Raw genomic sequence first — 72,089 nt, forward strand, 5'->3', positions numbered from 1 at the left:
ATTAGCTAGTGATAGGTAACTTGCCCAGATTCAAGCAAAATCTCTGTGACAGGTCACCGCATAAAAGTTCAGATTTGTGCCTTATTGATACCTACACAAAGTTGCTTTAAAGAGCCATTGACATCCCAGAAACAGTCTGGCATTTTCACATTCTGATGTTTTCATGCCTTCATGCCTGTATCTAAGATCTTAAATCCAGATATATGCAGGTAACTAGGAATACATCGTTATTAGCATCAAAAGAAAAGCATATTTGGCATAATACATAACATACCTAAATTCCTTTTCCCATATTCCACATCAACCAGCCACAAGGCAGCTTCACTAAAAGCCACATAACCACTCAGCCCGGTGCTAAATTTGACTTAAGGGGAAGCAGTTCATACAAACCACATCCAGCATTATGCTTCCACAGCCACATAGCTTGCAACCCAAAATTCGCCTAAGGCCAGAAAGCACAGGCATATATGTCTGCAAAATGCTATGTAGACATGTTCACAGGTAGTATTTAAAGCCACGGATTCAGAAGAATGATCCTAGCATGACTCATGCAAAATGTGCAAAATTAATTTTCTAGACCAAGCACTGCAGTGTACAAGGCAGCAGGAAAGCCAGGAATCATTCAGAATCATCTGCGACTTTAAAGCTGTGACCTATATCTAGTAGCCAAAGACAAGACATTAGAAGACAGAGCTTTACAGCAACAGGAGATTATTAGGCATAGTGGAGAAACAATTGCTTGATGCAATTACAACATCAAAGCAGAATTTAGCTCTCCCATCTGCACCATGGATCCCTTTTGTATGTTTTGAACTTGTTCCACTATGAATCTCCCAGTGCTGTCACATGCCATCTATCCAAGAGTGCTGTGTGCTGCTCACAGGGGAGCTACAGATGGGTTAAAGAGGAAAATTTTGCCCTAACATGAGAAAGTAAGGAAAAAATAATCTTTCACTTGCAAAAAGGTAATGCAAATGTTAATAATTAAGGGGATGCCCTTGATATCATTCAGCTATTCAATTTTGCTATATCCTTTCATTTTTTCCTTTCATCACATTTACCAGGTTTATATGTAGGGTACCTTGTTAAGATGCTAGAAAAGATACTGCCTTGTTGTCTGACATGGACTTTGTCCTGGGAGCCACCATTTTCTTCTCTCCAAGTAACAGACTATATTAAAGTAGTTGCAACAAAGATTAGAAAGCCCATGCATGATATATTTGTAAAAAATTAATTTTCTTATAACCACAACAATCTTTTAAAGGGATGACTGTAAAACAAACAATATCCTCTCACTTGCTCAGGGCAGATTTACTTATGGAATAACATGTGGATTCAATACATACAGCAAATTCCCCCAACCAGACATTTTCCTGAGGGACTGGGGGAAAAAAATAAATATATATATACACACACTGCTGCATTTCTGAATTCTGATACGGCAAGCAAAGCAGAACAAAAATCATCTGTCAGTTCCACACAGCAGAGCCCAGTTCCCATATGCCACCCTTTCTCCAAGAAGAGGATTACTGTTTTAATATGCTGAGTTCACATCACCTATTCCACGCTCATTGGGCAAAACAAAACCAAAAAATCCATCTATATGAAAGAGTTAAACCTGATCCATGCATAGAGTCACAAAAATTGCCTTTGTGCAGGGAAATTATGTGGTGACCAGGGAAAAGCAGGTTTTCTTAGGCTACTAAGCAACGGTAACTGCAACTGCAGCTGCGGCTGCAGCCTCTGGCAAAACTTCTGCTTGCTACAAACCCCCCAGTGCCACTGTCTGACCAGTAGATCTGCACAGCCACACACCCACAGGCCCTCAGCCAATTCTAATTCTTTCCCAAATTATTTGATCCTGCTTTTGCAAGGGGTTTCAGTGATATAGCACAGGTCCCTGCTTATGCGGTATGCTTTCTGTTCCCATGGAAGCTGTGAAACCACAGCCATTGCCTGTGTCCAGCACTCAGCAAAGCCTGCAGACTTTGCTGCAGAGGGAAGAGAGCACCTGGATAAAGAGATGATGACCTGCAGTCACGTTTTATACAGTGCAGCTTTGCCAACACACTAGACTATGCTGGAAAATAATTTCAGATCATGTTTTAATAACTGTAGCAGCTCAGCTGCTGTCTGCCTGAGAAGTGGAAAGAAAGGTGCTTTCTTCACCTAAAGAAGCTCCACTGATAATACTTCTTTGGGGGGGGCAAGGTTTTGTGTCAAGCTGAGCTCTTAAAAATCATCTTGGAATCACCTGGGGCACTCACTGTTGGCCAAGTTTTCTTTTTGTTGAAGGAAAAATACATCTCTTCTTAAAATCTTATTCCAGATGAGTCAGAAGAGGCCTATGCTTCAGATCTATAAATTTTATCTTTTAGTTCCCCAACTTCTTTAAAATTTTCCATGAACTCGATTGGTTTTACTGAAGCAAAGCATAAACAAACAGTTTTATGCTTTATGCCAACATGTTTCCATGACACTTTCCTATTACAGAGATTGCTTGAAGGTGGGTAAAAGAAGCTGTTGGCGTTAGTGCAGATCCTGTACATATGACTATCCTGCATATAGATAACAGGCATTCGTAAGTTATGCATCACCACGCTTTCTCGTAAGACTTTCTTGACTGAAATGGACAGGAGGCATTTTCTGAATTCTTTATCACCAACACATTTTCCTTTCGGAGACCATATAGATGAGACACTCATTTACACAAAAGCCATTTCACACCATTCTATTAAAGTTAAGGGAATTTAATAAGGATATAAATGTATGTTATACCCGTTCGAAGGCTGTTTATAGTTCTAGAGCACTCCAAAGAGCTTTTATGTAAACAGGAATCAATCCCATAATTTCTAATAACTAACTGTCAAAAGAGCTGAATGCAATAGCATTGGGGAACTTGCGTGTTTCCAGGTGTTAATATATAGACGAATCCCTCAGTCCAAAAGCCATATTATTATACCCAGCGAGGCATTTTTCTCTTTTTCTATCAATATTCATGTGCTTGAAAGAGGACACACAGGAACCCAAATGTCAGTCTTGAGAAGCAGAGAAGAAATATTCTTACTCCATTGTGTTAGTTCAGGACATAAGGTGCAAATGACTGCAGCCCTCTCTGGATACTGCCAGATGAAGAGAGATACAGAGCCTCCGCACAGAGTCTGTCAGGTGCTACACTCTGAGGCTCGGGCAGGTAAGGCAGAAGCTGGGAATGCATTGCTGGCAGCACAGCAAGGGTGAAATGATGAAGTGGCACCTTAGCTGCATCTTGGTCACTTCCTCCTGAGAAAGCAGTTGCTATAGCTGTCTCAACGGGGAGCAAGTGAAAGCCCAGAGAGAAGGGTGGGAAATGCACCCTAGCCATGTCCATATTTGCCCATCGGTATCACTGTTAGACTAGTGTGAGGCAGACTTGCCACACTCTGGGACCCAGGCATTGCCAATCCCTTTCCCCCTCTATTTGAATAGATAAAGGGCAGAAGTTCTTGTCAAGGTCTGTCACTGCCAAAAAAGTAATTGCTTCATTTCAGCTAAATCACATATAACCTCTTTCCTAACTCCCTCTACCAGTCTATTCACAAAATAGTGAGAAAAACAAACAAACAGAGAATTAACACAACTCTTCCTGGCCTTACAGCAGTCACACAAGTTGCATTGCATCCTTCCCACCAGACACTTATTGATAGTGAGAAGTTGTAGAATAGGGACTGGTTACTACCCTGTGTTTTACTGTACCTAACTATCACCGCTGCACTCTTAATTGGCCTTTAGGCAGTACAATAATAAAATACAACTAATAGTAGGGTTTTTGCCAGTTTCTGAAGTTATATCACGGTGGGAGTTTCTCAGTTCATTTTACCAGAGAAGCATCCTAACCTCCCTGTTCTTCCAGAATGAAGCAATCGTGTGAAACAGAGGCAAACAAAAGACTCTTGAGTAATTTTTAATGGTGTCTGCTAATGATTTTCAAGACAGACTCATGATTTCAGAACAAGCGAGGCTGATACACTAAATGCAACTCTAAGTGGCCATTGCTCATTAACCACTCTCCCCAATAATAGTTACATATTTGGTAGTAGCAAAGTCTTGCTATGGCTCCTCAACTGTTGCTATTTCACTTGGAATAACCTAGCAGCAAGGCTAACAAAAGGACTCTTTTTTACTTAAAGGCTAGACCACTGATGGGTAGGAACTACCACCAGATACCCCACACTGCCCAGAATAGTTTCCTGAAATTCATTGCTAATAGTTGGGCACAAACCTCCTCTGCTCACATCTCCTCTACTCCCAGAAACCCTCCTGGCCACCTCTGCTGCCTGTAGCCCCCCAACCTGCCCCTCACAGGAGTACCAATGAGTCCCCTGCAGCAGAAACCCTGGAAATCTTTCCTAACAGGATTAGGACAAGACTACGTGCTGGTATGGCAACACTTGCCACCTCTTGCAGCTCTGGCCGACTACAGATTTGCCTTCCACACCTGCCTGCAAGCATGGAGTACATTTTTGCTTTTACCCTCTTAAGAAACTTCTTCGCTTGTCTGTTCAGTGCAGAGCATGGACTGGCACATCCTCTGTGTGTAAATGAAAGGAGAACAGCTGGAAAAGAAAGGGGGCTAGTAAGAATCCTCACCCCCATTGCCATAGCACACCAGCTGCAGCTGCCAAAATACCAGCAACCATCTCATCAAGAACAACAGGTTATTTCCCATGTTCCCCCAAAAAAAGGAGGGACAGGAAATAAAGTATGACTGCTTGAGTCACACTTCTCTCCTTAAAGCTAAACACCACAATGCAAGAATAAGTTTACAAGCATAAGACAACCTTTGCAGACATTATTAGCATGCTACAAAAGAATGAAAATGCTACCTCATACAGAGAACTCCTGCAGGCCTTAACCAGGGTACTTCCCATTGACATCGACAGGAGCTTGCCTGAGAAAAGGCTGCAAACTTTGATCCATAAGTAGGATCTCAAAATAACACACTTCACCATGGGAACGATTGTTCAGGTTAATTCTGTTCTCTTTAAGATTGGAGCAGGAACTGCACCAGATCCTTCACAGATCAGAGAAATCACATTTCTCAGTATTGCACATGGGGTTAAAGAGCTCAGTTTTGCCCAGTCCCAGCCACACCACTGCCCCTGACTGGGGCTGGGGTGATCTGTCATTAGCAACTTGAGCTCAAAAAGAGTATACCTGCAAGAAAACACTGGCCACATAGGAATGGCATTCTCAAGGCCATTCTACTACTCCGTTTCAGAGAAAGACTTCCCAGAAACAAGATAAAAGCACCAAACTCCCCATGGACCGCCCTGTGCACCCTCATGCCCGCAGGGATCCCCCTCAGGCGTCTCAGTGTGCATTTACAAATCGCCTGCTGCAGCCAAAGTTTCATCCCCGGAGCTTCCCCTTCATCCCCGGTTGCTCCGACGCTCGGCAGAGCCCCGGCGCGAAGGAGTTAAGGCTGCCGGGACCCCCGCCGCCCGCACCCCCGCCGCCGAGCAGCCTCCTGACGTCAGCCCCGCGCACGGCGCAGGGCACGCGCAAGCGGGCGGCGGTGGCGGCCGGAGGAGACCCGCGGCGGGCGGCTGCCAGCGGCCGGGGGAGCGCGGGGCCGCCGCCCCGCAGCCCCCCGCCAGCATGTCCGCCAAGGAGCGGCAGAAGGGCAAAGTGACCAAGGACAGCGTCACCCTCCTGCCCTGCTTCTACTTCGTGGAGGTGAGTGGCGGTGTTCCCCCCCCGCCCTCGGGAGCGGCGGCGGGCGCGGGGAGCGGGGCGCCTCGGAGCCCCTCCGCGGGGAGGGAGCTCGCCTCGGCACTGGTTCCCCACTGCCTGATGCAAAATCCCTACGTGCCGCTTTGCCTTGGCGAAATCAGCATCGAAGCCCCCCATAAGAAGCAGACATAAATTAACCTCTTCCTTGCAGTCTTTTCAAGTGGGAATTATTTCTACGAATTATTCAGAAAATGAAAGCGTTGCTCAACTAAATCATGCTATGTGCACAGGAACCTCTCGGGAGGAAGACATGTTTCAAGAAGGGCTGGCTTCTAGGCAAATGCTGCTTGCGGTGCTTTGGCGGAATAAAAATCACGTTCATAAGGGAATGCTTAGGAAAATAGAAATGTTCTCAAAATGATAATCAGTGGTATGTTTTTACTGACTCCTGGATTACGTGCTTCCTCTAACAGAGCTAAAAGTGTCTGTTTTGAAAATGGAACGAGGTTCTCGGCACATCTTAAAGAGCAAAACCTGCTATGGCTGCTCCGCTGGTAGCAGGTGGAGTTGCAGAGGCACTCGCTGCTTGGTGTGTCGCTTGGAGGCATTCAGCCCCCCAGAAAGCACAGTCACGTATGTACTTGTATAAGATCACGAGTAGAAACAGTTTAGGCTTAAGGAGATTTGTGTGATGTCAATTTGTTTAATGGCACAGCAGTAAGTAAGTAAAAATGTTTTATGGATTGAGCAGTTTTTCAGGTGACCCCACTGACAGGGGAGTGACTGAGGCACTTTGAGGCACCACGTAACTTACTTCTGAGAGAGACAGTGAAAATAACATGAAGATCAAATCTGAGATCAAATATGAGAAAGAACTTCTTTACGGTGAGGGTGACAGAGCACTGGAACAGGCTGCCCAGGGAGGTTGTGGAGTCCCCTTCTCTGGAGACTTGCAAGACCCGCCTGGATGCAGCCCTGAGTAATGTGCTCTGGGCAATCCTGCGTTAGCAGGGGAGTTGGACTAGATGATCTCTAGAGGTCCCTTCCAACTCTGAAATTCTGTGATTCCGTGAACTTAATGGTAAAATATGGTGTAAGTTAACTGTAATTTGTATGCTAAATAAAGGCATAAAATTATATACAATACTTAATGTATAAAATATTAAAATATAAGCACTGGGTAAAATATAAAGCAAAAATTATTTTCTTTCAGGTGCACCTGAAGGACTTTGGAGGTTCTCTGGGAGGCAGAAGGGGTCAGGTTGAGAAAGGATTTTAGGTAATAGCAGAGTGTCTCTGTCCCTTGTGCTCCCTAAGCACCTGGACACAGTCAGGAGCTAACCCAAAGTAAGCTGCACCAACTGGAAAGTTTTGCAGAGGCTGGTTATATGGAACCATCAGATGCAGCCTATCAATGTAATCAGGCCTGCTCAAGAAAAGCCCTTTGATGGAAGGCACTTGCCATGTCATATATCTTATGTTAGCCTTGTATAGGAGGGAGAGGTCAAGCTTGGAGAAGCCCCTAAAGACAGATAGGGGCTTCCTCACTCTGTGCTATCTCTGGGAGTCCAAAAAGGATGGGAGATTGCTGGACCTCAGCTTGGGCATAACTCTCTTGCAAGACACGATGTAGAGATCCTGCGAGACACTACAGAGCTGTGCTGTTTGGTGGGCTGTGCTTTGGCCTGCAGCAAGATGGGATGAAATACAGAGCAGCAGCACAAAATGTGTGCATGCTGCTCAAAAGAGTTGCCTTATATAATATTAATTGCATACTTATAGTTCCTTCAGAAGCTCCCTGTAGCTGTTAAAGGAATAAGGCAAAAGATTTTGCGAGCAATGAAGAACTTCAACTGAGCTCTGTGTGCAGGTCCCACAAGAAGCAGGCGAGTTCTCCACTCTGGTGTGGACTCCTAACACCTTCAGCAAGTCATTTACAAGCTAGATCTAAAAAGAGGTAGAGATGTCTTCAACACCCAGCTGCTCTGAGAGGGAGTTAGAATGGTCTCCTAATGAACTTTTAGGATTTCTATGTTAGTCACAGGAGCAGAGTCTAGAGCCTGTGCAAGCCCTTCTCCCCCAGGAGCGAGTGCTAATGATTGAACTGCAGACTTAGGGCCCCTGTTGAACCAATGAACACATAGGTATTCCATACAAGTAAAACCAACATCAAGAGAAAAAACTGACTACAATACACCTGAGCCTAAACGTTGATTAGGAAACTCTTTGGTGAGTTATTAGCCCTCCCCCATTACACAGCAGGAGGATCTGAAACCATTTCCCACATTTTAGTTGAGTACTCAAATCACTTGAGTGAAAGGGTGACAATTCATATCATATTTAGAAAGAAACACTTACCTTGTGCTACTGGTGTACACCCACCCTGCATTTACCCACACACGCGCTAATTCTGATCAGACTAATGAGAATGCCTTTCTAGAGCTCTGTAGCACAGGCAGGTGCCAGCACTTCAACAGCATCAGAAAAAGGAAATGATGGCTTAGATTCTTCCGCTGTGGTTGGCTCAAGGAGAGCCAAAGATTTGAGTTGTTCCTCATAAAGAGGGATTTAATCAAAGATAATTTAATTGCAATGAGAAGTTTGCACATGTAAGGGACAGAGGAGTCACCCAGTGTGGATTTCCTTTGTAAGCAGGAGGTAAGTTCCTAATGCGATCCAACAGCCAACTGCTTAAAAACAAAACTTACCCAATTTAATTAAGGGTCTCTGACTTTTAAAGCTTTTAATGTCATGAATGGTGGTTGAATGGATGATGGGAAACAGGCTTTCAGCCTCTTTCCTCTGAATGCTGTCTATTCTTTTATGGGTTTTTTTCTTCTGCCACTCACTTTAATTTTCCCTGTCCCATGCATAGTCCCTCCCTACCCTGAATTGCAATAAAAAAAAGATAGCACATTAGGTTTCCACCTTCAAAGAAGAAAATTGGGGTTTTCTGTCATCCATTTTACATCAAGATTTAGGAGGTGTAGGCCAAAGGAAAAGCAGACTGTTTTGAAAATACATTACAAAAAAGTGCTGCTTTTTCTCTCAAACACTACACAAAAGGAAAGAGATGGAAAAAAGAATGTTGGGTCAAGGAGAAAGTCAAAATTCCAAAGAGATAGGAAAGGGATGCATTTATGTTACAGAAACAAAATATACAGTTAAAGAATGAAAAAAATATCTGTAACAACTTACATAATTCAGGCATGCGGAATGAGTAAAGACAGGTTCTCTACTTCAGAAGGACCTTACCTTTAGAAATAGCAGCAAACAAATACAGTTCTGACACTTAGGGTTTTCTGCTATTAATTTCCTTAAGAACGTGTTATGAATGAGACTTAACTCCTGTAAATGAATGTGTTTGCTGGCAGCAACTTTCAGGATTGGATAAAATATGATTACATAGAGTGTATGTGGGCCAACTGATGGTTAACTTCAAAAGAAATACTCTGGGCCTGATGTTGGTTTCAGTCTAATTTAAGAATAATTCCAATTAGCAAATTTTACCAACAACAGAGTTAAAACATAAGACCAATATGCCCCTTTTAAGACTGTTGTTATTGCTACAGCTATTCTTCATTTGCACAGGAAAAGCAAAAGGGGAGTCAGGCTACAGCTTTGGAAGACAGAAATGAAAAGGCAGTAAAATGAAGAGATGGAACTTCTAAAAAATGTGGATGGCTCATTATCTAAAAACATCAGAGGCAAACAAATGTGTATTACGAAATAAATCTTAACACATTTTTAATTACCTGTTTTCAAGTTTCATGATTCATAACAGGAAATAACTTGATCATTTATCGTATGTATCATAAGAATGTTTTAGAGGTTATTTTAAAGCACTGGTAATACTTCTGCTTAGGAGAGCCTCTGATCAGGGGCTCCTGAGAGCTGAATAGTTTTAGATTGCCTTGTGCGCCACGCTCAGCTGAAGCACATGGTAATTGGCACTGCCAGGCAGTTTGGCCTGTTTCAGTCCTAATTATGCTTGTGGCATTTTAGGGTTCTGTAGACTGTATGGGTTATCTGAGCTTCATTTGCATAGCTGAGAAAGACAAAACTTGCCATGAAAATTCATAGTCCCTCTGGTCTAGGGGGAATTGGTTTTCATGGTAAAAAGTCTACATGCCTCTGGGAGACACTGAAAATTAGTATTCCCAGAATAAGTTTTGCTTTTTGTTAACTGACTTTCTTTTCAGCGTATGTCAGAGCACATCATAAGTGTATTCACTTACAGAAGAAATACAGATGTCTTGCATTTTAATATGAATCTGGAAAACTTCCAGGGTTATGTAGTTTCTGTTCCTGGCAGAATGGTCACACTTTAGAGGCAGGACAGACAGATACGTTTCTTCTTGATGAAGGAAAAAGACTGTCTTTCTCCATGCTATCCCGCTTCAAAAACTCCTGGTTTAAATTCTGGTTTTGCAGAAGTCGCTATGAATTTTGCCTTGAACTTCAGTGGCACTATTTCTTCATCCTGTGCCCCATATGTGGGAAGGTGGTGTCAATCTGAATGACTTGATGCACTTATTCTCCAGCTACATTGTGTTCCTGTGGCACAGTCTTCCTCTGATGGATGCTTAACTTACATTGACTAAAATTGGAGATGTTTCAGACAATGTCCCTTGCACAGTTAATTTTTTTCCCTACATTGTCTTCTAGACTCTTGTGTATGATGCATGCATACAGATACAGGCACCTTCTTTTTGCGGAGCACAGTCAGGAGGCAATCATGCCAGACTTGTTTGGAAACACTTCTTTCAGTACTGGAAGACCACTTACTTTTCTTGTTCCCCAAAGGAGCTGGAATTCTCACCAGCAGAAAGCACAGAGATCTGTTATCATTGTAGGACTCCAGACTGCAGAACGCAGGAGGTCGTCAGCTTCCATTGAAATAACTGCATGTAGAGAATGTTCACTGTCTCAGCACCAGATGCTTTATTTCCTTTTGTTTCTAACATACATGGACAGAGCTAGGTTTGAAACATCAAATGTTTGTACCCATCACTTGGTAGCTCAGTGCCACTTCTCAGTCACATCTGGAATTTTTTTTTCAGCTATTCCACCATGCATGACCCACCACATTTAAATTATGCACTTTGTCACCTACCAGTCATGTACAGGTGTGACTGCAAAAGACATAAAAAGCCAAAGGAGTGCAGTGATTAGAATAAGAGTAGAGGGAGAATAGACTATAGGGCTAAATCTTTCTTCCTAAGAACAGGATGTTTTGGCCTAGTGTAAGAGTTAACTACACTGCTGTGTCTTAGAGGCAAAGCGTAGTCACATTTATCTCTAGATAGGTTTTCTGTTATGCTTAAATTAGCCTTGGGGGGGTGAACCAACAAAAAACCCCAACTGTAGAAGATGAAATTCTCCCCATACTGTGGAAGTAGCATAATGCTTTCCAAATATATTGCTTTTTCTCTCAAAAGAGTCAACCATGTGTGAGGGGAGAGGAAGAAGGAGAAATACACTTAACAGTCTGCTTATTGAGCTGACCTTGTCATGTGGCTGACTCACAGAGGATGGATGTCAGATTTGTTTATAACAGTGCATTAGAGATCAGCATCCCCAAAATATTAAGAGGCTATCTGAGGCCTGAGGAGGCTGCTATGCATTCAAAGCAGCTATGTAATTCATTGGCTAAGTCATCAATGTTACGACCTCTGCGTCACTTCTGTGCTTACAGATGAGCCATACAGCCTGCATACTACCAGCTTTGAGCTCTGATGAGTGTCAGGCCTGTGACAGGGCTGTCCTGGGAAAGAAAAATGCAAATGCCACATGTTAGATCTCCTTCTGTGCTTGGCTACTTGCTTGGCAAGTACAGAGTTTGAGCAATTAATAGTGAAAGAAAGCCCTGCCCCCTTTTCAGTCCTACACTGTCCTAATATCCCAGTAGTAAAAGGAGGCCTGAAAATGTTAGAAATTAAAGGACACTCCTTTTTCCAAATGATTACCTCTTCCAAAAGTAGAAAGAAATTACACCCCTCTCTGGGATTTTCTTCTATAATTGTTAAAGATCTGTTACTCTGCAGCCAAAATTAATAAAGAACAGCCTGTTGTGGAACCTCATGTACACAGGAGCTGAGCTGTTTCAAACGCTGAATCTTGATTGATGATGTTGTCACTTAAAAGTTCAATTTATGGGGAGTTCAGATGTGGCAAAACAGCGTGGGAGTAAGCCACTGGAGAAGGGCTGGCACCCACAGAATTTTTTTTTTTTTAATGTATGTCAACCAGTGTGTTTTAGAGAGTAGAATGAATTGTAGTACTGTGTAGGGATTGGCAGCTTTGTCCCCTAGAGATGGGGTTTTCAAGGAAACTTCTAGCTGAAGTTTGGTAACACTCTGACCCGAAAACAACCGCCTTTTTTTGAAGTGTTGCTGTTCTTGATTTACCATAACCTTGCAGCAGGAGCATAAAAGAAGTTTCATGATCAACAGTATATGTAATATCCTAAATCTCATTGTTTGTAGTTATTCATTGGTTGTAACTAATCATTAATTTCATCAATAATAATAATTAATCATAATTAATATAATGAATCATCAATTACATTTGAAGTCACAGTGGATGGAAATGCATTCATGGTGGTTTTTGTGTTGTAAAATTTCTGCCTAAGGATTTGCTTTCTATTTAAGCACATATACTTAATTAAATTGAAATATTTTAAAGGTGTTTTTGGATTATTCCTGTATGAGAATATTTTTGTTAAACAATTCTTGTCACTTTCTCTCTGTATAATGGCTGCTTCATGTACATTTATAAAAAAAGAGAAAGAAGCACTTTTTAGGATTATCATGCATTCAGCATGACTTTAAGATTTCTGAAATAACTAGGAATTTTATCACTGATGTATCACCTCTATTTTTGGTCTTACACATACTGAGAGGTTTTCTATTAAGATTTGGCAAAAGATCAAGAGGTTTGAGGAGTTGCACAAAGATATCTGTTGTATTTCTAAAGCTAGACTCTAATTGGCAGTCACTGAACAATTCAATTAAACTCTGAAATCAATGCTGGAAATAAGGATAATTTAATAATAATAATCTCAATGATACCTGAGATTTGAAATTAAACTGTGAGTTGAAATTAAATCCAATAGTGTTAAATCTAGGAGGAGAAAGACCATCGTATCATGTCACTCCAATTAGTTTCCACAAAACTTAGACAATGGTGAGGTAAAACTCCTTTAGAGAAAAGACCGGTCCCTTACAGCTTTGGGCCAGATGAAATCCAGATCCAAAACATGGACAAGATGCGTCAAAAACTTGAGTTCAGAGAGCTTTATACAGATGCAAATTTTAAACTTCTGAAAAGCCTGAACACCCTCTCTTGTAAGCCTGAGGCATTTCAGATTTGAGTTTAGAACATAAAAAAATCTATCAGGTCAAGCAAGTCGCCTGCTCTTAAGCCATCCTGTGCTTAGTACCATCTCTTCAAAAGTCCTCATGACAGTCCTGTTTGCAATGCATTTGAGCTTGTGCTTGGTCTTAATCCCAGCCCTGCACAGCAGTCTGACTGATGGTGAAGGTACTGCACTCCTGTACCTGAGCAGAAGCCATGGTGAGGAGCCCATCAGTTCTCAAAAACAAGAGAAAATGGCAGAATTTGGGCTGATACCATTTTTTCTTCCTTACCTATTTCTGGAAGGTATTCAATCATAGTCATGACCTCAGTATTCATTCCTGTCTGGATAGAAGAGACCTGTCCTCCATCCGTTCTCTCCTCCTGTCTTTTGTGAATCTCACAGCAAAGTACAACAGGACAACAGCCAGGGCGGTTGAAAGCTGCAATTGCTGTTAGTAGTGGGCTAAGAATAGGAATACCTTGTCTCCTCCAACCCACCGCAGCCCTTTTTTTTGTCTCATCCATCTGTTGTTGCCTTGTCATTTAGACCATGAATTCTCTGGCACAAAGACTGACATTTAGGATACATTTTAATAGAATCTTCCACAATGCTACAGCCTTGCAGTGCTAACACAACATAGTTATTAAATAGACCGTCCTTCTCCCAAGCACTTAGCTGGTATTTTTTCCATGACGACAAACCAGTGGCATCCATTAGCTATCTTTCTGAGGCAATCCTGTTTATTTACTTGATTGCTTACAAAGATTCCCCAATTCCCAGAAAATAAGAGAAACACCAGGATGCAGCTCCTGTGTTCAGGAACTTCTTGCTTGCTGTGGAAGGGCTGCAGAACGACCTAAGGATCTAAGAATTTATTGGCCATCCAAGTGTAAAAATTATTTACGAAATATAAAAGGTCCAAATAGCGTATCAGGCATCCCTTAATCCCTTTTCACAGGTGGGCTAGTCATATTATCTTTATTCTGCATCTGGCTAATCATGTCTTGACTTCCTTGGAGAGCTACATACATACTGCTTCTCTGTTTTCTGCCTATCTTTTATACACGCAGGTAAAACTAATCAATTCCACAGCCTTTGTATTTAGATCCAGTCTCAAGAAAAATCACTCAAGTCATTCTGGCCAGCACACTGAGCCGTGACTTCAATGTATTTAACTGTAATTACAAGAGACACATTTCATTTTTCCCCCCACTTAGCCTGACTGAAATATAACCCAGGCTAATCACTTTTGTAAACCATATTTAAAGAGTGTCTGCTGGTAACTGCCCAAACAGCCTAATAGAACAGTACCACAGGATCTGGATATGAGTTCACAATAAGGAGAAATGCCTGTAGCGCATTTTAGCAAAGCAAGGAGAGGTCACATAACTGCAACCTACAAAACGGGTTCATAGAATCATAGGATGGTTTAGGTTGGAAGGGACTTTAAAGATCATCTAGTTCCAATGCCCCTGGCCATGGGCAGGGACACCTCCCACAGGATCGGGCTGCTAAATGCCCCATCCAGCCTGGCCTTGAACACTTCCAGGGATGGGGCATCCACAACTTCTCTGGACAACCTGTTCATGCCGTTGCGTATGTGACACGCTCATAAAGCCCATGGATTTTAAGATGTTATTCTCCTGAAGGTAAATATGGACTCTCTGCTTAGTTAAGTGCTGTCACAAGAGTTAGATATATACCAGTGTACAGTTTTAGAGAAAGGGAATTTAGAGAAGTTACTACTTCCCTACTAGAGAGTTTTGAATTATGTATGTATCCAGTTGCATATTCTTTCAAGGTAAGAGAGAAATGGGGGGGGGGGGGGGGGCGGGGCAGAAATAAGTGTGTGCTTATTTGTTGCTTTTCTTTTTGGTTTGAGCCTCACTGTCTCCATAGTGTCATTTAGGAAACCATCAATAATATCCGATTGCTACTGACTTGCCTGTAACACTTGCAGAGAGAATGTCATTTTAGTGAAGCTTTGTTTGTTTGCAAATTCTCCAAGGAGAGGGAGCACCCTGAATTTGAAATTTAGAGGTCTGCAGAGACCCTGTGGAATAGTAAAGTTAAAGGTACTACATTTTAACTCAAGAGCAAGAAGTTTAGTGTTTCTTTCAAAGCAACAGGGTTTGTGCCTGGTGGAAGGCCGGAGACAAAAGTCAGCGCCCCAGATGCTGACCTGTCCAAAGGACAACCTTGTGCTATTTATGGTTCAATCCACTCCAATAAGACTTTCCTCCTAAGGCGTGGCCTTACACTGCCCCATTTCCAAGACCTCTGCTGTCATACCAGACCTGTATTCCTGCATTACAGATGGCACAATACAGGGTAAGAGATGGGGCGTATGCTGGTACTGGAGACCTCAAGGCTATAAACAACTCGCCCAATGGTCAGATAAAGAAATGCAGAACTGCAGCTCGCAAAACTGATTTTAGGGGTAAAAAAGAGTACAGAGAACAAGTATCCAATATACGTAAACTATGCCACATATAGTAAATTGGAATATAATGTGAAAAGACAGACCAAAAGAGAAAGAGGAGGGTGTAAAAGCGTATTAGCGAACACAAAAATGAACCCAAGTGGTTCCTACAGTGAGGAAGAATTGCCATCAACATCATACTGGTCCTGACAAAGGATTTGGGATGCGCTCTTTTTATACAGAATAACTAGTTGTTACTACTAGATATATATATATATAAATCATGCAGTGTTGTACCACACAAAGATATGTGAAAGTAAAACAAACTAGGCATAGCCTAATTTCTCAGGTCATTAGAAAAACTGCTGTTACAATTAAACCAAATAAAAACAAAGTTCCAGGCAGCTCAAGACAAGTACAGACAAAGCACGTTTGACAAGCCCCAGTCCTGAGTCCTTGCAAACTCAGTAAAAAATCTTGCGGCTTGTTAGTAGCAATGACAACACTGTATGTAGCGGGCTACAGCTCTACAGGTTCCTCATTTCATGCATTTGAAGCCATGGAAAATTAATTATAGGGTAATTTAACAGAAGTGTTTCCATCTACTTTGGGGTGGCCCAGCAAGTTTGGGCCTGGTGGCTAAGAGATAGCCAACTTGTGGGGTTTGGGCAGGACCAGCATGGCTTCCATGCATAGGTTATATCATATGACCAGCAACAAATGGGGCTGTCACTGTGGGTCCTGGATAATCTTAATCCTCACAAGTAAACCAGGAGCACCCCAAAACAGCCTCAGGAGCAATCACATGATGTCCCACAGAAGTGCGCAACCTGAACAGCTGTCTCCTGCCTCTGAACTCCTCTCACAGCCATCTCTTCTTTCATTTCTGTGCAATATATGACAATACGTGTTGTGGCTCTTGTCCAGGAGGAAGATTTGTTACATATCCCATCAGTTCAGAGAAGTTATTGTGCTATTGAATGCTCTTTTGGTTTGGCCTGCACTATGTAACAAACAGGAGGTTTTCACCTTTTATTTTTCTTCTTACAAGATATCTAGGTATTTACATCCTTGTTGAGCTCTTGGGAATGGAGATCATCTTTTCTCATGCTTCCTAGCTCAATACAGCAAAATCTTTTTAAATATGAATAACATTAATTATTATTAATAGCAAAGTCCTATGGCTTAATAAAGGCTCTTAACTTACAGTTTAAGAAAACAAAAGGATGAAAAAGAAAAAAATCTTTTAAAAAAAAAAAAAATTAACCCCAAATCAAACCTTTTCGGCAGCTATGCTGATTATGGTCCTGACTTTAAGACTCTGAGACAAACAGAGGTTGATCACTTGGGTAAAACTCTACATTTAGAGGTCTAAATTACAAGCTGAAGAGGGATCTCTTTCCATTAGCCAACCAAAGAGGTAAGAGTATAAGGACTTATTAGTCGAGATATGTGAACTGAGGTTGGGGTTTTTATTATTCTAATTAGGAACAGGAAAATTCCTATTCTATTTTGTAATTAAAACAATACACATTCTACCATCTAATTATATTTGACATTTTCAAGGTGTTGGGAGCTGAAGTCTACAATTACAGAACTACTGCTGCCTTAAGCAGAACACTCCATAAATATTCATATATTAAATAGCCAGTTATACTGTTTAGAAGATTTTAGAAACGTTTGCCTTTTTTTTAGAAACATTAGACTTTTAGAAGACGCATTTTATATTTGTATTTTTAAAAAGATAGGAATAAAAATGTCCTGTGGGATCTGACATACTGTATATAGCAAATTGACTACAAACCTATTCATTAGTATTATAAGCAGTCACGTTGGAGATTCACAGGGTTTAGAATTATTTCTTTTCTTTTAGCAGAATGGATAATTACAGTCAGAAATAATATGGGAGTCCTGTAGTGAAGTCATAAGACAGTGAAATGCAATTCTTACGATTCCTTGATTTTGTAATTAACAGTAAAATTATAGCTTACATACAGTAGTTTAAAAAAAAAGTTAACCACATCTTTTATTTTAGTGTCTCACAATAAAATATAGCTTCATATATCACCTATTTTTGATAGTTCAGTATTGCCATTTGAAACAGTTGCCTGCCTAAGAATACCATAATCAAAGTAGAGGTGGACCTGTGGGTAATGCAGAGCCTATTGTTCAAGGAGAGGCTTTCCTTTTCTTGACATTTGAGAAATGGAAAAATACACAATGAAGATGAAACTCTGAGTGCCCGGTGTTCCATGAGTCTGCCTGCTCTGTGTTCCTATTCTAGGAAATGAACCTTTGGGGACATCTAGATAAAAGGGCATAATTTCTGAAAAGAAGGGCAATGGGGACTTTGCCTATTTTGTCCATTTAGTTCATTGTTATAGGTTTGTGTCCTGTTATAAGATGCTTTGCCCTATGGGACCTAGATCCTGGCTAAGTCATTAGGTATGACTTTCAAGTAGTTAATAATAAAAGACATTGCAAATGTTTCAAGAGTTAAATGCTGTGCAGAAGTGGAGTTGCAACATGTGTGAGTTCAAATGCTGTCCAGAATTTTGGTGACCAAGCAAGAGCAGCATAGACTCAGCGCAAGCTCCCCGCACACCAGGGCAGCATGCACTGTGCCAGCCTTCTGGTCAGGAGGCCCCTTATCCCAAACAACTCCACAGTCTCTGTGCAGGCAGGTGTGGAACGAAGGGCACCCAGTACTACAACAATCTCAATTATTCCCAAAGTATGAAGACTTTAGGGAAGTCCTTTTTCACCCCTGCACATCTCTATAATGACTAGAAACAGTCTAGCCCACGTTGACTAATCATGCATGCTTGCATTATGGTCAATCAGGGACTGCATCCAGTAGGAAGTGAGAAGTAGTATTATATAATGCATCCAGCTAAAGAATTGGGCTTCTTCCTGTGATGGGCAGGAAGCAGGACTCAATTCAATTACATTGTATATAATTATTCCATACATATTATATGTCATATTATATAATAGTTGTATTATATATTATGTATTCACATAATATGTATTACATATTGTATATGTTATATGCTATATGTAATATGTATGTGTACTATAGCATGTGAGTGCAGATATACATGTATGTTTGGGTTTTATATATATATACACACACACTACTTGCTGAAGCAAACTTACTAGATGCCTGGTGTTATTTTTGTAATGCTCATAGCACTCAGGGATGCCAATACAGATTCCCTCCCTTTCTACACAATCACAGTCTTTATACTGTGCGACATTACAATGCAAGCAACTTTTAAACTCAGACAACCAGACAGGCAGAATTCCTCCATTCTCCACCTTCTGCAGATTTTGCTTAGAACACTTTGAAGATACAACTCACCCTTTTCAAATCTGTCCTTCAGCACATCAAAGATAAGCTGTTCTTTTCAAACAAAACCTAAGCTGTATTAAAAAATGTTTCAGTGAAATTTAGCTAGAACCCTCCTTCTTTAACCACCCAGAATTACATTTTATGCACAAAAAGTCTGCATTTTAAAAGCCCAGTGTTTAAAAATCTGAAAATGGCCAGTTAATGCAAGAAACCGTTGTCCCTCTGCCATATATAGCAGGTTTTATTCATCATTTTTTCAATATACATTTTTATCCAGTTTTACCTCTGCTTTTTTATTCCATTGTAGAATGGGATGAATGACATTGATGTTATCAATTATTTTTGTAAATGTGTACTGAACATTGCAAGAGTAATATAATCTAAGTATGCCCAAAATTATGTTAGGAGAATCCCTTTTCCTCGTAATGTTAGGTGCTTGATGTAAAAGAGGCGGGTTTTTTCTCAAGAGATGTGATACAGACTTATCAGATTTTTAGGATTTTATCTAAGTGAATCTTATTTAGTAGTTGCAAGATTTTACTTTTCAGCTGCAGCTAGGAGTGAGGAAAAGTTAATGTGAGCGCCATCTTACAAACAAAAAAGAAAAGGAAGAAGATAGGCAGTTCATGTCATATCATCCTGAGGTACCTTAATTGCAGTAGAGACACAGGGAAGGAGTCGTTGCATCTCAGGGAAGGAGCAGGCAGTTGTTCTGATGTTGCCTTGTTCAGTGAGGACTCTGGGAAATAACAAACAAAAAGTGTTCTGAGCATTTACTAGAAGGATACAGAGAATAATCACATGCTGCTGGTCACCTCTGAATGCCCCAATGCCCACCCTGGGGGGAGGGCTGCTCTCTCTGTTCACTTATAAACCAACAGCTTCAAAATGCCTTTTTGCTTTTTCATCTCTGGAACAACTTCCTCCCACAGAGGCATACTGGTTGAATCCGTGTTTTCAGGAGCTGGTGGCAAGCTGGGGTGAATTTATCCCCAGAGGGGCCAACTTCACTCTTACTAAATTACTGGAAGTAATTGCAAAGGCTAAAATCGCTAAATAGCTAGAGGATAAAAGAATTGTGAACCACAGTCATCATAGTTCTAAACAGACTGAGACTTGCCAAAGTTAATTGCTTTTTTCATAGAATTACATAATGAATGTGCAAAGGCAGAACTGTATTATCACATATTTAGATTCTAGGGAAGCAGTGGATACTGGTTTTCATTAACTGTTAATGCAAACTGGCTTTGATATAAACACTGTCATGTACATGACAGAGTTGCTAAAGGACCAAAAAAGGTGATGATGAACAGCAGAACGCTGAGGCTCCACATGGGAGACTGCAGTCCTGGTTCTTCCTTTTAAAAAAAAAAAATAAATCAAAGTTTGTCTATTAATCATTCATAGATGAAAAGGCTAAATTATGTGGGCTGAAGATTGGATTGGGTGTTTTGACTAGCTTGGTAGACAGCAGGGTTATTTGATATCAACTGAATAGTATCGTATCTCTAGAGAATTAATTATTTAAAGATGGTAAAATGGATATGACAAGGAGCAGTGAAATGTAAATAGCAAACATCACAGAGATTTATTAACAGACTATGTTGTCGTTGCAAAAGCATTGCTATTCCATTTCCAAACAGTAATTTGTTGCTTTCTTCTCTTCTAGTTGCCCATATTGGCATCTTCTGTTGTTAGTCTCTATTTTCTTGAACTTACTGATGTCTTCAAGCCAGTTCACTCTGGATTTAATTGCTATGACAAGAGTCTGAGTATGCCATACATTGAACCTACACAAGAGTCTGTTCCCTTCTTGATGTTGCTTAGTCTAGTTTTTGCTGGACCATCAATTACGGTAAGTTTGAGGTGCCACTGTCACCTATTAAAGATTTTGAACAGAGTTTCAGTTGGCGTAAAGAAAATTGCTCGTTTGGTTTCATTTAGGCTGCAGAGTGTCATCCAGTCTAATTACTTTAGGGTTTTAAATTCATCTTTTATTCTTCTATAACAGAAAGACACACTCCTTACAACATTCCCTGTAGCACTTCATCTACTTGCACTATCCTGATTGTGGGCATTAATGTTAAGAAACAGCATCTACAGTTGGGTGAGAATAGCTTGAATCATTCTGTTATGCTGCACAAATATTTGAACTTTTACAGATAGGACATCTCCCTACTCTGACCTACACCAAAATTTCAAGATTTTGTTGGAAATGGAAGCCTTCATTTGCAGTCCTGAACATGCCACTTTTGTTAGAACTAGCTTTACTCAGTGAGAGGGTATATCAGTTGTGTCAGTGAAATCAGTTACTTTCCCAAATAGCACTGGGACTCCTCTAAATTGTGAGTTAGTCATTAAAAGCAGGAAAAAGGAGGCTGGTTTAACCATTCACCCAAAGGGAGGAGATGATTGCAGCAGAACAGAGATATCCTGTCAGAATATGAGCAGTTTGGTCACTATTTGTGATGGTTTAACCCCAGCTGGCAACTACAACCATGCAGCTGCTTGCTCACTGTCTCCCCCTCCCCCCCCCCAGAAGGGTGGGGAGAAGAGGGGAAAAAAAGAAAGGGAAAGGGAAAAAAAAAAACCCTCATGGGTTAAGTTAAAGATAGTTTAATAAAAACAATAACAGAAAAGGAAAAATAACAACAATAATAATAATGACATGGATCATTCTGACCGCCCAGTGAATTGACACTGTCCAGAGCAGTGATTGCGGATTCCCACCCCCCAGCTAACCCCATTTATGTACTGAGGATGATGTTTATGGTATGGAATAGTTCATTGGCCATTCCATTGTTCTGGCTATGCTTCTATGGTAAGCTGAAAAAAAAAAGTCCTTGAGTAGTGTAAACATCACTTAGAAACAACTAAAACCAATAGGTATTATTGACATTTCTTTCACAGCAATCACTAGAAAGAAAATTGGCTCTTTCCCAGCTGAAATCAGGGCACAATTTTACATAAAAAAAATTCAAATTGTTTGATACAGGTGAGTGTTGTCCCTGCTGTAATTGCTGTGTCAAATTCAAATGAAATCTAAAGACTTCACCTTTACATATACATATACACACATATATATACACACACACATATATATATATACACACACACACACATAGACTAGAGGGAATAGGCAGCTCAGATAGGAGCCTTATTCTCGCACCACTCCTGTTTGGCAAATGGTGAGAGAAATTCACCTTGAGTGGGTGATTCCATGCACCTAAAAAGCTGAATGAACCTTCTGAAAGGGTCTCTTCGCTCCCTTGACAGCAATGACTGCGCATCTGGGTTAGGTACTTCTCTAAGGCCAGCTGCAAACATGTCTCTGCTGCCAGCTCCTCTGAATTCCCTTAAATTCAATCAGTTCATTCCTTTTATAGCCAATTTGCAATTACAAAATGTATAAAATGTGATGCCAATATAAAAATCATCAAGTGCTGTTCTCTCTTTGCTCTCCAGGATGGTTTTTGTTTATTTCTCTTTTTTTTTTAAACTGAACTATTCTTACTCGTTTTCATTGCTTTAGAAACCATTTTTGAAGGATTTTGCACAACCATCAGCCTGAAAATTGTACTCATTTAGGAACTGGGAGCTAAGACTCTCAATGTTGCTGGTGCAGACACTTGCAGAAAACACCAAATGCTGTGATAAAACCAAAAGTTGTTGGTATTGCAGTTTGGCTGGGTTTCCTAAGTTTAAACAGTGTTTCTGATAGCAACAAACTGGACTTTGCTGAAATGACTGTAGAAGGAACTATGTAGGCTCACTTGGGCCACAGTAAAGGGGTAAAAGCTGATTTTTACTTCAGAGTTCACATCAAGCCTAGGTAATATCAGACACTTCCAACTGAAAGATGCCCATTTCATTAAGGAGTGTTTATTAAGGGCTTTGATTACAGGTAAATTATTTCAGCATTGCATGAAATTTTGCAATAGAAAATGTTATTCTAGTTTGAATCATTTTCCTACCAGCAGTACGGACAACTAACCAAAACCATGCCATGTAAGGAACTCAACCCACCCTTGAGCATGCCTACCAAACATAAGATCAGTAAAGAAAGTAAATCCTGAAGCTTCAAAGTACATCTGCTTAAAAGCTGCAAGCCTTAGGAAGGTGTAGTTCATTTGTATTAGTGTGAGCATGAATGTGATGCTTGCATTAGATGGAGAATGGGCTCTGATAGCGCGAAATACACAACTCGTTATTATTCAGTACCACTTCTGAGGTACTGAGGTATTTACCACCACTGAGGTAAAAAACTAGAGGGTTTTTTGTCCAATTCTTCCTTTTTTCTTTGGAAAAATAGGCCAATGAAGCTTAATGCAAAAAGATCACAATTGTGCCATTGTCATCTTGTAGAGTTTAGCATTTTATAACTTAGTTTTCATTAACATTTCAATGAATTACATGCTTTATCAAAATCTGTAAAATACAGAAAAGAAAGCATGAGCTATGTGAGTAATTGAGGATCTCCAGTAACATAGCATATGCTAGCCCCTGTCTGCAGTTCAGGTACTTACTGCAGTATGAGACAGAAGGTCATCAAAACTCAATAAAATGCAGCTGTGATTAAGTCACATTTTAAATATTACCAAAGAGTGTAAATAAGAACAAATTAAAAAAAAAAGGCGGAGAGGGGAGGAAAGACAAGCAAATTCCAGTCTCAATCCCCCTACCTTTTGTAATTTATTTTACCAAGCCATTATTACAGAAGGATCTGTGTGGATTTGGGGCTTTATGTTTGTTGGTTTTTTCTTTGGGTTTTTTTGCTCATTATTAGTGAGCAGCAACTGCTTTTAACCAGGTCTGTTCTGTAGCCCTGAAGTGCTACAGAAAGTTACTACCCATCTGATTAACATATGTCTTACAGCTTGTGGCATATGTGAAATTTTCTGTATGTATTCATAAACCACGTGAGACTTCAGTGTGGAACAACTGGACTTGTATGAAATTACCAACATGGGTACTTTATGTCTGGAATATAGATATACCTGAATTGCAGTATGATTTCCACTTGCTTCAAAGAACTCTGAATCTTATCCTCTGACATATTTTCTCTCTAGCTATTAATTCAAAAATGTTAGGACCAGTTATTTAATCATATCAGTGTAGGTTCAAACCCTTATCAGCCACTGACTAAAAACCTACTTAAAGGTAACAATGTGCTTTCTAACAGAGATCACCAGGAAATTAGATCACATTGATTTGGGAAATCAATTCGCAAGGAGAGAAATTTACTGCTGGCAGTTTCAGTCCTACTGCCTCCTCTACTGTGAGAGTTTGTTTCCTTGGAAATACCAGCCTCTGAATTTTCCTTGATGTAGGCCTTGCTGTTTCCCAATTTTCTCCTCTATCACACAAGTTAATCCATCTCTCTGGTGTTTTTCCCTGTGCCAGATGTTCCCTAGAGCTTGGCTAAAAACTATTAAGAGTTGTCTGTTTTTTAAGTTTGAAATACTACTGATTTCTCCAGGAGGTTTCAGCTGTAAATTGATCAAATGGAGACAGATAACAGTGACCATAGTTCTCATCTAATTAAAATTTGTTAAATAACACCACTGACTTTTCCATGTAATGAGATAACCTTCACTACTTCATTTTTTCTGGAAAAGAAGGGGCATTTCAATTTATTAAATTCTTGTCTAAATAAGAGTTAGACTAAGTTTGTTCATTGTATCTCCCTTCTCCTATGGTGACGGGTCTTAGCATGCGCAAACTTCAATGGTTAATTACAGCAGATTCAGCATAACTCAGATGCTTCAGCATCTCATTGCATTGTAAGCTTTGTGCATTGCATATATTAGTTTTCAATGCATCTGTGGATAGATGAGGTGAATCTCCTCTTAGTGGTGAGAAGTGCCTCATTAATTTCAATATTTCAACCCAACTCTTATTCTGAACTCTGTACAAGCCCTGTACAGATTTCCAACTTGTTGCACTATTTAACAAAGAAAACAATCAAACCTGAGACTGTAAATATATAAATGGATCTAGATTTTCCAGCAAGTAGCATCATTTTTCATTTATATTCTTCTCTTTATTTTTATTATAAACTCTTATCTGGGGCTTCAGTCATAATCTGTTTTGCTTGGTACATTCAGAGGGACCATAAGGACAGAACTTTTTCTACTGCTGTGGATCTGGTTAAAACCCAAGCCAAATTAAACAAACACAGGAGAGCAGGCTGCAGCGTAATTAGAAGCTGTTAGGGATTGCTAGGCTTGAGGCCAAGACTGAGTGCTAAAACCACCTCAGGAGCACTAAGATATTGCAGTGGCTCTGGGTTATTTTAGAGGCAAGATTTTCTAATTATTACTTTCTTATTGTAGAAACATCAAATTTCATCTGTGGATCAAGACCCCGATTCCACAGAGCACTGCATACTGTATGCCACTTGCATTTTAATTTCAGTGCCACCTTCTTGCCTGCCCTCATCAGGCTAAGTTGCATTACTGAATGTTTACATATTGATACAAATCTTTTAAAGGATGGATGGCAGTGGATGACAATGGTCGTGGTATAGTTATATTTCAGCCCTTTGAATTCAATCAATATCTTCTGAGTAACTGCTACATTTAATTTAACAGCTCCTTTGTCATTGCAGATAATGATAGGAGAAGGAATTCTCTACTGTTGCCTGTCCAAAAGAAGAAATGGGATTGGAACAGAGGCCAATATTAATGCAGGAGGATGCAACTTCAATTCTTTTCTTAGAAGAGCTGTCAGATTTGTTGGTGGGTTTCAAATGTTAGTCACAAAGAAGAGCTTTCCATATACATTCTGTTTTCACCATGTAGATTTCCTTCTCTGAAACAGCCTTTCAGAACAGTGCAGGGCTGTCACTAGCATAGATCTTCTGCCAGAAAATGTGAGAAGAAACTGTCAAATGGAGCGACAGAGTAGCCCTGTACTCAGTAATGCAGCATCTACACTCTCCATTTTCCTTTTCCTCTCCTGTACCATTGTCAGTGTTTCTAGAAGAATAATTTGTTTTTCCTTCTCTGCCCACCTTGAGCTGGCTTCCTTTTAATGGTTTCAGTGTATAGTTTCCCCTGCCTGTCTTCAGTGCATGATAAGGATTCAACCCACCTGACACAGTATTCAGCATGACAGTAAAAACTTGTCAGAAACTGTCAGTACATTTGACATCCTTTTTCTGGGATATGTTTATCTACCTCTTGAAAAAGGGATAGAATCTGGCAACCTAATGATAGAGAGGAACATGTTGAATTGGTTTAATTTGTTTTAATTGTCATTTATGAAAACTGAACTCGAAAAGGCAACTGGACTTTGTTCCCCTTCTTACAGCTTTGTTCCCCTTCTTACAGTTAATTTATTCTACCAGTGAGTGGCTAAAGGAAAGGTTTTCTCTGTTCCAGAAATCTCTCACTAGAGAGGCCAGCCTAGGCAAAGACAACTTGCAGGACAGCAGACTGAAAACCTGGTAGGAGGACTATGCAGTAGGTTTCTGTAGTCTGGCAAGCAGGCAGGTAATGACAGGAGAGGTTATAGTCTATGACCAGTAAAGCATCCTCTCAAGAGCAGCAGTGAGGAAGTGAGCAGAAGGGATGGTAGATTATAATATCAGCAGGGAGGACTGTAAAGATACCTCATGCTCTCCTCTCTCCTCCTGTACGGCATCCCATTCCATCACCAAAAAAGATAAGCTCAAAGATGCATGAATTTCACTCTTGATTCATACTCTGAATTTGCAGTTTCTTTCATATTTTTATGACTTCAGCATTCTTTCAGTTTTAAGATGAAAAATAAATTTATTTATATGAATACAAATAGGGAATTAGAGGTAAATCTTTAGGGGTCAAGCAGTTGAAAATGCTCAGTAAAACAAGTGAATTTATTTCAAGTGCCTTGTGAATTTGGCATTATTAACCAGACAGAAACATTGATCAATTACCAAAAAGACTTAAATATTTTGACTTGTGGAAAGGACTCAGTACTCAAGAAATATCAGAGGTGTGAAGGTAACCAAAGTTATTGCCAGCTGATGAGTCTCTGGTGGTAAAAAGAGAACAGGTCCTCAGAGCAATTATTTAATGGGCAGCTGTCCATGTTATTAAAAGCCTGTATCCCAGCAGGCAGGTCTAAGGACTGGATGAGCACATATGCTCTCCTTAAATAGTTGGCTGCCCTTTAGTCAGTTCAGAAAACTGCTTCCCAGTTGAAGCAGCTCCAGCATAGTTCACTTTTATGAAAAGATGTTGGAAGACATCGGGCCATCAAAATTAAATGTTAAGTATCAACAGGAAGAAAACATGCATAAATAATGTTATTTTTCTACATTAAAGAATTAAACTTTGCAATAAGTTTTCATAAAATAAATATATCTTGTTCTTCAGTTAAATACTGTCAAGTCCAATGACATAAGCCATCAGAATTCTGTCAAATGTATTTTGTCATGATGAATTAATCTAATTTCTGCATATAATAAAGTTAACAAGCTCTGCTGATGTCTTTCCTAGGTGTTCATGTGTTTGGTCTTTGTTCTACTGCCCTTGTTACTGATATTATACAGCTATCAACAGGATATCAGGCACCATATTTCCTGACTGTTTGCAAGCCTAACTATACATCCTTGAATGTATCCTGCTCAGAGAATTCATATGTTGTGGAAGATATTTGCTCAGGAGCTGATCTCAATATTATCAATGCTGGAAGGTTGGTTCTATCCTTCATTGTGTACATTTTTAAGTATTCATTTTATTTTTTCTTTTCTGTCCCAGTTTCAAGATTTTTTCCTAGTAAAAGTCTGAATGAGTTTTGACAGTTTTTTTGTAGTAAAGGTGACAACATTAAGTGTCTTTTTAGTGATATTCAGTTTTCTGTATAAAGATACTAGGCCAACAGTGGACTTTGGAAGACTGTCCGATTCGGAAGCACAGTTAGTAGCTAGTTATTTTCCCTCCATCAAAGGAGGCAATTTCCTATACAGTTACTAATATGTATAGCTTCTGCTGCTTTTCCCAGTGGGATCTGGGTAAGTTCCCCATAACAGGCAGCGGAACAAGTCACCCGAGTACTTTATCTGAGACCCAGTATAACATACATTACTGTTCTGGCATTTTGGTCTTAGTTTGTGAGGTTTGGTTTTGGGATTTGTTGGAGGAGTTTATTTGTTTGCTGTTTCTCTAGTTGATTAAGTTTTTTATATTGACAGCATTGAAAAAATCCCTTTTTAGAGGAAAGACCACAACGGAGCAAATCTGTGTGTTCCCAAACACATGCCTTTTCTTTTATGGTATTTCTAACTGGTGTTTTATCCTCCATGATCATTTAGTCTTTAGCCTTTCTACATAGATACCCAGGACAGAAATTAATATTGTTTATAGTAGCAAGTTTTGGACATGCATGTCAGTCAAGATATAAACCAGACTATGTATCTTATTTTAAACAAGCTAGAAGTGATAAAATAGTCATAATTCCGTTACTGATGACAGGTCATAGATTTAAACAAGGAATTGGAAGGTGTAAGTCAGTAAGTTGTACTGTTCCAATACATCTGCTACTCATTAGTTCAAGGACTTCATTAGTATGAAGTGTCCTAAATATAAGCACTACACTACTGAGAAATCACGAAGCTCTTCACTGAATACAATAGTAGTCTTCCATATCTTTTCCACACTAGGTTAACCTTTATTGCCTGTTAGTCATTGAATATTTGAATATTTTGCAGTCCTTCAAAATTTTGTTGCTTTTTTAAATCTCCTACTCTCCAGAAAAGTTACAGGAAAATTACAGAATGCTTGAAATGCCGACAGTTTCTGTCTCTGACTCAGCTGCATATTTTTTCTGTGTACCTGATTAGTAGACATGAAGCTGTGTTACTTCTGTCACATATACTTCATTAAAGCTTTGCACTCCTTTCTTGTTCTGTATGCAGCCCCAGATGCTAGCTTCTGTTTTAACTTTATGCTTCGTGGCATTACATTTTTGTCACATGGATATTACTGAAATGTTCTGTCTATATATTAAGGCACCTCTCCCCCAGTTTCTTTGCTTTTCCATTTGTTTCAATAGTCGACACAGTTGGGAATCATGAAATCAATCCCTTTGTAAGTATCTTCCAGCATATCTCAGAATCTGTCTCTCTTCACTGGGACAAACCAATTTCACTGATGTTTAAAGACCTGCAATTATTTGATATATTTGGTCTTAAATATGTCTAGTGGGATAAGAATCATAATTAACATTGATTGATTTGCCATATCTTTTCAATTTATATAGGTGGGCATGATCCGGAGCTGGAATGAAGGATTGTAGCTCTATTTGGCCCAAATAATTTGGTGACAATAATTTTGGTGAAAGGCATAACCAGAATTACTATGTAAGCCTTCACCTCACTGTCTCTTTTCCCAAAACCATTTGCTGTTACTGGGATATTGCTATTGAAGCCTGATGCTTGCAAGCAGTGTGACGCACCTACATGGTGTCCCAGGGAAATCAGTGTAGCTTTACACGCGAGCAGGCAGAAACATTTTCATTATTACATCTCATTCATTTCATTATTATCTCAAATGTGATGCCTGCTGCTCTGAATTGACTGCCTGTAGACAGTCAAAAAAAGCTGATCACTCCTAAATTTAAATATCGTCACTTCCAAAAACCAGCAAAACTAGTTACAACATATTAAGACAAAGCAGTCCCTTTTTGAGTGTTTCTGTTTCTTTAGGAAGATGACCATATATTGATATCTCAAATTTATTCCCATCATAGAGGATACATTTGGTGATCTATAATATTCTGGCACCACCCTCAGTTTCTCCTTAATTCAATTTTATTGCATTTTTCCTTTATTAAATTGTTGCTTCCTTACACCTGTCTCAACTTTACCAAAGTGAAGAGCACTTGCTCCGGGTTCAATACATCCTTCAGTCATCTACTGTAGGACTTACAGTATAACTTCTCCAGCCCAGGAGGTTAATTTGACTTCAATAATTCCAGCTTGTAAGGGACTTGTTCTTCTGAGATTGCCGTCATTTTTTATTTGTGCTTTCCAGAAACTTTGGCTCCAGAAATTTGCCTGTAGACTCCCCTATGAAAAGGATAGAGAAGAACACATAATTATCCAGCTGATTATATGAAATCATTTTCTGCAAAATAGCCAAATATCCAGTAGTTTCCTTTGTCCATCTCTTCCTCTATTTATCTTCAAAGAGCCTTTTCAGTCATTTCTATTCAGATCTCCAGTTAGTTCTCTATCATTTCTGATGTTCTGACTCAGTATGACTCTGTCTCGGTATCACTCTTTCTCATCATTTTTCCCCCTCTACACTTCCTCATGCATGAGCATTTAGAGTGATACACTGTCATCATCTGAGTTCAGGCCATGTTTTGTTTGAGATCTTTGTTCACCTTTTCAATACAGAGACATACAAAAAGGCTACAGATTTTTAGCTTGAATTATTCTCATTTTAGATTAAAAGATAACAAATAGAGGAACAAAAGCAGCACCACCATTAGAGAGTACATAGAGCGCATTTAGTCTGTAACATGCTGTGCTTGTCCTGAAAGCATATGAATAGAAAATAAAGAAAAAATAATTGACTGTAGCATAGTGACACACCTTATATACTACAAAAATGCCATCAAATTAAGGTTAAGTTCTGAGTGGTTCTAAAGTTCATAGACTCAAATCTACATATTAGCTCCACAGAGACTGTAAGTAGATTTATGCTTCCACTAAAACTTGCACACGGTAAAGGAGCTGATTAGCCATTATAAACATTTACATTTTTTTCATGTCTTTATCCTCCTGTCCTCAACCCTGACCTTATTCCCCAGGGATACTAATTGTGAAAGGTTTGTTCAGGGGAAAAAAAAAAAAAAAAGAAAATAAAAAGAAGAATAATTTAGGTCTGTCTTTAGAAAGGAACAAGGAATCACGCTGATTTCATCTTGGCCAGAGTCATGAACCTGCTGGAGCCATGGGCTCAAATTCAGGTCAGCAGTGTGGCATGTAGTGAGAACTACATGCTCACATTTAATTGCCAATGAATTATTTAGAATGGACAAGGCAAAATGCATAGCAAAGAAGTTTAGAAAGTAGACTCTGCTGCTTTGTAGAAAAATGTCTTTGTCTGAAGCTAAAGGACTACGTTTTAGTCTTTGCTATTTTAAACTAACTAAACCAGGTGCTGCTAGGAAAACATGGAGCCCAGTTAGGGTGGCAAGACCCATCTGTGAAGCTAAATGATTGTTCAAGTATTTATCCCAAGATGAGCTTTCTCAGGTGAAATGGCTGCAAGATAGACATACCCTCCTTCACCAAGACAGCCAGCACATTACATTACATGTCCACGCCATTTTAAGGAGATAAAAGTACTGATATAAACTGCTATGTATCTTCACTGCATCTTACTCACTTCTAGACCTCAGAGGTCATAGAAGTTTTATAGGGTTGTTACAAGCTATGAACTAGATGTCTGCCATGGAACAGGTGTTACAGAATCCACTGAACTAAGCTTTTGCCTCTGTTGTGTAAAAATGTCTTCTTCATGTTCCCATCATTTTTCTTTTGTTGTTCTTAGAGGACTGAAATGGGTCAATAAAAAGAATAACGTTAAAATGTTAGAGGGCCTTGCGATGGTTCTGTGTAGCTGCTACTTACACAAACCCTCCTTTTCTTGGTCAGGGAAGTAGAAGCTAAGCTGTTGCTTTTAATTTTTGTATCTGTATTTCTGTATTTGTATCTTAAGTATTTGTATCTTAAGTCTTTCTGACTTAAGACCAATCCACATCATCCAAGTCTTCAGGTTTTCAATGGGAGTAGAAGGCCCTTAGCAATTTCAAGAACAGACCTGATACTGCCTGTTGTCTCACACAGTTTGGACATATTTTCCTTTACCCTGTTGTTCTGGGCTTCAGGAAGGGGCCCGGTAACTCTTAAAATGCCCTCTCCGTGTTCTTATGCTCCATGCACTCCTATCATGTTATAAAGTGATGAAATTTAAAAATAAATGTGAAGATATAGCAAATAAAGATGTAGCTTGCCTCCCTCTGAGAAGAAAGTCACGCTGTCATCCCCCCATTTTTAGAGCAATAAAGCATGAGCAGAAAGATGATCAATTCAGTTGCTGAAGTTAGGGCCTGATTATCAAAGTGTATGTATCCTTACTTTGTAAAGAGTCCAACTGAAGTCAGGGAGAATAATCATAAGATCAAGGTTAATGCACTAAATAACACTATAAGTGGTATAATTAGGTACTTACTGAAAGTTATTATGGACATTTATTTATAGAAATAAACATATAGGTATTTCTCTCAATCAGCATTCAGTCTTTATCTCATTCCCACTGCTCTCTTAGTACACAAAAGAAATTTCATGCTAAATATTTACTTCAAAGCAAAGGCATCTCATTAACATTGGTCCTTTCTCCAGATTATAGAAAATAAAATTATAAATTTAGTGTTACTGATGCATCAGATATTGCTTAGGAAGTATAAGCTGAAAATGACTGTACCACCCAGTGTTTTTTTCAAGTGAACACTAGCATAGTGTATTTGAACTGAGAAGCATAATTTGAGTCTCCTTCCTTGGCAGAAAGTCATTCCCTTCTCAACATGCCACCCTGGCAGCCTTTGCAGCAGTGTACATTTCGGTGAGTAACCAACTCTCTTCATATTCATTTATACAAGACAAAAGTCAGAAAGTCATTTGCTGTATATTGTAAAGTGATATGTTGCCTGGATGTCCTGGATGGATGTAAGTTTTTATCCTCCCAGTCTGAAAGCAAAATAAAACTACTAACAGCTACAATAAAACCAGCTCTATTAAAAGTACAGAAAAGATTCAGCTGCTTCACATCCTTTGTTAAGAAGCAACAAAAAGTGTAATGTTAAATTATATTTGATGCCTCATATTATTCACATATAAACTGCAATGCTTATGTGTCTTACAGGGTGATATTTTAACTTACCATCCAAATTAACCTTTTTGTGTTGTGCTTTTTCTTTATTGCTGTCTTTGCTTGACTTGCTGCTTTTAAACTTAAGGCATTAAGGAACAAACATTTATACATTTATGTGATGTAGTTTCATTTGACCTCCATAGAATTGCAACATGGATGAACTGGCAAAATCACTCCCAGAGGCCTCCAAGGTGCTACTGCAAAGCAAGTGAATAAAAACCATCAGTAACTAGCAGGGGATTGTAGGACATGCTGCAGCAATCACAGATGATTTTCCACATCTGACCAATGACATTTCTTCAGTATGGGCTACAATGTTTGCATGAGTGACTAATTACTTGAAGTTTAAAAAAAAAAAAAAGCAATTCCATCACTCATGCTGTAAAAATCAGAGGAAAACATCAATAACAACCAGTTAATCAAACTAGATAATGGAATTGTGCATGTACTGGGAGCTTGCCATTATTTATTCTGCTGAGGGAAAGGCCAAAATTTGGAATAATACTGATGAACCACCTCCACTTAATTTTTGTGACCTCCCTGACATCGTGGCCCCCAGCTGAGAAATAGATCTCTAAAGCATCTGGTGGTAGCTTTTATTAGAACAGGTTATTGCTTTCATCTGGCATGACATCTGGCTTCTGTGTTTCAGAAGCCATGGCTCCTTAGTCACATTTACAGAACATTTCGGCTCTGACTGTGAACAGTATTTAGGTGTAAAATCCTTATCCTAATTGATGTCAACAAGCAACACTGCCTATGTTTTTGGAAATCCATTCCTTGTGATTTCAGATCTTCCTAGAGTAAGTGAGCAAATTTTAACAGGGGTGTAAATTAAAGTTAACCTGATTATTTGCAGTATCACTGTGTAATAGTGATCTATGTGTGAAAGAAACATTGCATGCCAGAAATTAATATCCTCTTAGGTAAATTTAAGTTTCTTCAACTGCTTTTTCATTTCTTTCTTTTTTCAAGATGTACTTCAATTCTACATTAACAGACTCCTCAAAACTTCTGAAACCACTCTTAGTCTTTGCTTTTATCATCTGTGGAATTATATGTGGTCTGACACGTATCACCCAGTATAAGAATCATCCAGTCGATGTTTACTGTGGCTTTCTCATAGGAGGAGGAATTGCTCTCTATTTGGTAAATATGATATTCATATAGTTAAGTTTTAGTAAATACAACTGATAAGACTATAATAAGAGTACTGGTATTTTTTATTAAAACCTTTCATCATGGTCACATACCATAATTAAAAATATAGCCAAAATGTGTTGAAAATGATGATGTTAGGGGTAATCACTTTAAAAATAAACAGGAAAAAGCAAATATGTATTTCAATTTAAAGTGCCATAACAGGCACAAAGTATACAGAAACAGCTCTAACATTATGTGCTTCATTAAATACTTAAAGATACTCATCTTTTCCACTCTACACTTACAAGCATAACACAAGAAAAATATTGGATTAATTGGTATTTGTTGCCAGCCTCAGTTTATATTACCAATGTTAGCTTTATGATCTCAAAAAAATGGTTGAATTAATATGCAGCAACTCAGATGAGTAAATTGCTGAACTTGCAAGAAGTCAAAGGCAATATTACACCCTTGTGATTCTTTGGAGCTCTTGGGGAAATTATGCAGGGGAAATAGGATGCCCAAGCCAGGTTATTCCTATGCTTTTCCTCTGTACTGGGTTGAGACAGATGGAGCACCTTGAAAGGGTCCTGCAAGGGAGTATGTAGGATAGGCCTGTTTGTAACTGTCAGTAGGAAACTCATCAAGCATTTGCTTTTGCTTACTGCTCTCAGTATGTCTCCAGCATGACTGTTGCTGCCCTAGCTGTGCAGCACAGTGTCAACCCAGATGCCTGCGAGCAATCAGGAACTTCTACTGACAATGTTTTTGCTCCAGTGTGGGCAGGTGAACAAAAGAGTCTTAACAGCCTGTGGGATGTTTTTGACCCCCAAGAAGTCAATGATGAATTTCAGTATAATACTAAAATAAGTTCATATCCTATCCCCCTTTTATCTGTGATAAGATAATCTAAGGTACATGCAAATGGTCTACAAAGGTGACTGGGGGAAAAATGGCTTTCACAGTGGCAGAAGAAACAGCAACCAGGGTAAATAATAGAAACCCCATGAGCTACTAAAGTCAGTTTGTATGATTGCACTGTGAACAGAAAGGCACTCTGTTCAGAATATTATTTCAAATGATTAAGCTGTTGTAGACTCTCATAAATGGAGCTGTTGTTCCTATGTTTGAAATCCACAACAAGTATGTTCTGTGTTAAGTCTTCTCCATATACTGTTGCATGACAGCATATATCAGAGAGTACATTGTCCTGGATGCCCAGTAGTCAGTAAATCTGCCCTGAAAACTACACACCAGTAAGAGGGAGGGCAGAGGAAATAATGTGAAACTACAAATAACTCTGAAAGGAGTGTAAAGAACAAGTAACCTAAGTGATTGAGTCAGGCATTTGACCCTTTCATGGAATATTCTCTCTCAGTGGAGTCTTTTTAAAATGACAGCATTTTACAGTGAGTCTGCTGAATAAGAAAATGTTGTATAACTGAATCTTGTTATGGTTCTGCACAGCTTGGAAAGCAATTGATTTAAAGGTGATAAATTGGTCTATCATGTAGATATTGTATTACACAGTTATTATGCAGTAGAAAGGGCAGAATCACAGGGCAGAGAACAATTCAAGCTGTAACAAGATTCAGTAAATCAGAGAAGACAGTAGTGTAGCTGTAAAATAGCTTTGCCTAGAAGACTGCAAACATTTATTTTGTTATTTTCATAACAAAACTTTCTTTCTTCAGCAGTATCTGTTGCTTTATAAAATGAAGAAAACGGGAGACTAAATCTCCTCAACTATTTATTGCCATGAACTATGTGCCCTAGTTATCCTACTGAGGCTACTTCATACGCATCTAGATGTACCAGACTGAGGACAGAATTTTGAATAAGGATATACTGGTGAAGAAAGGAAAGTGAGCATACCTTGTCAGTTAAGATGGACTAATTCTATTGCTCAATATTTATTTAAAGGCAGAAGAATATAATTAAAATACTTTAAAATGTATCTTTTTTACATAACTGATTGTTGATGCTTCTGTTCAAATATCAGGGCCTGTATGCTGTGGGAAACTTCTTACCAAGTGACGAGAATGTGTTTCACCCAAATTTTCACAGAGAACCTCTAAGGTCTTTGACAGACCTCAGTCAAGATGCCAACAGAATCCTGCCAGGTAAAAATGGTAGCAGCAGTGATGGCATTGTCTCTCACCGTACAGAAAGTATCCTGAACAGAAACCACAGAGATTCCGGGTCTCTGACGAATATCAAGAGGGCAAATGCTGATGTAGAAATAATAACACCACGAAGCCCAATGGGAAAGGAAAATATGGTTACTTTCAGCAACACTTTGCCAAGAGTCAACACGCCATCCTTGGAAGATCCAGCAAGACGAAATGCAACAATACACGCATCAATGGATTCCGCCCGTTCCAAACAGCTGCTTTCCCAGTGGAAGAACAAGAATGAAAGTCGAAAGTTGTCACTGCAAGTAATAGAGACTGAATCTGGCCAGTCACCACCAAGGGCTATTGAAATGAGGTCAAGCTCAGAACCCTCCAGAGTGGGTGTAAATGGTGATCATCATGGCCCAACTAGCCAATACCTGAAAATTCAACCTGGCAGTGTACCAGGTTGTAACAACTCAGGTCTTACTGGTGGGCCAAGGGTCTCCATTCAGTCACGTCCTGGCTCATCCCAGCTAGTGCATATTCCTGAAGAGACTCAGGAGAACGTGAACACATCACCCAAAAGTAGTTCAGCTAGAGCTAAATGGTTGAAAGCTGCTGAGAAGAGTGTTGCATGTAGAAGTAATAGCCAGCCAAGAATCATGCAAGTAATAGCCATGTCTAAGCAGCAAGGAGTGCTTCAGGGCAGTCCAAAGGGTTCAGAAGGAAGCACAGTCACCTGTACAGGAGCCATCAGATACAAAACCTTGACAGACCATGAGCCAAGTAGCATTGTCAGAGTTGAAGCCCATCCAGAAAATAACAGACCTGTAATTCAGATGCCATCAGAAGGTGAAGGAAGTGGGTCATGGAAATGGAAAGGTCCTGAAAAAGTCACCCTTCGTCAGACATATGAGCTAAATGATCTTAACAGAGACTCTGAGAGCTGTGACTCATTAAAAGACAGTTATGGGTCGGGTGACAGGAAAAGGAGCAACATAGATAACACTGAGCATCACCATCATGGAATCACTACGATAAGAGTCACGCCAGTGGAGGGAAGTGAGATTGGCTCTGAGACTCTGTCCATTTCTTCTAGCCGGGACTCAACACTTCGAAGAAAAGGTAACATCATTTTAATCCCTGAGAGAGGGAGCAGTCCAGAGAACACCAGAAACATCTTCTATAAAGGCACATCCCCCACGCGAGCGTACAAGGAATGAGAGGAGACATATCAGCTGGTCCGTACCACCACAAAGTAAACACATCTTGACACAGGTTCTGCTGTCTTTGGTTTGAGCTGATATTTACCTTTGATGTGCCAAATTATTGACCAGCAGCCCAACTGTTGTTGAACACTACTGATGTGCAATGTGCATGAGCCTGTGAAAAGCATGTGGTGGAGGGAAAAGCACAATGCCAGAACCTAACTAATGTGAAACATTTTCATGCAACTTGTTTCTTCAGACTCAAAACGTTTATCTGAGGGTGATGATGTCAATCAAAACAACAGTCTTGAACACAGACACTTAATTTCCTGAATGTGCCAACCTTTTATTTTATTTATATTTGTGTCCAAAATCAACTGAATTTTTCACAGCAAAGGCTGTATCAGTGGTATATATTCACCTTTGCAGAATTTGCACCAAATCTTTAATACAGGATGGTGCTGATGATAACTTTAGATGTTTTGAAAAATTGCATACTTATTAAGACTCTGCAAACACATGACATAATTGATGTGCAGTTACTTTAAAAGTAATATTGCTAATACTATGATGATGCTGGCTGCATTCATTTAGCGTAGGAAATATTTACAGCTTTGTTATAGTGGATCTGTCACATTCAAAGATTGCAAAGGTTTTGTGTAGTTCTTTAAGATGTCTACTGCAACAAAAATTGTGTGGGTGACATTCCATTAGAATGGAATAACTATCTATTTTGAATAGTTTTGCTGCTACTGCTCAACTTTTGTTTAAGAACAGGTGCTACTAATGAAGAGGCTGCTTCTTAGTGGGCTAACTTGTAGATTGTTTTAAATTATGTTTTTTAAGGGGTCTTTTAAAGTACTACAAGTAACTCAGATTTTACATTTTTAAACCTCTTATTATGTCCTTCAGCAACCTTTCCATTTTTCTATTAGTTTTTAACCATATAATGCAGGACACCAATAACTGCTAGATGTGCAAATGTGTCGTGGTTTGGGCCGGACTGGCCATTGAAATGAACAACTGAAAGGTGAGCCATGAGTAAATAAAAATAAACAGCCACTTTCCTGACCAGCTTCCAAGGAGACAGTAATTAATGTCATAGCTCACACTTAGATTCACCTCACTTGCTAAGCATGCCACAAGAACAGTCAGAAGTTTCACCCCAGTCACCATCATTTAGGGGATTTATGCTTTGCTTTCAAAATGGAATGCCTTGGTATTGCAGAATCACTGAATGGGTGTTGCATTGTGACGCTACTACTGTTCACCTCCCTCGAGACACCCTCCAGAGCCTTCTTAAGCATTATATTTTTCCCACCACTGCCACTTAAGAATATGGAGGGTTTCTGCACCTGAGAGAAAATGGATTATTTTAGTAAATTGAGCTTCAAATATAACGAAAGAACTTGCCTGCTAAAAATCTCCATTGCCAATAATTGTTGAAAGGATAAGCTCTGCAAGGAATAAGCATAGCATGTCCTGGGCATGCTAGAAGAAATGCCTCATTACATTTGGCTCTGACTTAAATAACTTAAACCATGAAAGAAGTCAGGGGCAGTGCTTGCCCAGTGCAGCTCCTCATTCTCTCCTAGATTATGTCCACCTGAAAGAGAACTACTATCAGACACCTCCCAGTTCCCTTGCTAGGGAATAAGTAGTAGCAGATCAGGTCTGCTCTCTGGCTTCTTGAAAGAAGTGTTTTGCTCTAAGTTCTCTTCTGATTTAGGGTATCAGAGAACCAGATAAATGCTAAATAGTCAGAACCTGTCTACAGACGCTACCCCAGAGAACTCTGAGGAAAAGCCCACCCTACCCCAGCCAAGTAGGAGGCAGAAGGAAGAATCATCCCATCTCAAGAAAATAAATAGCACAACACACACAGAGACCAAAAAGATAAAGTCCACAAAAATCTCAAAACCAAAACAAAATCCCAAACCCAACCCCAATCCCAATCCTAAGTAATTTTCAGAAGTATGAGGATTGTGTTTGCTAATCGGTATAGAAGAAGGGATTGAGAGTCAATGGAAAGCTTTATATACTTTCCCAGTTGTACAGGTGCTCCAGGCTTCGCTGAGTGCTGTCAGCCAACTTGGTCAAGCGATGCTTCCCTCACCTGCCCATCACCCAGTGCTGTGGAAAAGTGTTGGTCTTTAAGGAAATGACCACACTATTCCTGCTAGTCATAGAAGAAGACCCCATCATACATTTGATGATTGGGAGGAAGTATTTTGCAGGTTACACGTAAGAAGCTAACCAGTAGGGCTGCAGCATATTGTGTATATTAAAAGCACAGTATGTTGAAGCCACACTTTAAGGCACATTAGCTGGGAAAAATAATCATAGATGCCAGGGGAAAAAAAAAGTAATTTTTTAGAAATATGTTCACAGACTAGTATTTACAAGTCAGGATTTGTTTTTTTTTTCTTTTTAAAACGATGAATCTTTAGTCCTTTAGTATCAAATTAGTATTTAGTATAAAATTTTGTACAAGGTTCCTAGGAATTACAAACACTTGGATTGTCATGAACAAAACCCTTTGGATTTAGTTTAGTCTAGGTACATGATAAAGCAGGTAGGATTAGCTTTAAAGGAATGGGTAAGACACGATCACTGTTGGCCTATCAATGCAGGGAAATAAGATGCAATCATTTGTTAGTTTGTAAGTGCAGGGGAAAAGAACATAAGTAGATGAACCTGGAAATAATGGAAAATTGAAATGGGAAATAATGGCAATAAAGCAAAGATTAGAAAATGTTCCCTCTGGCAATTTAGCTGTTTTGGAAACAGCAGGATTCCTGGTGGGAGTGTTTGTTCTTTATTCCTTGGTTTTAGTCAGATATATATTGGCATATGTGTTGCTTTTATTACTCTAAAACTTGCTGCACTATTTCAAGTGCAGTGTGATATTTTTCCTAAGGTTTCCTATTTCTTAACAAAAGATTTTAAAGCTCTTGTGTAATCATTGAAATTGTGTTCTTTACATAAATATTGATATATTCTTTTTTACTAAAAGTGCCAAAGGCTACTGTTTTTAATAATGGCTTATCAAATTATATTACGTTAGAGAGCAGAAATGTAATAATATATACATTGGAACTCAGACCTCTGCATGTATATTTGATAAGGAGCCTTTTGTAAAATTACTCTTTGTTTACATTCCACTGATACCTTAATTTAAAATTAATCAAATAAATTGACAGGTGACATCTTCTTAGTGTTCTGATTTTCTTACTTGCTAACAGGCACGAATTTCTTTGTTAGGCTGTGCTTTACTGAGAAAAGAAAATACTCAAAATAAAATATGTTTTTAAATGAGAATTCTCTATATAAAGTATTGTGTTTAATAAAATGTTATGCAATGTTTTCAAATGGAAAATAATTTGTAAATTGCTATAAATGTATTTTGTTAAATAAGTACAGATCAATGCTACTGTGTGAGTTTATTGTGCTAACATCATGAAAATAAAGATAAAATTCCTCATTAATGTTCAGTCATCTCTGTAGTCAATCAAAGTCTCATTCACCCCAAGTTATTTTTCAGTATTACGTATCTCATGACATGTAGATCTGGTCATCAGTGGGAAACTTCAGAACTTTGCATTGTTGTAAGAAGTTGTGAGGAACAGTGTCCAAACAAGCTTGTCTCTATCCAAAAATCATTTAATAAAAAAAAGAAAGTAAGTGAACTGGGAACTTTAGGCCATGTGAGGACACATCTGCTAGATCATTCTGCAGGACCAGCTGCATTGCTAAGCCCCTAATGCCTCTAAACCACCTTGCTAGTTTTGGGTAGAGGTGCCGGACACGGTGAGGCTTACCTTGGATTTGCGAATGAGAACAGGGCAGATGTCAGGAGCAAACCTGAGAGGAAGGGCTCTCCCCAAGGGAAGAAGTTAGGATGCAGGACTCATCAGGTGATATACACCCTTTGCTGGCAACAGCGAAAAATGTTACGCGTAGCAGCAAGCTGTAAAAACACTGTCTTATCTAGAAGCCGCACAAGGTATCTAAGAGCAAACACTGTCCCCAAGCCTGTCTTGAAACACCCTGAAACAGGGTAACATCAGGGCCCTAAGTGCCTGGGATGGACGACACTGCTGTAGCTGAGGCATGCATGGACATTGCCAATGGCATAATAAGGACTAGCAGGGCCCCCGCAACACACAGCAGCAAAGCAAACTGACTCTGAGAAGCTTTTCCATGTGTGACCGGGCCTTTGTGCCAGCTGTCACTTTGTAGTTGCATGTCTTTCTAGCAGGTGACCTGCCTCGGCTGGGGTGGTGGAGGGACTGGGCAGCTGATGGCACTGCTGATGGCACTGACATGCACTGCTGAGCGGTACAACAACTTCATACGTGTGCTGTGGTCCTAGCAAAGGCATGCTGGGGTTGACTGGTGTCACCCCAAGCTGTGGTGCAAATCTGTCATTTGGCAAACCCTGTCCCAGGACTTTCATGACAATTTAAGATGGGGGCCCTTGGGCAAAAGAGAATCTGAAAACAGTACGTTGTCTCTCAGAGAAAGGGAAGCGTATGTAGAGTTGTGATACTGGTCCCTCTGTGGTCACTGAAGGAGGTCTCTGCTTGTGGCTGGGGCTGGACAATGTCCTGACCCCACTGCATAAATAGCCAGTTTCAGGAGAGGCTTCTCATTTGGGCAGCAGCAGATGCTGGTGTGGCAGCAGGTTATCTGCCGCAGCAGATAACTGCCCTGAATGAGGCTGTGTGAAGCACCAGGGCTGGGGACCAAGGTTATGGTGTTCCATTCTCTAGGACACGTGTTGGTAGCCTGGGAAAGCTACAGGCACTGATGGCCCAGGTATGGCTCAGAGACCGTGCGAAGGAAAGTAAGAGAGTAAAACAGATCCCGCTAGCGTATGACTGTGCCGAAAGCTGTCATCTAATACAAATCTGATGAGTTCTCCTCTGGGAGTGGCCCCTTCCATGGACTACAAAGGTGCCTAGACAATTACTTCAAACATTTTAAAAGGCGCATTTTAATAATCTAAAGTTAGGCTAAAAATGAAGTCCCTCTCTGAAGGGTATATTTGATGTTGAGGTTATGTTATAAAACTGGATATAAGATAAGAAATTACCTGTACTGACAAACTTTGTCTTATTCTCTGAGACCATTCTGGCTACAGCAACACTGTCACTAAATTGAGAGAGCTGATGCATAGGAGTTTTCAAAGGTATGAGTGATCAAATTGAAACTTAAATCTGTTTTGTGTTGGATTTTAAAAGAGTTTCAGAGGTCTTGATATAAGAAGCCACGTAAGACAAGATTGTACCGTAATTCTGTTCGGTATAGATTTATGAAGACGATATATGACGATCAGTGCAGAGCTAATTTGGCAGGAACATTTTAAAGGCATTCCAACCCTGGTTCATAAAATCATGAATAAAATCTCTTAACAAACCTTATAGCACAGAATGTATCAAGCATTGGACAAGCACAAAACTAACAAGTGTCTCTATACTACACATTCAAAATCAAAGTAAGGGAACTCCAGCTGCATACATGTGCATACACACACACACACACAACACAAAGTTAATGTGTTCAAGCCAGGCTTTAGAAAGAGAAAGCTAAACAGATAATTTAAATTGAGGAACAAATTGTGACACGGCTGCAAATATTGTCTCTAAAAGTTTTCTGCTTTGCCTGCAGTAATCTCTCCAGGCATTCCAAATATGCACAAAGACATAATTTGGTTATACCTCCCATAGCAGAAATCTGTTCCTCCAGTGGTTTGTCGTAAAGGATAATAGGAAACTTGCACATTCTATGGCTTTATCAGCATGGCCCTGCTAAAAAGAAGAGCTAAGATGAGAAGTCACCTAGAACTCAAGCAAGTCGGCTCAGATCTAGAAAGCACCCCTTATGTTTGAGGGAAAAAAAAAAAAAGAAAAGAAAAATACAATTATTTTTTTCTTTCTTTCTTTTTATTTTTTTTCCCCCAGAAAAATCTCCCTACCTTCAAACGCCAACTGTCACTCAGCTTTTTCCAGCTATATTATTTTTCCAGTGATGCTCAGAGAGAAATGAGAGTCATGGGGATTTTGGGATCTGTCAAGTCTCTGCAGCTCCTAAATGATGCATACAGGGAAAGCTCTTCTCCCTCACCAAATCATTCACAGGAGACTGGAACACATCTGAGTGCAATGTGATCAACAGAATTTGATTCTTCTCCTATTTCTGTTCCTGCTTCAAACTGAACTTGTTGATTACAATGACTGTTCCTACACTGTACTGGGGCCAGAAAACTAGCTCTGCTAAGAGAATAACATCACACAGTTGGGAGCAATAGCTTTGCTCATTTTTACCTGTAAAGTATATGACAACATAATCAATGCTCTGCAAACAATAGCCATATTTGAATTTTCCCCAAAACTAGCTATAACGCTTTTTCAATTAGTACAGCCTATGTTTATCAAAGTCTTCAGTATGCATTGCTTTTGTGTTCTTTCATATACATATTCATGTGATGTTGATTGCCTGAGCTACACAGTGAGGGCCAGTCACCCTGGAGCTTTAGACCAGAATACGTGTGGACACTTAGCAGACTGCCAGATGTGCACTTTTTTTAGCAGAGCATCATCAGGGGCTGAAAATCTGTTCCCAGGCCCAAAAGAAATATTAGCTAAACCTCTGCATGGTATCAGTTGCGGTCTCCTCTAATACTTCTTATCTTTCTCTATAGTCTGAGACAATTATCTTCAGTCTTATCACAGAGGAGAGTTTTCACAGAAGTGATTCCAGCAACCTCTATCTCCGAACACTGAGAGCACACTAGCCTAGTAGGTGAACAGTTGTAGGCTTTGCCCGCTTCTACGTTTCAGTTTGCCTGAGACTTACCATGGGTCTGACGCCAAATTAATGTTTTGGTTTACTACGAGAGAGAGGTTTCCACCTTTTAATAATGAGCAGAAAAATGGAAGAGAAGCATGTGGTTTAAATTATCAGGACAGCTAAGACTTTATATATCACATTCTGCTTGGTATTATAAAACAAAAGTGCTGTGAGCTCTGTAAGCCTGACAGATTGCAGACTTGTCTAATCTGCTAAACCAAAGCAGACCATTAGAAGAGGTTTCTTAAAATGCTTTCATTTTTAATGAGATTTGTGACTGAGTCCTTTCACTAACCTTTTTTATGATGCAAGGGCAAGTCCTGCCTGACAAACCTAATGGCTTTGTCCTGGTTTGAGGGAAAACAGAACCAACTTTCTGTTCAGTAATTTTTACTTCTTAGCTAGGCCTCTTCTAACTCTCTGAAATTAACAGCATCTTGTGTCTAAAACAGTTTGTTCAGAGTGATAAGACATTTTGTGCCAAGGAATGGTATGCAGAGAGGCTCTTGATTATACTTATTGCTATAACAACCAAGGTCAGCTAATTTCGTTACTTGCCTCGTTGGAGGGTCAGAAGCGGAGGGGCGTAGAGGGGTCCCACCTGCAGACAGGACAGGTCACCAAAAACTGACCAACAGGGGTATTCCATCCCATCTGCCCCATGCTCAGTATAAAAGCTGAGGGATCAAAGGGTCAGTTCTCTTCCTTCAATGGCTGACATCTGAGGAGGACCCTGTCTGTTCATCTGCCTTTGATCCCGGTCAGTGTATTCCTGACTCCAGCACTGGAACCGGGTTCCCACCCGTTGCTGAGTCCAGCCTGGGACTTCCCCAGTGCCTGCCGGTGACATCATCCTGGGAGCTTAATAAGGTTTTGTATATACTGTATTTATTTCATTATTTTCCTTTTTATCTTATTATTAATATTTCATTAGAGTAGTTTAATTTCTTCTAAACTTGTAAATCTCTCCTTATCTCTCCCCCTCCTCTCAGTGCACGAGAGGCTGGGAGGAGCATCTGTTGCCAGCCATTGGCCAATTTGGCCAAAACCACGACAGGCCTTCTGTAATGGAGCAACTACATGAGTGGACAAGGGAAGAGCTACGAATGTTGTCTATCTGGACTTCTGTAAGGCCTTTGACATGGTCCCCCACAACATCCTTCTCTCTAAATTGGAGAGGTATGGATTTAATGGGTAGACTGTTCAGTGGATGAGGAATTTGTTGGATGGTGACATCCAGAGGGTAGTGGTCAAAGGCTCAATGTCCAGGTGGAGATCAGTGACAAGTGATGTCCCTCAGGGGTCCGTATCAGGACCAGTACTGTTTAATATCTTCATCAGTGACACAGACAGTGGGATCAAGTGCACTCTCATCAAACCGGCAGACAACACCAAGCTGAGTGGTGTGGTTGACAAGCCTGAGGGACAGGATGCCACCCAGAGGCACCTGGACAAGCTCAGAAGTGGGCCCATGTGAATGTCATAAGGTTCAACAAGGCCAAGTGCAGGGTCCTGCACCTGGGTTGGGGCAATCCCCATTATCAATACAGGCTGGGGGATGAAGGTATCGAGAGCAGCCATGCCAAGAAGGACTTGGGGGTACTGGTGGATGAAAAGCTGTACATGAGCTAGCAATGTGCACCCACAGCCCAGAAGGACAACGGAATCCTGGGCTGCATCAAAAGAACCATGGCCACCAAGTCAAGGGAAGTGATTCTGCCCCTCTGCTACATCCTGGTGAGACCCCACCTGGAGTACTGCATCCAGCTCTGGAGCCCTCAGCACCCAAAAGACATGGACCTGTTGGAGCAGGTCCAGAGGAGGGCCACGAAAATGATCAGAGGGATGGAACACCTCTCCTTTGAGGACAGGCTGAGAGAGCTGGGGTTGTTCAGCCTGGAGAAGGGAAGGCTCTGGGGAGATCTTATTGTGGTCTTTCAGTACTTAAAGGAGACTAATAAGAAAGATTGGGAACAAACATTTTAGCAGGGCCTGTTGCAACAGGACAAGGGGTAAGGGTTCTAAACTAAAAGAGGGTAGATTTAGTCTAGGAAGATAAGGAAGAAAGGTAAGAAAGAAGTCTTTTACAATGAGGGTGGTGAAACACTGGAACAGGTTGATCAGAGAGGTAGTAGATGCCCCATCCCTGGAGACATTCAAGGTCAGGTTGGATGGGGCTCTGAGCAACCTGATCTAGTTGAAGCTGTCCCTGCTCATTGCAGGGGGGTTGGACTAAATGACCTTTAACTCAAACTCCTTTCCAACCCAAACTATTCTATGATTCTATGCAAGTAGAAGAATTCAGATATAAGGTAGCAAAAAAAAAAAAAAAATCCTATAAATTACCCAAGAAAAGAAAATGAGTCAGGAGAAAGTTCTAACAATGAGTCAGGCGAAAGTTTAAGGTGCTTTCCAAAATGGAAGATTAAGCAGCACTTAACAAAGCAGAAAATCATCATTTGTAAATTTGTACATGATATTTATCAAGCAGAGTAGGCAGATAATTAGTACAATCAGTCCTTTCTTTATCCCTCTTCAATTATTCATCAAATAATTGAAGACTGGGTCACTGTAAAACAATTCATTTCCTCCATAGTTAAGATACAAAATGTGCCTAGTTTACAAAGGCCCCCAACCTCTTGTCATTGGGAGAGGGTAGGGAAGGAACCAAAGGAATTGATGAGAGCAGATTTTAACGGGGTGCTTTACTTGTACAGTTTTTTACCTATTTTCCACAGAATTAAGTTCAAATTCCATATTTCTAATGCAAGACCATCTCTCCTATTCCAGTTGATGGTAGTTTCTCGTACATAAGGAATCCAATTGCCAGAAGCATACACCACAACACTGCACATCTCATCTTCTATCATAGACAGTCTTGTACCAGTCTTGTAAAGACTTACCAGCCCGTTTCACCTAAAGTGCGATTTCTTTATGTGGAATCAATGAACAAATGAAAATAAGACATTGTCTAAATCACTGCAGAAACTGGACTTCAATGTTTACTTTTAGAAAAAATTATAATGACAACAGTTCAAGGCTGAAATGTTATTTCTGTGTAGTCAGAATCTCATTATTCATAATTCTATAGGGAGTTGCAAATGTATTTCCACTTTAAAATTATGGCACCATGCAGCATTAGATTATCCAGAGAGAGTTTAGCATTGATATATAGTTGATACATTGAATTCTGAGCCCACCTGATTCTCACTCCCTTAAAAACATTTGACTACATGAAACAAATTAGTAGTATAATAACTTACAGGGAGAGATGTAATGTCTGTTATGTGTATTGTATTTAGGGCACAAAGATGACATTTGCTAGATGATATAATCTCCTGCAACTGTGTTAATCTTTACTTAGTGCTGCCAGTTCCTGGTAGAATTCTGATGATATCAACTTAAATGGGAAAAAAAAATGATGTGTTTAAATTCTTATTCAGTTTTGCTCTCTTCTGTGGGATGAAAGTAAGGTGTTCCATTTAAATGCACTCCTACATGGATTTCACTGCATAATGGTACTCAGTGCCAGCAGCTTACACAGTGACGCTGCTTTGTATTAAAAAGCATGAATTGACCTTATGTAAACTGCAGTAATTGTTTCCTGCATTAACGAAAAGATCTTTCATCTTTCCAGAACAGGAAATTCAATGGAATTAAGACGCTATTAATCCAGAAATTGAGATATTTGCAATGTTTACACTTCTGTGGTACCAATATCATAGAGCCACCTATGCAAAAAGAAGCCTCTGAATATGAATATCACAGATCTATCATGTTAAGCATAGAAGTGCTGAAAGTATTTTTAAACTATATCTTTTTAAGAAGACATATACACTTTCCAAATATGGAAGAAATACACGTTTAGATGTTTTGCTGAGCATCCAGTTGATTCTGGTGACACTTCATCTTTCTGAGAAAAGGACTGCCTTTTGGCTCAGGAGTGTTGGTTTCTGGGAACATACTATCCTGTTGGCTATATTGTGTCTGCACAGAACACAAAGTTCAGATCTATAAGTCTTCTGCTCTTAACTGCCTGAAAGGAGTCTTAAGAAAGAAAACTTTTAAATTTGGGTTGGCCTTGTTTTTACTCCTTGAGAGAGCTTGGTATATACCAGAGTAATGAGTGCTAATTAAGAATGTGAGATAAAAGGACAGAAGGTTTGTATATTGTATGTATGGTGTTTCTTTTCAAACTGCCATCTACATCACCTTAAAAAAAAAAGGATGTAGTGGCTCTTGGGACAGCAAGACCCAGTCATGATGAAAAAGATCCTTTAACTATCATAGTGGATGTTAAAAATTTCTGCAAATCTGTGTTAGCTAACATAATCACTTAGTGTTTTCGGGATCTGAATTCCAATAAATTGACTAGAATCACATAAATCTGTGGGAAACATATACTGTCAATTCAACCCAGGATTAAATAATCTCATATGTTGAAATTTAACGGGGAATCTTCTAGCTGCTGCTACCACTTACAGATCTGCCCAGGTAAGCAATCCTGACATGACATAATGTCAAAATACAGCACACACATGGACACATATACGATTGGCGGGTGGATTAAACTAATTTCTAAAAAAATAAAAAATAAAAAGAAACATTCCCTTGAAATGACCAGAATTATTTGATAATTGACAGTAAGATATCAGATTGACTATGTATGTATGTATGACTATGTAGAAAATGTGGATTCACACAGGCTCAGTGCAGCCCTGGCTCTCCTTGTTCAGGCATAAGTAGTCTGTGTGAGGCTTTGGGCTTTGAAAATTGTTAGCAATAAGAGCCTGTGAAACAACAAACCTGGGGTAGTTGTAGCAGGGGTCAGTGATTAACCAGCATGGAAATTGCTGACAAGCAAAAGAACAAGGACAAGAGGGAAGGCCAATAACGTCTGGAAACTTTTGCTGTCTCCGGTTTATTCCATTCTCCTTTAATGCTCTTAGAAAAGTGGAAATCCAGGTATTTTTACAATTTTATACTATCTAGCACTCTTCACCATAGCACGGATGCCATGTCATAGTACCCACCCTTCTTTTCTCACAAAAACTACAACTCCATACAATAGGTTCTGTTTACCCATTTCTTCCTTCCCTATCATTAGTTTTAGTTTTCCTTAGATTGCACATGTACTGGGAAGCGCAATCTCTCCCTGTGTTTGTTATTACACAGTGAGAAAGATAGTGATTGTAACCTATATAGATAGTCACGATATAAATATCAAAAAGTGACCCTCGAGGCTAATCTCTGCCAAGTATTTATGTGCTAGCAGTCAGGACCCCAGGGAAGGTACTGCCTAACTCAACATAAACTGCTGTATCACAGCCCATTGAGACAGCATTGGGCCCTACTGTACTGGCAGTATGAATCACTGGTAGTGAATATGCCCCTCTGTCTACAGAAACAAAAGCTGACTGACACACACTTCTGGCAGGCTGATACTGCTTCAAGATACCTATTTTTAATGCTCTCCATTCCTTCTTTCCCTACTAAGAAAGGACAAAAAGATTCTACAGAAGGGAAGTGCAAATAATGTGTAGTACCATCACATGTAGCTTTCAAAACAGGAGAGTGTCTTCCAAAGTATATCAAAAAGTTACCACTAACAAAGCCATCAATGCGAGCAGGGGCTAATCATTAACCCACACTAACAAATGAAAGCAGCATCATTTCAGGCCACCTCTTAGCGTTAAAATACAAAACCTTGAAGTGAGAAATGTTCTAGCAGGAGCCTAGCAAATGTCCTAACCCTCCCTCTCACCAATCTGTCTTTCCTGACCATCAAATCCAATTGACTGACAGGCAATTTGTATGAGCCTTTGTACTATGTAAGCTCCAGTAATTCCTTCTTTTAGAAAGCCTTTCATTCCTGCTCACTCTAAGAGGTGAAAAAAATTCGACTGTGTGAAGAGAACAACTAAATTTGGCAGAAAGCAAGCCATCAACTCCCATTAGCACTTCTCTTGGGTATGGCAGCTGGGATGGGCCAATGGCCATAACTAGCCACTCTCTCATCATTTCACTTAACCTCTCAAGAGATAGCGATGAGATCTTATGGCCCAATTAGCATCTAAGTCTTGTCAGACTATCTTATCTCAGACTTAGTTGAGATTGTTTGGACAGATGAAGCTATGGAGCTAAAAAATACTGAGAATGACACATTTTATGACATCAATTGGTCATTTCTTCAAGGAAAAGGAAGGATTATTTCTCTCTTACCATTTCCCTAGCAACAGAGAAAATGAGGGGTTCTTTTTCATTTATAGAAGAGCCTTGATTTCAGGATTGCTGGAAAATAGAAGCATCTGCTTGTAACCAAGGCATCTTCTGAATAGCACAGGACTTTCAGTTAAAACCCTAAGAGCTTTTTAGACCTTATGTGTTATTATGGCAATTATTTCAGATAAAAGGAAATTACAAAGCCTGAGGTATGGGAAGGCTTTCATCACACCATGTAGTCCTCACATTATAATCCCTCCCTAGGAGAGAACTTGCTTGACAAATACTATAAATAGGAGCCTACATAAGAGGATAAATAATTATTCATCTGCTGATAAATTCTGACAGATCATCTTTCCTACACAACTTGAGTAAAAGACATAATCAGAAAGTCCTTGATCTGTTAATGGGTATACAGCACTCCAAATCCAAACTACCTTGAAAAATACTGAAAGCTTTAAAATGTTAATTGACTTTTTTTTCTTTGTCTGTAAGGTAGTATCACTGAACTCTAAGCATCATATTGATGTAGGATTGGGGGGGGAGTTATTTGTTTTTATGTTTTTTTACTTTTTCACCCTATTAATGTTTAGTAGAGTTATTTTCATTCCCACTAAATTCAGCATACGTTCTCAAGCATTGCTTTTTGTCAGTGTGGCTGGCCACTCTCTCAGTTGACAGAAAGTGTTAAAATGAATCATAGTTAATTAATTAATAAATATACAAAACTGAAAATTTTTTACCAACTGCTACGCTTGTTCTTTAGTCAGAGTCTATGATCCCATTATGTAATAATTGCTAGAGTGTCCAAACTGAAAATTTCAGCTAATCTCATTCCTTATAGAGGCTAGAGAAATTTTTAGGCAAAGCACTTGGACTACTATACAAGTGTATGTTGTTAAATAGAACCCAGAAATGGAAACAGATACAATCTCCACAGCTTCTTTATTTCTGTCCTGCCAGTTTGCAGGGAGAGAAGGTGACTAGTGCAGAAGATGAATGAGAGAAGTATTTCTCATTTTCCGCCAGACCAATTATTTTTAGAATCACTGTGCTGCTGACAGTTTGGGGCCTGCTATGATAGCAGATCTGAAAAATCAGAATAACACACCTCTAGCGTATAAAAGGATAATGATTTTTAAGAAATTTAAAAATACATGAATGCATAACAACCTGTCTTCCAAAAAACTTCCACTGAAGCCATGGGGTGGGGGAGGCAGTAATAAAGGTTTTAACCATGTGATATGGCCACATTTTTCAGATATTTATAGGTATTTTGTGGAACAGCTTAGGAGCTTTTTTTTTTTCATTTTTGCCCATGAAATGAAACATTTAAAAATAAAATTACAATAGTTCATATTCAAAATGAACCCTCCATGCCAGATCTCTGAAGAATAATGATGCTAAAAATAAAACGTTACCAGGGAAACTGAACAGAACAGAAATTAGCAGTAAGGCCTGATCTAAAGCCACCGAAATAAATGGGAACAGGATCAAACTACACTGAAGAAAATAAATCTGTGTTCCAGAATTTCCTCCTTTCACATTTTATTCTGTTCCATGTTTGTGAAGAAATCAGTTTGAGATGAAATAACACATAACCTGTCAATAGAATACAGGTTCCTAAGCTTCACTGTGCTGGGTACTGTGAATTTAGCAACAGGAGCTTTTGCATGGGCATTTTTAAAAAGACTCTGGTTCATTTTTGCTCCATTGTCCTTTAAGGCTACAGACTAGAAAAGAGAAACAGACTTCAATTGAGGCAATACTGGAAAAGAGCAGAGAAGGAGACAATATAGTTGACTGCATAGGAAACCTGCAAGGCACAACTTAGCTTGGACTTACCTTGTGGAAGAAACACGACGACAGGTGGCAGGCACAGCTAACATGACGAAGGAGAATACACAGCTGGCTGATGGAGGAAAGGGGCCAATTGGTTGGATAACTGGTTCAGCAAGAACACAGAAAAGGAAGTTACTTCGTGCCAAGGGAGAATGAGAGTGAAGTCCAAGTTCCAGTGCTCAGGGTGAGGCAGACACTGCAAAGGAAATTCAGTTGTAAATTGGTCTGTGTTTACATGTCAATATAAAGAAAGCAACAAGGACAAAAAGACAAACTGGCTCAATTTACTCTCAGAACTAAAAGGTATTGTCCTTGAGAACATTATTTACCAACCTTATTTTTGTGTCATTGACATCTGCTGTTATTAATTACGTGGCTAATACTTTCTGGTCCTGGGGCCATAGGCCATAACTCTGCTTGTTTGGAGAGGCAGAAGATGAAAAATGGGGAAAATCCCATTGAATAAAAATCACCTCGCTTTGTTCCATCAGTAACAGAAAGGTACAGCTGAATGTTCATGTTTTCAGGACCCCCCAAACTCTATTCTTACAGCACTAGACCAAACATACAGGTCTCACGCAAAAGAAGTGGCTTTTGTTAAAATCCCCATCATTGTCTTAGGACAAAACCAAAAGCCCAGATGCAATCATTGTACAGGAACCACTCCACTAGTAGCCCAATAGACCAAATATTTGTACATGCAAGTAACATTCTTGCTATCCATGGGAATTCTTGATCACACAAGATTCTGTAATTTTACTCGTGACAGAGACCTGTTCTTGGATGCCATAATACTACCTATAACTGGTTAGTTCTGCCTTTTGATTCATTACTAATTTTCATAGTGGTATTTTGTTTTACTGTGCAAAGAGTTTCTTACCGACTCTAACAACAATTCTTTCTTCCAGCAATATAGGAAATCTCAGAGTACTTTATTTCACTACAGCTGACGAGGCTACTCTACATTCGTTCATGCAAATTTCTTAATTTACTAGCAGGGTAGTAGGGAAGGAGAGACAGGAAAAAAAATCCTGTTAAGCAATTCAGCATTTCCTATTAAATCAAGACTGAGGTAGACTCTGCTCTTGTTTACATTGGCACAATCACATTGACATGCAGAGGGCTTTATGCAGGCAAAGGCAGAGGAATGCTTCAGCTATAAGTATATCACTACTAAGGTCACAAGCATGATTTTGCCAAAGTAGTCTGGGGGACTTGCGGAACAGTTAAATCACCTCCCTTTTCAGTGAGAGGTGACCCATTTTTAAAGAGGGTAGAAAGGAAGACCCTGGGAACTGATGACCTGTCAGCCTCATCACTGTGCCTGGGAAGTTCATGGAACAGATCCTCCTAGAAGCTATGCCAAGGCACATGGACAACAGGGAGGTGATTCAAGACAATCAGCATGGCTTCACCAAGGGCAAGTCCTGCCTGACCAACCTGATGGCCTTCTATGATGGAGTCACTACACCAGTGGACAAGGGAAGAGCTACAGATGTCGTCTACCTGGACTTCCTGTCGAGATAGGAAAAGGGGTAAGGGTTTTAAACTAAAAAAGGGTAGATATAGACTAGGAAGATAAGGAAGAAAGGTAAGAAAGAAATTTTTTACAATGAGGGTGGTGAAACACTGGAACAGGTTACTCAGAGAGGTGGTAGATGCCCCATCCCTGGAAACGTTCAAGGTCAGGTTGGATGGGGCTCTGAGCAACCTGATGTAGTTGAAGCTGTCCCTGCTCATTGCAGGGGAGTTGGACTAAATGACCTTTAAATGTCCCTTCCAACCCAAACTATTCTATGATTCTATGAAGAGAGAAGCAGGTACCCAATTACTTCTTTAATACAGTTTCAAACTCAAAACAGGACTTATTTCACATAAATTTGCAGTAAGGTTTATTTTAAAGTGAGTAAGAATATTGACATCTACAACTGAAATAGCTGAAATACAAGCTGAAATAGATATCCTATCCATTTCTTCATAAGCAGCTCAAAGGCTGGTTTACCTCTGTATTCCAAATTCCCAGTTCCAAAGCCAATCTCCTATTTAGGAGACAGTCCTAGACTTCCATATAAGGTTATTGCAATTATTGCTATTACAATCCTTCAATAGCAAAAGCTTTACTCTATTAGTATCTCCGGTTATAAAACAAAACAAAAATACAGCTCCTGACATTGCTTTTTCAGCTGTCTGAATGTCCTCATACAGGGGGGTAAACAAGACTCTCAGTATCTACTTAGCGCCAACTGGCTACAAGAGGTCCCCAAGCCTGGCCTCCACTACACTGATATCCCCTTAGTGTAAGAGCTAATAACTCGAGTCAGTTTTACGTAACTAAAATTTCATGTATTCTTTCACTTATATTAGCAACTCTTCCATTTTATGTTTCTAAACTCCTTCTGAGAAAGTCAAAAGATGGAAAATTATTCAGGATACATTTCATTAAGTGTCTTGATACTTTAATTTCAGCATACAGATAGACATATACATAAGGAATATCTAGTCACCTACCTCAAAGGAAAAAACCAAACTTCTATATTTCTGAATAGGCTACTCTGCTGCTATAAAATAGCCAACTAACTATTTTCAGACAGAAGACATTACTTCAGGATTAAATTATTTACAGAGCAGTACGACTCCAGACTTCACATCTCCATCCCACATTTGCTAATTTTAGCACCAATCTCAACCTTATCTCCTCACTTCACCCACGACTTCACTGTGGTATTGGTATCAGAGATCTCTGCCACAATATCCGTTTCTGCTCAGTGATGGCAGAAAGGCTCCCCTATTTGCACTACTGGTCTCCCAAATGAAGAAATCTTGATGTCTACATCCTCCTCCAAAAGAGTGAAAGCTTAATACTTACCAAAGTAACTACCTAAATATCTGTTTACCCTTGAGGATCACGGTGTAGAACTCCTCTGCATCCCTAGACTTGTTCTAGATAACCCCTAGAAACAAAAACACCAAAGAAAATCTGTGCTGTCTGTGACACTGACAGCTTCACACATATTAAGCCAGTCAGAACTCACAGTGGGCACACTGCCTGATAGAAGCACACTGCGTCATATGAAAGCAGACTAAATTCCACATAACAATGTCTATAACACATTGCATCTTCAAAGCACTGGTGTGGCATAATTATTTGATTGCAGCACAGTAGTGAGCTAAAAAAGGATCATTATACCACTACATACATAATATACATAATAAACAAGAAGAAAGAGCGATGAGGCTTGCTATGTTAACAGGGTCTTCTCAGACCTCTGGTCACTTGGTTTCTCTTCTGCAGTTCAGGGGCTTACCTCTCACATGGGTATAATGTAGGCTGTACTTCGTACAAAATTTTTTAAAAAATCCTGCAGTACTGGCCACACAGTGGCAAAGCCACTGAACCCCACACTCTGAGTTGTCTTCTCTCCTAACCATTTAGGAACTTAGGGCCATGCTTTTTCAAGCCATTACTCAAACTTAATGGTGGTTTTCACTGTCCCATTAAAAAAAAATAAATCAGGAGATGCAGAACTAACCACAGCAGATCATCAGCTAATACTGAAAAGCCTTAGGGAGTTTACCTAATTCAGAGTTCCAAATTCTACTGCAGAAGTTACTATAACCCACTATACAGAGAAGAGGACAACAGCTTTAACTGGTAGTGGAAAGTGCAGAAAGGTAGTGGCACATGAAAAAAGTTTAAAGTATCAGAAACTCAGTGCAAATAAATTTTCCGCAACTTTTCTGCAAATAAATTTTCTTTTTTTGATTAAAATTCTAAAATTAATATCTCCTTTCACTTAAAACCATTATTAAAATACAAGGAGGTAAAAAACAAGTGAACTGGGCAGAAAATTCTGACCTTAGCCTCATCATCTTCTTTTCACTACTCACTCATCCTGCGATACCTGCTAGAAATATGGCAGCTTAAAACCCCAGACTGGCACAAAGGAGGGGAGGGGGGGTGGAACAACCACCCAAGAAAAAACCCTGTAGGAACATAGGTTTGAGAGGTCTTCAAGTCTAGGTTGCCTGCAGAGGCTAATATCCATGAAATAAGTGTCTAGTTCTGGCATTTATGGTATAGAAAAATTACATAAAATACATTCAACATTATGCAGTGAGACACAATAAATACGAAAGAATGAGCAAGAAGTACAGCAAGACAAGCAGCAGGGGCATCTGAAGCATCGTACAGATAGAAACTTATTTCCCACTCATGTAACTATAATATATAGATGCATCACAAGGCCAGTATTTTGGCATTGCTCATTAGCATTGATGAACTCTCCAGAGCTACCTGCATTCGATTTGTCTGTGTCGAGCCTTACATTTGCGCTTGGATTTGCTTTTGAGCCATGAAACTCTGACCCTGCAGATGGATTTCCACCAGAGGAACTCTGTACATAGGCAGGAGCTCTGCACAGGCATGGAATCTTTGGTGTAAAGATCCCTTTGCAGTTAAGTCCTTAGATTCTGAGCAAGTATGAGCAGAGTCTGTCTTATATTTGTAGAATGAGTCCATGAGTCTACTGTAGCATAGATATCTACTAAGAAGTAATAATTATTATGCTATTACGTTTTTATTCTACTTCTCTTGCGTTACGCTTATTGAAGTCAGCTGCACTATTTCTATTTTCAACTTTCTTGAAGCTTTTAGAAACGTCACTACATTTTAACGAAAGGAATCTTAATTGTCTTTCATGCATAAAGCACTCAGGTTTTTAAATTAGAAACAATGAAGAAACTGTCAGCTGGAAAACAAAACTATTTGTCATTTCTATCAGATGGAATTTACCAATTACTAAAGCCAATACACAAGAAAGAAACACCTAACATTAAAATCCAAAAGTATAAAATGTTCATTCCTCTTGCCCATGTCACTTTATATTGGTCAAGTAGGAGAGTAGGAGTTTGCTCTTTTAAAAACATGATCCCACTCTTAAGTTCCTGGGTTTGACTCATGATCCATGATAATTTGGCTCTGCTAAATCAACACCAACCATTCCAGCTGTGAGAATGCAACCACGAGGAGTACTGAGAGATCATGTGGAAATCCTCGAATCTCAAAATATAAGCAGGTAAATCAGTATCAAAGAAGGTCTGATTCAAGTCCAGTGAAGTCAAAGGAAACAGCTTTTGAAAGGAATTTTGGATAAAGCTGTGTGAACTCAAGAAAACAGTTAGCTCAGTGATATTCTTCTCATCATGAATTGTTTGAATAAGAACCCGAATTAATTATGTAATTATACACAATTATTCAGTGTCTGCATTTGCATTATTGCAAACCCACACTTCTCATAGTGGCTTTCAGTTCTCAAGCTACACTTGTCACTCAGTCACAAAAGTCTGAGAGTCCCCATCAGAACCTGGACACTGTTATGTATTATTCATAGTGAAACATCTACCACCAAGTATTACAAATTCCATTGCATTCTAAAGACTGGCTTGCATTAAAGCATCTACACCATTGGCAGAGGGGGCAGCCAAGCAGAGATAAGGCTTGATGACTGCTATAAAAATGAAAACCCCATCTCACAGCTTCTTTCTATAGTCATCACTGAGGATTATTATTCAGGGATTAGAGTCCTCTGGTGTTCTTCCTCCCATTCTTCTCCATGTCTCCATTTAGAAGATGTTGGGAAAAGCAGAAATGTACATTTCAGTGCAAATATTTGCTCAAGGGCATTGATTTCAACAGATTTGTTCAACACATGATGAAGTCTGCACACAGGTATGGGGGCCAGAGATAGGTTAATGCAAGCTCAGATATGCACATCCATGCTATTGTTAGACTTTCCAGTTACAGAGTGGACATACTGATAGACTTATTAAAAAAAATCCTCACCTTTATTCTGGAAATCACTTATTGTTCAAAATGAAGATATTCAAGGAGCAGTCTATCTGGTACCAATAAATACAGTATAAGGCCATCAAAGAACTGTCCCCCCTCTTGCATTTATAACTCTACTTGCATTTATAACTTCCTCCTCCCCCCTACATAGCATGCTTTTTTCCTTCCTTACTGTAATCAGGAGCAATGCTAACCTCTCTAAATTCATGGATTAAACCAGGGTACATTTGCCATGAAGAACATTGGCAAAAATCCTTAGCATGGGTAGTAGCTTATGCATTCATGACACCACACTGCAGTGTTGGGGCTTTTTGGTAGTAAAAACTATCACCAATCCGTGCAAGTAAAAAGTAAAACTAGAGAAGGTCAGAATAGGTGAAGGATACAATAGAAATCCTGGTTCAAATGTGTGCCTCATCAGATGTAATTGCTTTGTCTAAGCCGAGAAAATACAAGTCTTCCATCTTGCAAACAGTATGAAATACTTGATCTTTTAAGAATCCAATCAGTCGTCAATGGCCAAATTAAGCATTAATTTATCCCACAATAATCAGAAGTAACTTCAATGCACTCAGTGGAGCTCTACAAATGAGAATGGCTGTTATGCTAGATTCATTCCCAATGATTCTTCAATCACTTTCATTTAGTCACCCAACAAGAAACGATGCTGACAGCTCTCTGAGCATTATTTCCTCTAAAATGTTATTGATTTTTGTTTTCTGGAATCCAACAGAAAGGTTCACAATATAGATGTTAATCAGTGATTTTTAATGGCTATTCATTTTACACACATATTTTGTTCTTGGGTCAGATTTCTATATTCAATAGCTCAATATTATTATTATTATTATTATTATTAATCATTTGTTCAGAGTTGTCATTGTGGGCTAAACCTTTTCAAGTTGGTGCCCCAGGGTTCATGCACAAATTTGCAAACTCAAGGGTGGATTTTCATGTGTTATCAACAGCACTTGCATCTTCTGTGTAATTATTCTAGCTCAAATAAAACGTAGGCATAAGGACTCCAAAGTAAAATATTTTCCTTCCTTACCTCTTAAAATCTTTGTATTGACTTTCAGCAGAGTAGATATTTTTTTAATCAATTTAAATGCAATTATTTTTGCGAAACCCTATTTTAGATTTACAGACATAACCATTTACTTTGGTTTCCATGCCAACTCCTCTGCTTGGGAAGAGAAACAATAGATGATTTATAACTCCCTTCTTCCACGTTTCACTCCTGCATGTCCCCAACACATCTCTCTGAATGCCAGGAATCAAAACCTGCATGGTATCAGTTCAACCCATTAAGTTAAATTAACAACAGAACAAAAATCCCAACTCCAAATTGGTCACTTCTGAGTCATATACACATCAAAATGCTCAGTAGCCATGTTAATATAACTTATTTCCTAACCATTATATATATTGTAGTATTGCTACCAATAATCACTATAAATCATAGAATCATAGAATGGTTGGAAGGGAACTTAAAAATCATTTAGTTCCACCCCCCTTGCCATGGGCAAGGACACCTCCCACTAGACCAGATTGCTCAAAGCCCCGTCCAGCCTGGCCTTGAACACTTCCAGGGATGGGGCATCCACAGTTTCTCTAGGCAACCTGCTCCAGAGTCTCATCACCCTCACAGTAGAAAATTTCTTCCTAATATCTAATCTAAATCTACCCTCTTTCAGTTTAAAACCATTACCCCTCGTCCTATCACTACACTCCCTGATAAAGAGTCCGCTTCTTTGTCTTTATAGTATAGGCACTGGAGCCTGTTCAAAATTTTAAGACTATATGGATAGAGCTGAGGGAAGGAAAGAAATGTGAAGAGCTTTGTCTCAGTTGCTGTGGTCCCACTTGTAAGAGACTGAAATGACAAGTTTGGGATGATTCAGATACGTCTCTCTCTCAGAGAAAGTCAAACATTGAATACCAACAAGTTATATCTCCTCTGAGATTTCTTATATAGCACAGCTGGTTGCAGTGATGTCAGGAAGCTAAACATCAGATGACTACTTTCAAATGCAGATCCTTGTCTGCTCTTGAAAATTAATTAAGGCTGAATTTGCAATTTTGAGGCAGGTCACCTGCTACTGTGCCTGATCCTACAGAAATGAACTCAATGAGCCAGGTGGCACTGCCTGCATTCCCAAAAAAAGTCATGACACATTTTCCCTCTTCCCGCTGGGAGCCCAGTCTGATGTGCCCTACTTCTATGACCTGTTCTTAAAAGGAAAATAAGGCTGGATCTAGGCGAGGTCCTCAAACTTTGAAATCAGTCAATAGTATTATGTACTGAAAAGCCAGTGTTCTGTAACATCAAGTAAAAATAAAAGCTCATATTGCAATTACAAACAATAAGCTAATGAGGAAGTAGGCTTACAGTATTCTTAAAAGATTTTGAGGGACTGTAGGTTTTACACTCTTAAATAAATACACATTTTTCTGGGCAAAATCTTGAAATTAATAAAAGTAATCAAGACCCTGTGTATTCCATGTAACTTGTACGTTTTGGTGACCTGATATACAGATGGAAGTTACCGTTCAGAGGAAATACCCCACAGTCATCTGTAATAAGCTGGAAGTATTGAAGGGAAAACAGGCTGATGAAATTTTATACCTTTATTTCCTTTGATATAGACAGACTATGAATACCTGTAAAATAGCCATTTGTACAATATAGATTTGTTTCCCTGTCTAAACGTAAACTGTGGGTCATTATCATTTTCTGTAGTCAGGCTTCTGTCATCACTGGGTGTTAAGGGCATTCATTTCCTCTCCTACATCTTTTCCATATATCTTTCCATACACCATACTTACATCTTTTCTTTTCTTTTTTTTTCTTCATTGTCTGCAGTGTGGGATTAATCCAACGGTTTCAGAGGGTACTGGATTGTACCTTACACAAAGAATTTCAGCCCAGTGCAGTTTAAACATGCGAAGATCTGAAAAATTTTCATGAGATGAAGCACCCACAATGCAAGGGGTACATCAGTACAATGAAGTTGATGGCATTGTATTGAACAAAGTCCACATAGAATAATTTAGAGCAAGATCCAAAAGAAAGATGGCAATGGACAAAAGCAGGTGCGCTGGCTATAAAAAGTTAAACAATCATGAAATGAAAACCAGACAGTTTCACAAGTAAACTACTGTGCAACTTTATATTGAAATGAACTGAAGCCTATTACTCTATCTTCATCCTTCCATCCTCCATTTTTCTTTCATCCCTATCAAATAAGGACCAAATTATTCCCTTTCACTGTCTGTTAAGTCATTTTTGTCACTAACTTCACCTCATCTCCTTGTTGCACCAATTCCTTTCTTTCATTTCACAGTTCACGGCCAATTAATGTTTGTTCCGTTTCTTCTTCTAATTTACGTTCTCATCATAATCTTCTTTACCAGATGTATTAAACAGTAAGTATTCATTACTTCTAAATGTTTGTAACAGTGATTCTAAGGAGCCTGCAGGTGTTAGTATAATGGCCTGTCAAAAATAAAGTGCATAAAAGAAGTATTTATAAAAAGAGAAATACCCATTCACCATTATAACCTATATCCTCTTATTTGTATTTCAGACGGTAAATATTAACTGCAAACTTCACTCGTGCTTGAATTAGGAACCATTTTTTCAGGGGCTTGTGTGAATGTAGAAAGGCTGCTCTAAATAAATAAATTGCAAGTTTGGGACTAGTGCTTTGATTAACTTGATCCCAAAGAAGAGAACTGGCATGGAGACAACTCATTTCATGAAAGCTTGAATTTTTTTGTTTGGTTGGGGTTTTTTTTGCTTTATGTTTTGCCATTTAGAAGGGTATGCACTTGGAAACATCATTCTCAATAGAACTATGCACATTAGACCATAGTCAGCACAGCCAGCACAGCCAACAATGAACAGTTGTGCACTAAGTCTAGCTCATCAATGGTAACAGTAGGATCCAGGTAATAGGGATAACTCCTAAACATCAACGGAGTAGCAAAATACTGTCAGCAGCTGCTCGTCTCCTTTTCCATGCTATGGATGCAGCAGCAGCACCACATGCTTCTGCTTGCATGTTCACACACACCGGAGACAAGTGCTTGCTGGGTACCTAAGCTCAGAGCAGCAGCCTAGTAATTTGCTGCATGTCCTTTCCCATTGCACGTGGTATATGAAATGTTAAGCTGGTCTGCAAAGTCTTTAAGAGCACTTCAGTCTCCCTGAGAAAAACAAGCTGATCTTCTGCATTGTGGGATGAAGAGCAAACATTTCTGAAGGGTCCAAGAAAGTGTCCATACTTTAAAAATTACATTATACAGTATATTGTAAAGAAAGCCCAGATAAAGTATGTCCACCAATGCAATAAGTTAACAGAGTGTTGTCTTGGGGTCTGTGTGTCTTGCACCATTGCCAAACATCCACAGTATCAGTTTCAATAAAATTTCCATCGGTTCAGTGTCTTTACTGCACTAGAGTAGATTCTTCTTTATATCACTATATCTAGTCATTCTTCTTTATATCATTATATTCAGTCATTAGTATATAGCCTATGTGAAGGTGGTTAGAGAACATGATGTTGAATAAACTTTGCTGTTTTGTACAATTCAAAACAAAAATTCAAATGTAAATTGTTCTTGGGTTCAATAATCTTTTAATCTCATTGGCACTTTTCTATTTTATTTGTACCTGAAATTGTCGGCAGTTATTTTTGAGTCTGTACTGTGGAAATGATTATTTACCTAAAGCCAAAAGAACAACCTGGGGTAGTTTGTTTGACTGAGAAGCAGCTCTGCACACCTAATATTTAACCCAAGTTCAAACAAATTTCACCTCCCTCCCCGACAAAAAATTCACCTCAACTGCTGCCACTTGCTTTATTTTCTGTTCTGTGCACTCTACTGGCAAACTAGAAACAACCTGTTTTCTCCAAGCAACATTTTACCTTACCAACAAACCCATATGCTTCTGTGACGTACAATGACTATATACAAGAATGTCTACTAACAACACTTGAAAACATGATAATATTTTGTAACACATGCAGATAATAAAAAGGTACAGAAGAAGATATTACTATTTTGTGGCATAAAATATCATTAGTATGCAAAATACAAAGTTATAGAAGAAGAACAGACTGCAGCTTTTAGTACCAAATGATAAAATTGTAACTGCCTATAATACAAAGACAATTCATAGCCCACAAGAGTTGTAGAAAGAGCCATATGTTAGCTTTTCTGAATGGCTTAACTAAAGTTCATGAGAAACAGGAGACAACCTGCAAGAAAAGCAAGCAATAGCACAAGACCATGTAAATTATTAGAGATCACATTTAACACCTAGCTTGCACAGCCTCCATGATTTTCACATAGTTATAGAATCATAGAATCATTTAGTTTGGAAAAGACCTTTAAGACCATGGGGTCCAAGCGTAAACCTAACACTGCTGAGTCCACCACTAAACCATGATTCTAAGCACCACGTCTACCAGTCTTTTAAATACCTCCAGGGATGGTGACTCAACCACTTCCCTAGGCAGCCTGTTCCAATGCTTGATAACCTTTTCGGTGAAGAAATATTTCCTAATATCAGCCTAAATCTACTGCTGAGCAACTTGAGGCCATTTCCTCTCATCCTATCCCTTGTTACTTGGGAGAAGAGACCGACGACTCCCACCTCTCTACAACCTCCTTTCAGGTAGTTGTAGAGAGTGATAAGGTCTCACCTCAGCCTCCTTTTCTCCAGGCTAAACAATCCCAGTTCCCTCAGCCGCCCCTCATAAGACTTCTTCTCTAGACCCTTCACCAGCTTCGTTGCTCTTCTTTGGATGCGCTCCAGCACCTCAATGTCTTTCTTGTAGTGAGGGGCCCAAAACTGAACACAGTATTCAAGATGCAACCTCACCAGTGCCGAGTACAGGGGGACAATCACTTCTCTAGTCCTGCTAGACATGCTATTTCTAATACAAGCCATGATGCTGTTTTCCTTCTTGGCCACCTGGCCACTGCCGGCTCATATTCAGACAGCTGTCTACCAACGCCCCCAGGTCCTTTTCTGCCAGGCAGCTTTCCAGCCACACTTCCCCAAGCCTGTAGTGCTGCATAGGGTTGTTGTGACCCAAGCGCAGGACCTGGCACTTGGCCTTGTTAAATCTCATACAATTGGCCTCAGCCCATCAACCCAGCCTGTCCAGATCCTTCTGTAGAGCCTTCCTACCCTCAAGCAGATCAACACTCTCACCCAACTTGGTGTTGTCTGCAAACTTACTGAGGGTGCACTCGATGCCCTCGTCCAGATCATTGATAAAGATATTAAACGGAACTGGCCCCAATACTGAGCCCTGGGGAGCACCACTTGTGAGTGGCTGCCCATTGGATTTAACTCCATTCACCACCACTCTTTGGTCCCAGTTTTTTTACTCAGTGGTACAGTTTTTTACTCCATAAGATACAGCTCAGGCAGATGGAGACAGAAAAAGCTTTAAGTGTCACTTCTCTGGATTTGCAATGTCTGAAGGCTGAAGCAAGCCTAAAGGCTAGTAAATCTAAACCTTATTCGTTCAAGCTGGTTACAGTAAAGCTCTTTGTTACAGACTTCTTACCCCAACTTGCTCCCAGATTTGGTCCCTAGACCTGACAGCTGGACAACATAAGTCCACCACACTACTTCTCTTCTAAGTGACTTCTGTCCTGTAAGTTACAGGTTGAAGCCAAAGAAATAGTGGCCTTGATGGCAGTCATCAAGGTCCGCCATTGTCACAGGGAAAGTTCATCTCCATGTCAAGGCAATATTAAAAAAGCAAAATGCACACCTCTATTTTTGACATTTTTTGACATGTAAATGAACATAGCAGTGACACTTTTATATTGTATTTTTAAGACATAAAGCAGAATTAATCTTGAGCGTTATTCTGAAGCACCATATTATTTAAGTAGGTGGTTTACTATCATGCTATAGAGCACAGGATAGCAACATAGTAAGGTACATTTGCCTTTAAAAGTTCACTTGGAATGGGATCAGGTTTCAAAACAGCAATCCTCTGATTTGAATAATTCCATTAACAGCTCATTTGTAACTTCATTATTAAATGAGTTAATTTCTCCTGTCAAAACTTCTTTTTAGAAAAAAAAAAAGGCCTGATAATAAAATTTGATTTAAAATCTCTATATAAAATTTTTGTATAAAAAACCAACATTCACAATTGTTGTTTAGACTTGAATTTATAAGTTTGCTATTTCAGATTGTTATTCATATATACATACATATCTCCATTACTAAAAATAGTTGCAGGGTATAATTTGAAATATCTTGTCAAGATCCTGAAATCAAATGCTAAAACTGAAATATAATGAATTTCCATTATCTAGAAAACATTTTTAAAAATCACTTTGTTCTAAATTAAAATAAAATCAAAACACACTTTCCTTTATGAAATGTAAATTCAGAGCTTTAACCAATGCTATGCAGGGGCTATACAAGAGACTAGGATAAGGATAGAGGGCTGCATAAGCTGTGTCATAACAAACATTAATATACAACTGAAATGCAGTTAACAGATATTCTACAAAACATCAAAAAAAAGTGCTAAAGCTGATCAAACCTGAACTCAGACTAAGTGACGTTCAAGTGGTTTTCAGACTTTTATTACCCTAAATGCAAGCGCAGCTGCTGAATACGTCAATGTAGCCAAACGGCAGCAGCTGCCTAGATTCCACTCCTGGAAAAGACTACTGAGAAGGGGGCTTATCAGAAAGAAAGAGAAAGTCCCACGATACCTAGTATTTTTTTTAAATACTGCAGTGCAGTGTAGTGGAAAAAGAAAGCTTACTGAACCTGACAAACGCAGATTTCTGCTTGAGATCAAAGCAAAAGTACAGTCTGCAATGGAGTAGCTTTGCCCTTCCCAATAAGCTCGCTTGATGATGGGAAACATCTACTCCATGTTCACAAAAATGGTCTGAGGAAAAAGAACTGATTTCTGGAACAGATTGGACAGCTTGAAAGAGGAAAGGCATTGGTTGCTCATTGAAAAATATCTCTTTCTAGGCAGCACTGTAGCAGCAGTCTGGTTGATGGCAGAACGGACAGATGGCTGCACATCCACCTGGTGGCTGAAATAATTATATCACCAAGTACGTCTGAGTTACAAAGAATAGCACAATACAAAAACAGCAACTAAAATGTATCCTCCTACAATTGTACCAACACATTTTTAAAGGTGTTTTAGCTGAAATGTAAGCCTGGTATAGCACACATCCAGTGTTTGTGATCACCAGCTGGCTATTACAAGAGACATACAAGAATCAATGTTTCTGCAAATCCAGGACTCACCTCCCCCTTTTACTCACCACCACTACTCAGCATTCTTCAAATCTGTAATTGAGTAAAACGAGCTAAGCATATGGAATTCTATCTTTACTGTCAGCTATGGCTGATACACACAACACGTGTCTAATGTACCATATTCTGTTTTCTTGACATTTATAAAGTTATTTGAGATTAATAATCCCTTGTACTTGTATATCTTGTAATCATGACTGACTGAAGCTTCAAAGTGAAAACCAGAAGTGTTACAAGAAGTAGTGCTAGAATGGCTTGATAGAGAAAAATATCTCAGGATATGGAAGACCAAGCAGAAATATCAATACAACAACATAAGAAAAATCTCAACTGCTCAACTGTCTATGGTTCAGAGGGTTCTCAAACAATGTTTTTGTGGTAATACACGGGGCCTGACACAAACTGGATTTAATGCAGGCCATGTTAAAGAACTGTGATATCCTAAACCAGAGCCATATTTTACTAGTATCCGTTTTGAGCCCTTGCAAGAACATCTACCATGCAATTTCCTGACATTTTTATGCAATTTATTATCATCTACAGTTTGCTCATGGATGGGAAGATGATAAAAACTTTCATCTTCAAAACATACAGCACTGCTGTTCTTATATTCTTGCTATTCTGTTCTAAGAAAACTGCAGCTGCCACTATGAATACATTAGGGCTTCAGGAAACAGCTGTCCTTAAATATCTCAGCACACCTCTCCATAGACAAATACGGCACAAAGCCATAATTTTCGTTTTCATTCTTTTCATCCATGTCAGTTACAAATGAACAAACTCACACAGACATTTCGTGTTACCCCTGATGAACGGTGTTACTCTGGTGATAACTTTCACTCCAAAGTGCAATTGCAAAGCACCCAAAAGAAAGAAACGGAATAAAAATTATCAAAACTGACATTATATTTCTGCATGGTTCCTAATGGTTAAAAATGCAGACTGCTTTAGGATTGCACCAAAATATTAATGCTAACTTCCCTAGTTTCTAGTTTCAGATGAGACCTTGTTTATAGATCTTTCTGCAAAAAGCCTCTAAAAGGCAACTTGGGAAACACAAACCATTAAAAAGCTGTATTTCACGTCTCATTTGGAGCAGCAACACAATATTAAAAGCAGGTGAGTGCCTGACAAATTAAGGATTTACAAGAAAATTATTTCAACCAGTTACTGTTTAAAAGACAGACCTTCAGCAAAATATAACCTAGATTAAAAGCAAACATAAACTGTGTATTCCTATGATCATCAAAATTTAAAACTCATTCATAATAAAGAAACAGAGCAAGTTTATTTTTCTAAAACTTGCCTACTATTTCCCTGCAAAATTAGACAGAATTCTCAGGAATCCAGTCAGTTCTATAGGAAAACATTTATGTGCCTGGAAATCTCAAACAGAAGCTATCCCAATCACATATTTATAGCATGTGTTACCAGTGCTAAACATCCTTATAAAATAAACCAACTGATAACTTCACTCTTCGTGTCCAATGTGTCAATAAAATTACACTGGAGTAATAGAGAATAACCACAGCCTGCAACTGTAGGGAAACGCATGTGAATTCACCATTAGGAGGACAGGGAGTATGCTCACCGCAAATCTCATCCACAATATATGATGACCTACAGATTCAGCTTTAACCTTTGTAATATCCTTAATGAAATAAACTTAAAAGAAACAGAAAAAAAAATTTGTAAATCAGTGTAAGATAGTAAACACAAAATCCTTCAGTCTTTTGCTCAGACTCAATACTAAGACTGCTAAAAGCAATATTTTCCAAAATATCTACAGCAACCCTGTAGGCAATTTGTATTAGAGATGAAAAAAAGAAAGTCTTACAAGGAGAGCATGCAAAGATATGCAGATTTAATGTTGTTACAGAAGTCTAGTAACTTTCTACCTTGGTCCAGCTGACGTAATCACCATTAGCTATTATCAGTGCAGAGTATTGATTTAATGTGGGGTAATGTGTCCCGTAAGAATATTACTTATGTACTCTTTCTTCCCTTTCATTTTTAGGAGATGTTTCAGAATTGAATTAATGATTCATAGCAAGAATTTAATGAAATATTTAATATCTTCATCGTAGGTTTATATCTTAAAATTATATCTGTCATGGGATTAATTTTTATAGTTATAACTACAAAACAACATTTGTTATCTTTTAACTAGTCTTAGTTATGATTAAAATGGTTTCTAACTGTAGTTATCTAATGATAAAAACATTTTTATGTGTTTTCATAACGGATGGATTGAAATCACATTTGCTTTCCCTGTGGCTTTATCACTTATTTCTATGTAGCAGAAAAACAAAACAAAGCCAGCACTTCTGTATAACTGCTGAAAAGATTTCTCTTCTGTTTTTTCACTTCTCTCTCCATCTACTCCATCTCCACAACTGCCAGCTTCCTCCTAACCCCTTGCTCCCACTGGCAATGTTGATCACAAGATTCAGTACCATAATTTCCAGAAGTACAGTTTTCAGATGGGTTGCCATTCAATACAGGGATGCAGCCATGATTTAAAGTTCCCACCTTCTAGCAGAGTATTTCCACACCATAATGTGAGAATGAAGAATTCTGCCTGTTTCTCTTCAGCATACTACATTTCTTCTTGCTTTTCAGCAGTAAATTTCACACTAAAATCACACAAAACTTTAGAGTAATCTATTCTAAATACTTCCCTCTTTTGTAAAAAGAAAACAAATCTTAACTCATGATGGTCACCTACTTCCATTCACACTCCAAAAAAACAAAACAAAACAAAGACAACAAGATTAATATATATTAATAGTGTGTCTCTGTTTTTTTTACTTCAAACCCTTTTTTTCTGGTTTTCTCAGGGCAACTTTTCATGTTCTTCCTTTACTTTTAGAATAACACATAGTTAATATTTTTAGTCAATGCTTCTAAATAAAACACTCACTAAGGTGAGTTATTTCTTTGGCAGGCCAGATGGCTCATTTAGATATGACATTTAATTTATAAAGCTTTTTAAGCATTTACAGAGGTTCACACAGATTCCATAATGTATCTCCATGGATCTCATCCATGAAGGACAGGCTAGGGCCCATGTACAAGCATAAACAGGCTGCTGTGAAATGATAAACAGACGTAGTCAAGCATAAACCAGAAAACAATTCATAGATACAATTTTCTTTCATCAGTGGTAAAACCCTGAGTAGCTCCAGCTAAAGCAGCATGGCTGGAAAATCAGGACCAGAACAGTATTCTACCAGCACACCACCAGTCCACCTCATTTAGATACCTGTCTCTATTGATTTTTGCCTTAAAAAAGGGAAATGCAGGTGTGATTTGAATATTCTAAACTGCTGCAATCTGTTGTCCACTATCCTTCGTCAGAGTGTGAGTGCTATACATGGTCATAAAAATATGGTATGTCACCTAAAAGTGAGAATTTACACCATTGACAGAAAACTGTAGTGCCCAGGATGTAGCTGTTGATATCCAACATTCAGCTGTAAGGTGATTTACAACATCACAATCCAGATATAAATTTCTACTTAAGGATTACTTTATGTTTGAATAAATCTATATTAACAATGTTCCCAGTATTGCCAGAATGAGGAAATAAGGCAGGAAAATAGCATGCAGCCTCTAAACAACAAGATAGGTGATTCCCCTTTTCCCTGCACTTTGCACAGTCTCTCTCACTGTCATACAGCAGCTGTCAAGAGTAACTACCTCAAATTTTGAATAAAATTTTCACAGATAACTACAAAAAGTACAACAAAACAGAAAACCATATACAATGTCAACAGGAACATCAAGGCTTTCAATACTTCAATGTTGCTCTCCAAAAATTAACATTAAAAATTGTGTCCAGTACTTTATGCATACAGTTACTTAGTACCCTATTGTATGAAACCTCAGCTTTGCTGAAAAAGAGATCTTAAATGCCTTCTCTTCTGCCTTCTGCTGTACGAACTCTCCTAATAACAGCAGTCTTCCTTGGAAACAATAACAGTAAAAGCACAAGCCTGACAGCTCTGTAAGAGTAGGTGCCTGTCATATGCAATGACAGATATTCATCCATCCACCCATCCATAATGACACAGCCTAAAATTACTATTTTTAAAAACCTTTTGGTGTTGTTAAAAAGTCTTATGGAGAAGGTAACATAATTAAAAAAACTTAATGTTAACAGCTCGTTAAAACAGAACTCAACACAGTACACACCTGTTCTCAAATTCATTTGAAAAGCCAGAACTCCAATGAAAAAACCTTTTCCCTTCAGCTTTTGTGAACCTCCAATGTGTTTCCCTTTTCTTCTTCATAACCACAGGAGTGATCAGAGCTAAAGTAACATTATATTAGGTTAGCATGTCTTAAGAGCCTTGATTATTTCTGTCAAAGTCACTGTGGAAGTTAAATGTAATTTAACAGCCAAATAGTTCAATATTAGTACTAAAATATAGTGGGTTTGACCTTGATCATTTCTCCATAGAAGAGGCAACAGTAAGCCTCCTGGCACAGGATCACCCTGATAATACAAGAAAAGTGTTGTAGCTAAGGAGTAATGTCATCTTCAGTCTAAGTTGTCACAGACTGAAGTACCTGACCCTAAATTTTAATTGTGCTTGGGATGTATAACGGTCCCTCAAGACAGTGTATGGAGCTACTCCAAAATTCCCTCCATGAAGGGGATACAAACGCTGATTATGATTTTGATAAGACTTCTTTTTAGAAAAAGTAGCAGCATTAACACTAACAGGAAACGTAAACCCATTTTGGGGGAGCAAGAGTTGAAGAGGAGAGTATTTGGGATATTTTTACAGCCAAGAGTTTTTAATCTCAGTTCCCTAGAAAAAAAAACTACCCCAAAATGCCAACAATCTATCAATGATGTTGCTTACCACTGCTACCTTTTATCACAGCTTCACTAACAATATGTGTAAAGAATGTTAGAAGTAATATAAGTGAAAAGTGGAGAGGGAAATTTAGATACACCAGAAAGATCAAAAAACGCAGCATTAGGAACATGATTTAGGCCAGCTGCATGTCCTGAAGTCTTACTTTTTTCCCCTCAAAGTATGTATGTGTTACACATAATATATACATATTAGCACATATAAGCACCAAACTGAACAATTAGTACAATATGGAGATGCTGATTTTGATCAGAATAAAAGAAGAAACATTACTATATTTTAGTCTATAATTAAAAATAAACTTTGAGACTTTTAAAAGTGCTAGCAACTACTTTTTGTGTGTGTATATGTAAGCATGCATGTGTGCCTGTACCCTTGGTGTCTTAAGAGTTAGGAATAAATGCTCATTTTAAACCAGCATTTTAAAATTTTATAACTTTTATAAATAAACCAAATTTTAAAATTAAATGGGATTGTAACAATAGCATTTGTATTTCAGTGCAGTACCTTGCCATAAGATCTCCATGACTATGCTGCTCCTGACTGTGTGGTATGAAAAGAATATTCTTTAACACATCGATATATTAATATTGTTTTAATACTGATACAACTTTGTACCAAAGCTCTGAAATCTGAAGAACACTAGCATGGAAGCCCACTTTCAGATATTTAATTAGTAAGTTGTCCTCCCAGTTGAGAAAAACTCCACATTTTCAGACCTGGGTTTTTGAAAGAGGGTTATGGGGCCAAAGTTTTAAAACACAAATGGCACACAGAGAGCTGGTGTCCAGGCTCTATTATAATGCACATCTAAATATCCACATTAGACTCATGGTTCAACTAAAGGCAA

The 72,089-nt window shown here is 39.0% G+C and overlaps 1 protein-coding gene across 4 annotated transcripts; it reads left to right on the forward strand.

Moving 5' to 3' along the window:
* Window positions 1-5,513: 5,513 nt before the first annotated feature.
* On the forward strand, window positions 5,514-39,302 carry PLPPR4 (phospholipid phosphatase related 4). 4 transcript variants are annotated; one of them, XM_063343890.1, is made up of 8 exons: window positions 6,211-6,348; window positions 6,929-6,994; window positions 20,525-20,710; window positions 25,466-25,595; window positions 27,342-27,537; window positions 32,420-32,477; window positions 33,762-33,935; window positions 35,932-39,302. In XM_063343890.1, the coding sequence occupies exons 3-8, from the start codon at window positions 20,630-20,632 to the stop codon at window positions 37,267-37,269; spliced, it is 1,977 nt and encodes a 658-aa protein (XP_063199960.1). In that variant the 5' UTR covers window positions 6,211-6,348; window positions 6,929-6,994; window positions 20,525-20,629; the 3' UTR covers window positions 37,270-39,302. The 4 variants fall into 4 exon arrangements, with proteins under 4 accessions (XP_063199959.1, XP_063199958.1, XP_063199960.1 ...); XM_063343888.1 differs by lacking the exons at window positions 6,211-6,348; window positions 6,929-6,994 and adding an exon at window positions 5,515-5,718; XM_063343889.1 differs by lacking the exons at window positions 6,211-6,348; window positions 6,929-6,994; window positions 33,762-33,935 and adding an exon at window positions 5,514-5,718.
* Window positions 39,303-72,089: the final 32,787 nt, after the last annotated feature.

The sequence above is a fragment of the Chroicocephalus ridibundus genome, chromosome 8, assembly GCF_963924245.1.
Source record: "Chroicocephalus ridibundus chromosome 8, bChrRid1.1, whole genome shotgun sequence".
NCBI lineage: Eukaryota > Metazoa > Chordata > Aves > Charadriiformes > Laridae > Chroicocephalus > Chroicocephalus ridibundus.

Bases quoted from the DNA above. Each gene is read 5' to 3' on its own strand.
- PLPPR4 (XM_063343888.1), top strand. From the start codon at position 5,641: ATGTCCGCCAAGGAGCGGCAGAAGGGCAAAGTGACCAAGGACAGCGTC. The intron at 5,719-20,524 runs GTGAGTGGCGGT...CTTCTCTTCTAG, and splicing joins CCTGCTTCTACTTCGTGGAG to TTGCCCATATTGGCATCTTC. The intron at 32,478-33,761 runs GTGAGTAACCAA...TCTTTTTTCAAG, and splicing joins TTGCAGCAGTGTACATTTCG to ATGTACTTCAATTCTACATT.